Source organism: Carassius auratus, chromosome 13, assembly GCF_003368295.1.
Source record: "Carassius auratus strain Wakin chromosome 13, ASM336829v1, whole genome shotgun sequence".
NCBI lineage: Eukaryota > Metazoa > Chordata > Actinopteri > Cypriniformes > Cyprinidae > Carassius > Carassius auratus.
Genome location: NC_039255.1, coordinates 10,948,588 through 11,020,676, shown reverse-complemented (window position 1 = coordinate 11,020,676; position 72,089 = coordinate 10,948,588). Strand labels below are relative to the sequence as shown.

The window sequence follows — 72,089 nt, the reverse complement described above, 5'->3', positions numbered from 1 at the left end:
AACAATTTAAAAATACTGTTTTCATGCACATTTTAAAGATGTAAAGGGAAAATTGTAATGATTTTTTTTCTGTCCGTTTTCATCAATGTATGCTTGCTGAATGAAAGTAAAAAACATTTTTTTGTAAAGTTACTTATCCCAAACTTTGTAGTGTACCATAGAAAAATACAATAAATCAGTTAATCTCTGTAGTGTATACACCACTAAGAAATATATAAAACATATGCAATTCCTTCATTCTAATTAGAAATAAGACATCAAACATTTTTCATGGAGGCAATTTAAAGCATGAAATTTGGTTTATAATCAGTCCTCAGGATCAACCTGATAATACTTTTTAATCTATTAAAAAGGCCTTTCGGCTATTTCTGACCCCCAAGCAGCAAATGAGGCTTGAGTTTCACACTGATCTCTCTTTTCAGCAAATGAAAACAACCCAGTAGTAGATGGAAAACATTATTTCCCCCATATTTGTACTAAACAATCTACCAAATTATCACTTCTTTCCTCTCCTTAATTTAACGATCTGTCCCCATTGTGTGGCCGGGGACATGTCCCCAATGAATCTACAGTCTCATTGTAATACTCCCAGTTGTCTTTTTCAAAGTCAGGCTAATAACATGTCTTTATACCCAGCAGGAGCCTTTTCATGTTGTATTTATGAGCTAGCCGCACTTTACATATTCATTCTGCGGGTGTTAAACAATTGCCGGTGGGCTGCCGGGACTCTCTGTCCCTAAAGCTTTTCCAAAGCCACCTACCACTCACAGCTGTGGGACCGGGGCCCTGGCATCATTCAGAGCATGAGAACTGGCTGCAAATACTCTGTTGGATTTTACTTACTCCAGTGAATTAAGTGGAGTTCGGTTCGTACATACCAGTACATCAACGTGTCTCACCCCACTTCACAACAGCACTCCAGTGGAGAGGCTAAACTTAGTGCAGTGATCCGCTGCGTTGACAGTGCAGACATCAGACGTTATGCTTAGCCCTACCGGGTCAGAAAGCGACTCTGAAGTGACACGAGAGTGACATACACAAACACAGGAGAGCAAGGCAAGGACTCGCTCTATTACACTTTACCCTGCTGCAGAAAGAAGCATGGGAGCTAGGGAGAGGGTGGCGGGGTTACTGTATCAGCACAGCCCTCGACTCTACAGGCCTCGTTCAACACAAACAGGGCATCCCCAGGCTCCGGGAGACAGGCAGGCCAGATAGAAGGCCAGTGATTGATTAGCCTCCCCTGCTAGCATATTGACAGCTTGTGTCGAGGATTCAGTGAGTCCCGTATCAAAAGTATCAACGGCTCTTATTTCAGTCGGCCCCCTCCCTCCCTGTTCCCTCCTCCCTCTTGCCACTGCCAATACATCAACTTTAAAGAGTCTCATTCAGTGATGCTTCCAGGTATAATCCACATCTATTTCCTCTCAATTAAGTCTCCTTTTTATAATTTTAATGATTTGCTTACTGAAATACTGAAAGAAGGCCAAACACAACAATGTAGAACTACTGCTCTGTTGTTGTGAAATCAGTTTTAACAAGATGGTGAGGTGGCAACAGAGTCATTATTGATGTTTGAATACTCCCTTTTTTATTTTTGCAGTTGCCTCTGAGATTGTCACCATACATAAACAAACACACACACACACACACACACACACACAAAAAACATATATTTAATATATATGAACAAAATAATTGTATGGCGCAGTTTCTCAGAGGTGGCCACAAAGTAAGTGGCAGCAAAGGTTCTCATTGACCCCTGGTGTCTATTTCTGGGGGCTTTGATAAGAAGGTCTCAGAGTGTTTTGGTTGGGGGTGGAGGTGGCAAAGGGAGAAAGCTTTGAGATTCAGAGACTGGGCAGTGTGAGAGAGAAAAGGAGAGAAGGACATGGAGGTCCTGCACGGGGTTATCAAGACGTCAAAATATCTCGGTCCCTCTGTCAGCAGAGCAGGGTGATTAACACATCGACAGCCACGAACGGGAAAGCAGGCAGGCACAGAGGTGAGACCAGGGAGATAACAAGACTGATTGACATATGAAGGGTGAGAGAGAGACAGAGAGAGAGAGAGAGAGAAAGAGGGAATGTTTGTGGAATGCTGTGTCGTTCCCCGTCCCCGTCCGTTCTTACAGTGTCTTCTTGCATTTTCCCCCTTTCTAGGTGCATTTTCAATGGTAGGCAACGAAATATGGATGGGTTTGTGTAGCTTATAAAGTATTTATTTTTTATACAATTCAATGTTGTAATGTAACAAAGTAAAATACTTAGAGTACTTAAGGATTTTTTGGGAGCATCTGTACTTTACTTGAGTTTTTATATTTCAGGCAACTTTTACTTTTACTCCACTACATTTCCTAATTAAAAGGTATACTTTTACTCCCATACATTTCCCCTTAAGTTTATTCGATACTAAAACAGTCAGAAGAACACAGAATGCAGGAAAGGAGGTTTGACGAATCAGTGGTCTGGCGTTTGCAAGTTAGGCTCCTAAAAAACACCTTTGCTCATGTGCAATCAAGTGCACAATGGCAAATTAATCATTTCCCACTCAAGTCGAGGCTGGGATGTGCGATACAGCATTGTCTGCGATAATATAGTAAGTGTTGTTGTAATGATGTGCAATTTGATGTTATCAAGCAGGCTATCACCAAATCACACACAGAGTGCACACATTAATTTATTAGTCTATTAAAACTCAAAATCTCAGGCATTCTAAATTGTAGACAGCAAAAATGCATCTTAGAGAAGACCAAAAAAAAAAAAAAAACATTTCTGCAGATGCATGAACACATGAAATAAAGCAATAAATGACTTACATTTTAGACATAATTTTGCTTGTTTTTGCTAACGAAAATAGTTCCAAAGAGATCACAGCACTGTTTTGCGTCTCTGAGCACTGGACGGTGTTTACTTATTGCATGAATCAGCTTTTTGAACAAATCGGTTGAATAAATGGTTCAGTGATTCACTCATTAACACAGACAAAAACTTTGTTTCTGAATTAATCAGCCGTTTGAATGAATCGGTTGAATCTCAATGACTCACGTATTAACATTCACTTGCTGTCACCTACCGGTACTTGCGGTTTTTTTTTTTTTTCATGTTTTAATTCAATTTCAAATATCAGTTTTCAAGGTTTTATGTAAAAAAAAAAAAATGTAAATAAAAACAGCGGCCTATTTATACATCTGTATCTGGAGTTTAATTGAATCCATGTCCCCTCTGAGATACATAAACTGTGGAAATGCATGCTATTTCAGATGCAGATCTCAGAAATGTTTTCTTATGTTGGAATGGAAGACACTAAGTGCTTCTTATTCTAACCCAAACATACAAAATAGAAGAAATAGTTAAAACTGAAATCAATCTTGCTACTCAAGCTTGGTATGAACATTTATTTATATTTATTTATTTATTTGCTTCCTTTCCATTTTGCATTTACTTTTAATTTCAATACTTAGTACCTTTAAGATTTAAAAATACTTATTGTACTTAGGTACAATAAATATCACATACTTGAAGATTTTTACTCAAGTAATATTTTAAACAGTGACTTCAACTTCTACCAACAACATTTTCTGGTAAGATATCTGTACTTTTACTTGAGTATGACAATTCAGATTTCACACACTTATTATTTATCAATATTTAAAAGATATATTCTAATAAATATATACGGTTATTAGTGTAGCAATCATTTCATATTAAAAAATGTATCAAATATAAACAAATGCAAATGCAATAACTAATCCAGATTAGCGACTAGACTTAAAAATACTCCAATTAAACAGGACACAAAGGTACTGAAGCATAAAGTAGCAGTTGTCATTCATCATGGGTCACATTGACACATTTAACAAGTCCTTGTTGAATTTAACAAGCCCTCTGTTCAAGGCAATCCAGCAGCACTTGATCTCTGGCCTCCATGAATGAGCTAGTTAGTTATATCACTTAATTGGGCCTAATGGAACACGCATCATATCCAGCTTTATCACACACAGTATGGCTGCTTGGGAGATAAGAGCTCTTTGGTGCTCACTGACTATTTAGTGCCTGTAATCTGCTGTTAGAGACCCTTTACACGCTTTTATTAGTTTATTCAGATCTCATTGTGCCGTATGAACAAGAGTGTAACCATCTGACTGCTGTAGGGAGTCTACTTAAAGACCATTTGTCACAAAGCACCGCAAATAACAACAAGCAGCTATAATAATAAGTACAATAACAGTCACGGTAGACACTGTTTACCGAATTGTAGTTAAACATTCTACCCCTATGAAACAAAAATATATTGCAGTATATTGGAAAATATCATGTAATATATTAGGCATATATTCTTATATGTATTTATTTTTTCCAATATATTGCAATATATTGAAAGCGGCAATCATTTGTATATTTTGCAATATATTATATAATATATGTATCATCAATATATTATTAAATGTATTCAAATATATAAAATATTAGAAAATAAAAAGGGAAAATAATATATTACAATATATCACAATATATTTTAAGAAATATATTGGTAAATATATTTTCCTTTCGTAAGGGTAGTGCCACTGTTAGTTTGCATGGTGGTTTTTATGGTCTTATTTAGATATTCTTGCAGGTAGTAGCTGGTCTGTTTTGAGTTAACAAAATTCTCAGCTTGCACAAAGCATGATCACTTATTATTTTAGCGGCTAAGGCAGAGTCCAGTGGATTTATTCTGAGGCGTGCATGGCGTCTAATTGGTTCCCCAGGTTGTCTGTATAGGTAACATCTTGTTTCCATGCTAATGATGCTGTAGTGTGGTTTTACAGCTGCAGAGGGACAGCAGAGGTTACGGGGTCAAGGAAGGCGTGAGGGTGGCAGGGGATCCCCACGCTTGTGTGAGACTAACCCCAGTACAGCGTATACACACCGGAGGTTTTACAGCCGAAACATTTGTGTTATCTGGTGTTAGTTGCACGTGGTGTTGTGTTAACCTGACTTATGACTTGAAATGGCATGAGAGAATCTGGCCATTCTCTCATCTGAATGCACTTTTGGAGACCCCAGCGCGGTCGCTTTATGATTATTTCTAGAATTTAACTCCAGATGCAAAGGCAGATATATGCTCTGTTGGCTACTAGATGGACATATGTCAGTGTTGCCACAAATGTGTTCTTTTATCAGCTTCTGAAAATGATCACACTGTGAGTTACATACTGTATCCAGAGTGAGCATCAAACGCATCAAATCGCCACAAACAATTCAAACGTGCATATGGACCTGACATACTTTGTATGGAAAAACAATTAAGACATCCTTTGAAGAGGACTATATAAACACAAGCACTCTCTACATGCCATTTTCTCCTTTCAACTTTGCCTTTCCTTAAAATTCCAGCAAGATTTGCACCTTCTCTGCTTTTTCAATCTGTTCATTCTTGGAGTCTGCCCTCACTCTGCTTCCCTCTCTTTCTGTCCTTCTTGCTTCTGGCTGAGCTCTCCTGCTTGCTTTCCATGATCATGTTATTTAGTGGCCTAATCTGATGTCCTAATCCCCTTTTCTCTCTGTTCATTTTTGACAGAAACAAGTGACTATTTATCATCTATGAAGTTGTTTTGTGAATATGGGATGACAACACAGTTCTTTCAAATGTATCCACTGCAGCCGTGTCTACACTTGATTTGGCGATTTAATTATTATTATTCATTTTTACATGTTGATTTGAATGCCTGTAGACATCAGTTAGAATCAAGAGACTCACCATCAAGCCAAAAAAAAACATCTTAATTCTCTTGATTTGATTAAATGTTTTATATAAAAATGTATAGTATTTATTTTTATAAATATTAATATAAATTATAAACATAGCATATATTAATTTGAGTTAATAATAATTTTATTTTATTCTAAATTATTATTATTATAATAATTGTATATTGTAAATTATTTTATTTAATTATAGTTAAATATATTTGTATTTAAATAAATTCAATTAATTTATTCCATGTTTATTTAAATATATGTAAATGTTTATAACTGTTTCATTTTGGTGTTCTATAAGTTTGCCCCCAATCTTGGTGTTAGACAGTCCTAGCATCTTTTATTTATGCTAACAACTTGCAGAACAAATTTAGTTTACCTTTGATTAAAAAGCAGCAAACTTTAAAAAGCAGAAAAAAAATCTCAACATATCCACATAATCTCAAAATCCATTTTACGTTGGAAATTTCTCACGAAGTGAAACAATCTTTTCTCAGGCGGAAAAAGAACTTTAGTGAGCATGTGTAGTGTAAATGTCATCGTTTTTGCTTATTTGTGCTTTACGTTGTGTTGAAATTGCCCTCTGGTATCCCCTAAAGTAGATATTTTGGTCTCATAAAGCTTTCAAGATTTTTGAAAAGATCTGACACTGCAATGACCTGGATCTGTTATCGACCTTGGTGTTTTTAGTCTTAAGAAAACACAGCCATATCTCTTCTTGTATCTTAAGGTTTGTGTATTGTGGACGGTCTGTATTTATCTGTGTATGTTAGACTTTCCAGATATGAGCTGAAGAGTGTGTCAGACAAGACACTATGAGAAGAGGCCTCCATCGGAAACATGATCCAGCATAAGGGAATCTCTCTCTCTCTCTCTCTCTCTCTCTCTCTCTCTCTCTCACCCTGTCATCCTGACCAGAGAAGATTGAGAGACGAGTCAGATTCCCTGTGGGCCACTGAAGTCTCTTTCGTCTTTGCCCCTGCCTTTTCTCTCTCCTTCTCATTCTGCAGTAGTCACCCTCACCCCAACCCTGTCCTCACTTAAAAAGTCAAGTTTTTTAATAGCCCAGCAGAACGGCTGTTAAATGCATTGATGTACGACAGCGAGAGAAAGAGAGGGCGAGATAGACAAACAGAAGGACAGAAAAATAGAGAGCAGGTAATTAGGGCGACATAAGATGGGTGTTAAAAAAGAAAGTTTGATTTGATTGTGAAGAAAGACGAAAAACGAGAGGAAAGGTGTACATATAAAAAAAGTGATATATTAACGAGTGACTTCAGATTAGACAAAATATTTAATAAACAAACACAAAAGGCAAGCGTTCTGGTTCTGCAGAAATAAGTGGAGTTCGTGTGGGCCTGCTTATGTGTTTACAAGACTGTAAATCACATTTCGCTCAAGAGATAGCAACCATGTTACAGTTCAAAGACAAGAGAGCCAAGAGGACAATAAATACCATTCTACCATGATCTTGTGTTCAGATGTTCTCAAGGACATGTCATTTTTTTCAATGCATAGTCTTAACATTTGTTCAAGGTGTATAGAAATATATAGAAAATTATGTTTTGTCAGAGCCAGAGGAAAGTAGAATATGGCATAGCAGCTCATTTATCCATAATACCACAAAATAAACGTTGGCGTCCTATATTCCAATCTTTAACATAAGTGTATATTCTTGTATACAGCTCTCTGTGTATGAATGTGATAAAAACAAACATGGAAATATGTAATAAATATTTTTGTATTTAAGTTTAAATAGTTTTATATCCCAGTAAACTCTAGCTAAAATAAATGAGCCTACCTCGGTTTTCCACATCAATAAATCGCTAGGACTTCAAGGATCACGTGAACATACACGGTAAATGTATTTCCTCGAGGTGACCGTCAGAGGAAACCTTTCACTATCCGCGTGTAGAGACGTTCGTAAAGTGATTCGTTTGTGTTTAGAACGACCAAGTAGCAGAACGAATACGTTAGCGTTAACTTCTCAGAGTGCCTTTGAAGAGCGTGGAAATAACGTTTGGAATTTGCGCCCAGTCGCCATTAGCAACAGTCGGTAGAACTAATGCGGAGTTCACGCCATGCGGCTGCTACCGTGGGCTCGAGATGACAACACGTGACTTTCTATTTTGGAGCTGTTCAGGTATGAGACTGGGAATATAATTATGCGTTTCTATAGCATCACAATCAAAAGCCTAAATGAATCTGCAGTGGCCAGGTGGTACCTGTAAGAGCTCTCAGAATAGACGAATCTTGCAAGCTGTAATCACAAGAACATGAACGCTTTTTACATGTCGAAACCTCGAAATTAGAGCAATTTCTTTGTCAGATAGCCTATGTCATTCATAACTATTTGCATCGTTGAAAGCAACATACGATTCGCGAACAAATGACTCTTATGAACCGGTTCTTTTTAATGAATCAGTCCAAAAAGTTTCACGAAACTCTCGAACTCTCTCGTGAGTTACCGTTGTCTAAATTGGACTAACTCAGCGAATCTTTTATATGTTTTTTGGCGACCGATTCGAAATGAACTGGTAATCTTTTTCAAATTGTTAAAATATTTTACAAAATGTATTGGTTGTCATTGATTGGAGCTACAGTTTCATTAAATGAAATAGAGTAAAATTCATTTGATATGATATACAGATATGATTAGTATCATTTGTAATTTTTCAATGTGTCTGTAGTCTGCTTATTAAACATTTAAGAAGAATGTATGCTTAAAAATGTTACTGAGGTTTGTCCATCTCTCCCTTTCAGCATTCCTTGATGCCATTTTAATTGAGGGATTCCACCAAGAATCCTGTTTGTGGTCAACAACTGATTGCTGGTCCAAAACCACTCTGTAGCTGTCCTCTGGAATAAAACCCCGGAAAAAGCTAAGGAACTGAAATCCCAGACATCATGACCATGTTTCCTCCCGGATGTCCACGAGCACAGTTGTCAGCCCCTTCAACGGATCTTACGGACAAACTCGGCAAACCACACAGGCAGGCCACACAGTCATTCTGCATTCAAAACTTACAAAGTTCCTCTGTTTCATTGTGCTGAACTTTATTATGTGGTATATGGTGGCAGCTTTAACAATACAACAACAAAAACACTGATTTAGTATACACTCAATCTCGAACGTCTATGCTCAAAAAGTCTGCTCTACACTTTAATTGTTGGGTCCAAACATATTTCTAACCTGGTTTCTAACCAAACTTGTAGAAAAGTCAGAGAGCAACACATTTGTGATTTTAATCAATGAAATACCTCCAGCACTACCTCATATTTGACATATTTAAAATACATTTGGAAAAGTGAAAAACTTCCGTCACTCTGTGGCTTTAAATCCACGCAAGGCTCTGTGATGGCATTTGCCAGTCAGCCAGGAACAATTTCCCACACTATTATCCCTCTGAACCTGAACAGCCTTCCTGAATCCTCGCCCACCCATGGCAGCTTGTGTCTTTTTTTTTTTTTGTCTAGCTTAAGCCTGAGCAGTTATGCCACTGTAAATTTAGCCATTTCAGACATTCAGTCACTTCTCTCAGCTAATATAGAGACATGAGTGACCCGCCAGTGCTTTTACAGACTCTTTGTCCTGTGTGTGCGCTCTGATCATGTATTGTATTAGCAGAACGAATATGTAAAAAGCAGGGGGAATGGATGGTAGATGGAGAACATGAATGTGCTGGGAGCAGGGCAAAGCTTGGAATGAGTCCAACGTAACTTTCGCACAAGTGGAGGCCAGACACCATCACCAGGCGTGTGAAAAATAATGAAACAGTAACATAAAAAGCACAGCTTTGCTCTGCATGCCTGTGATCAAAGCAGCAAGATCACAGAATTAGGTTATGAAAGCAGTTAAATTCGATAACTGATGTGATTACCTTAAAAAATGAAAATTAGTCATTAATTACTCACCCTCATGTCGTACCAAACCCATAAAACCTTTGTTCATCTACAGAACACTAATTATTTTTTTATTAAATCTTTCTAACCCTGCATAAACAGTAACGTAACTACCACTTTCAAGGCCCAGAAAGGTAATGAGGACATTGTTAAATTAGAATTGTCATTTTTGTTAAATTAGAATTTTCATTTTTGGGTGAAATATCCCTTTAAACTGTCAAACAAAAGTGAAATGGTTGATGTGCGTTTTACAAACAGAACTGCAGTCAATGCCATTAACTGTTTCTGAACAAGTTTAAAATGGCATTTGTGATGTCACGAAAACAATTTTCGAATAAAGCAGTTTCCTAACATCATAGGTTTGAGAGAATCAAAATTACAACATTTATGTGATGATACTGGTCTGATTATTTTTTCCCTGAGTGAATTATTCACTCACATGACTCAAGGTGAAGGCATTTTTATGTATATGTAGGAATATATTTATTTATTTATTTATTTATTATTTCTTTTAAGAAAAGTAAATACTTAGCAAGAATGCAAAACCTTTTCTTTTGAACTTTCTATTCAAGAAAGAATCCTGAAAAAAAGTATCATGGATTCCACCAAAATACTAATCAGCAGAGATGTTTTCAATAAGAAATGTTTCTTGAGCATCAAATCAGCATAATTTAATGATTTCTGAGGGTTCATATGACACCCAAGACTGGGTTGCTGAAAACTCAGCTTTGCCATCACAGGAATAAAGAGAGATGCTTAGCACTTGTTGGCCCTTTTGCCTTCTGTCTGCGGTCCAGCTCACCCCTAAACCATCTCGATTGGGTTCAGGTCCGGTGACTGTGGAGGGCAGGTCATCTGGCGCAGCACCCCATCACTCTCCTTCTTGGTCAAATAGCCGTTGATGCCCTTCAGTGTGACCATTTTTATAGTCATGAAAATAAAGAAAACTCTTTGAATGAGAAGGTGTGTCCAAACTTTTGGTCTGTACTGTATATTAAAATAGAAAACATAAATTGTAATATTTCACAGTATTGCTGTTTACTGTATTTTTAATTCGAATAAATGCAGCCTTGGTGAGGATAAGATACTTTTTTTATATAAACATTATAAAATATTACTTACCCTGTAAAATATGCAGTATCTTTTCTACATTTATGATCTGGGAGTCCAGTCTGCATGTGTGTGGTGTGCCTAGTGACAACCTAAACCTGTTTTTTGGATGACTGTTGACCTTCACCTCTCTACCAACCCAGGCTCTTAAACATGGCGTGACGATGCTCTTTAAGCTACCACCCAGGAACCAACGCTGCCTGCAGCTCAACCTGGTTGATGGATCTGAGTGCAGCCGCCAACCTCCAATCACCCCAGACACGAGCCCCAGGACCCTGTACCACCCCAAGGTACAGCTCTGTCACGCTCACACAAGATATTTAAAGTGACATGCAAAGGAAAAGAAGTCATCTGTGAAATTCAAATGGTAAAATGTTACTGTGCTCAATATAGGCAGCAGATCAGACCTGATGAGCCTCGATACAAACAGTTGGCGCACAATCAGTAATGAGTGGGCAGAATGCTGGATACTGATACCATATTTTTCAGCATGTCCATATGGAATATATGTTACTAACATATTTTAATGAGAAAAGGTAAATCCCAGCAGGACTGTGAAAAAACCACAGACTGTAAGTATTGGAATAAACTGCTGTAGTATTTGCAGGTAGACTTTCATAAACAATTGCCAGAGAAATTCTTTCCTCCAAATGGATATTTATTCAAAGAAGGTATTTCAAAATATATTAAAGCAGAAAACAGTTATTTAAAATTGCAATATATATATATATATATATATATACACACACACATACACGCATAAATATATTTATAATATTACCAATAAATATGTAAATGAAATTGCGTGTGTACATGGAATATTATGGAGTTGAATACTACAGAACTGTTTCTGTTAAAGGGGTCATATAATGCGATTTAAGTTTTTCCTTTCTCTTTGGAGTTTAACTCTAAACTCTTGGTGCATTAAGAAGATCTGTAAAATTTCAAAGACTAAAGTCTCAAATCCAAAAATATATTCTTTATCAAAGAATACACTCCCCTAAAACGGCTTATTTAAACATACCCCACATGTCTACATCACTATGTGGAACATATATTATTTGCATAATGCCGCCCAAATGTTCACGCAAAGAAAGAAGGCACGGTTTCAGTAACCGCAGTTAGTGTTGAAGCAGCCATGTCAGGGAGATGCTGTGTGTATCTAGGCAAAAGGAAAAGCACTTTATTCGGCCTTCCAAAAGTAGATGCATTTACTTACAACAGAACAGCAATGCATTTTATGGACGACCGTTTCGGGAACCTAGGAGAGGAGGTAATTCTGACTTCGCTATGACAACCTGATGTTTCTTAATCAGCTACTGTAAGTATATTTTGTTATTAGTTTAATGTGTGTGTGTGTGTGTGTGTGTGTGTGTGTGGACGCGCTGTGAGAGAGAGAAAGAGACAGGGTCCCACAGTGGTGTCAGCTGTCTTAACGTCCACGGCTTGTGTACTGCAAAAACAAATGAGCTTCGTCACTGTGTCCGTCACATGACTCTGTTCTTCTTTCAGGCTTGAACTGATGGTAAAACTAAGGACATTATTAACTGTCTTTTCATTTATTTTTATTTATTTGAAAGATGAAGCTTGCAATTATGGAAAGGGGCATTACATTTCTGACAAATGCTTGCGGTGTTCGGCCAATCAGAATGCACTGGTTCAGTTGGCCAATCAGAGATGACTGCTCTTGTCAGAAGGAGGGACTTTGTAGAAAACGACAACTTTGAGAGAGGTGGGGCATAGAAGACCTACAATATTGTACAGTATTTGAAAAATAGTTTTTTTTGTTTGTTTTTTTTACATTAGAGCATGTCAAAATATTCTGTTACACCAAATACACAAAATAATGATCTTTAAAAAGCATCATATGACCCCTTTAAAAATAAAAACACACCCTACAGGGTATCTTTGACCCTTTTTGCATTCTAGTGGTTGGCAGCTTTGGTTGAGTTCTAATTCTATGTGATTTTTCAATCAATCATATCACGTATTATAGACTTCACCTCCCTTTTCAGCTGGACTGTTATAAGAAAATTCATGGAGGTACGATAAGATAATGAGCTATTAATATATGCCAGGGTGGGGGGTACATTTGCGTATTTGAGCTTTAACCCACCTTGTGTGGTTCGACCACGCTGACACAAATGCAAACATATGTGATGGTCTGTGTCACATGCGATCCCGATGACTTTAGTCTTTGGAGGTCATTAGCTGGTGTTGGACCAATTACATTCTTTGCATACTGAACTAATCTGGGGTTCTGCTGTCGAGGTTCCTCACCATTAGTGTGTTTGCTTATCCATTTCCTTCCCTCCCTCCAATTAACATGTCCCTCACTCTGGGTTTGTTCTGCCGGTGTGTGTTGCTGTGACGCCTGTCCATCACCCTGAGTCCCTCTGAAAGGACACTTTAAAAGTGAGAACAATGCTGCCACCTCTCAATCACCGCTGAGTGGTATTGGTACTCAAATGAGTGTTCTTCCCTGGGGTGTGTTTTGTCTTGCTGGGTCTCTCGGTCTGCTCTGTGATGAATCTTAACTGTAAACAGGGCTGTCATGCGTTACCATGGCGAGGGCTGAGGCGAGACAGGTGTCATCAGTGACGTGGTTGAAAGCAGGGCGGATTAACAAGCACAGGATTCCAGTAGAGGGGAGTCCACCACTCTGCCCCTCCTGCGCTCTTCTCTGAGCCCTCTGGAAGAGCCATCAGGCCCCAGAGGCACCCAGCAGGTAGCCTACTCCCTGCAGCCAGGCACAGGGCCTGCCTGCCCTCCTCTTAACCCCAGGAGCATCGACAGCCATCCCAACCACCACAGGGATCCTCTGGCCCAGCCCCCTTGCTCTCCTCTTTCTCTCTTCTCTGCTTTTTCTTTCCCTCCTTCTTTGACTTTTTATCGTTTGTTTCTTTTTGTCTTCACTAAAGCTCTGACACCTTTCAGACCCCCAGTGCTCTCATTTTCTCTCTCTCTCATTTAAAAAGTACTTTATCGGCATGACTGTATTTACAAGTTATGACAAGAAATTTCAATGTACAATATAACAACAAAAACATATTAAAATAAGGTTTACTTATTTTTCTGTTCTTAATATGCTTTTAATGAATGGAAATACACAAGTAACAATGACAGAAAAAAAGTACCATAACTGCCATTATGTCTGAAAAAATGTTGGATATTCCAGTAATTCCACTCTGGCACCTTGCCCACATCAGACATGGTTGTCAACACTTCAGGAGAGCTATGTGCTTTCCAGGAGTGCCATTCCACCCTCCACATATCTGCCTCTCTCTCTCTCTTTCTTTCTCTCTCTCTCTCTCTCTCTCTTTACAAATCCAATCCATCAAAAGCGTTAAAAATGCCATTCCATTGAATATTTAAAACTATCTACCAAATTGTCGGCAGAAGCATTGCATTAGGGATAATTAAATCCAATTTAGAATGAATTGGCTTCATCTTGTGCTGGTTTAATAATGATTCCTGCATTGAAAAGTCTCAAATGAAATCCATGCAAGACTTAAGAGAGAAATTAGATATTTATTGTAAATCCTTCTGCAAAAATGCATCTTTTTTTCCCTTAAGCTCTGTTCTTGTATATTCAGGTGTTTATGGTGTTGTGCAGGTTGACAGCAGCTCATCTGCAGACTAGTCATCCTGCAGTTGATTAGGCAATGAGCAACAGACAGTTAGACACAAAGTTAACCAGGAGCCCAGCTCTGCCTCAGGCCATGCTGAAGCACGCAGCCATGGAATGAGATGGTTGACTTTTCAGTGCTCCATTAATATCGGTCCACTTGAACACCTAGCCCAATGTGTACAAAAAAGAAAGAACTAAAACTTGTCATGTCAACAGCTCATCACAAAATGGACACACACGTATGACATAAGGCTATATTTTACTAATAAAACATTAGAGCTTATCAATAAAATGCATTTTTATGGAACAACATTTTGCAGTTTGTCTGTTTTTAGTAATTATATAATTATATTTATAATATTAATATAATTTATATAAATATGATTAGAATCCCTTATTGAATATCATCAGTCATGTAGAATTGGGGAGAGCGGTGTGTTGTAATATTTTGTTTCAACATCTGTAACTCAAACCTTCATAGGTCTACAATATTCCCATATTTATCTGCTACAGTTGTTTTAGAAATCCACTATTAATCTCTGAACTGTTGGAATTAAGTACAAATTATATATAAAGAGTGTCGTTGTGTGTGTATACGTGTGTGTGTTGTACCTTACACGTGCAACAGTTCTGAGTGGTGCCCTCCTGTGGAACAAACTATTGTTGCATGGGACATTCCACAGCTCGTGTTCCTCAAATGAGTGCTTATAGAGTTTATCGTTGTCCATTTAGTATTCCCATAAAGAGAATGTGTTTGTAGTGATAGCGCGCACAAACATAAATATGAACTCTGTATATCTAGGTCTAATATCATCCCATCTGTTGGTGATTATTTTAATTAATTGCTAATCAAATACGTTTCACCTGTAGTTTTAGACCTTTTCATCGTCAACATTTCATTTGACGGGCGTGGGCTATAAGGTATTTAACTATTTAAAAACCTGCGAAAAGGGGGGGGGCCTGTCTTGAGTGATGGTGGGCCATCAGAATTTACTCTGATGTCTGTTTTTGAAAAGTAACATAATGGAGGGTGGGGCTGATTTATTTTGACGTTTAATTAGTCCAGATTAGAAATAGATTTTATTATTTTTATTTTCTTGACTAAATGCTGCCTTGTAATATTTTCGCACATCTTTTTATTAATTATTATTTGAAGCCTATATTTAGGCTAGTTAACATTAAATTTATTTAAATAGCATTTCTGAAAAGTTGTAATTTAGTATCATGCGTGATTTGGTACTTTTATATGTAACATGAAATAACATATCAGAGCTATGTCATTTAATGACTGATTCTTACAGACTTTTATGAGAGTTTAAACAGCATTGCCAGTGCTTGACCAGAAATCCCATTTCACACAGGTGTTATCCTTCTGATGATATAGGGATTTTTGTTTTGAGAAGAAGAAAAAAAAGCTAATCGTCTGTAATCCTTTTAATATGTCTCTCACTTTCCTTCTGCAATACACAAGTCAGCGACAAACCAGTTCTGCGGTCTGCTGCGTTGCACAATAGCCTCGGTTTCAGTTTTGAAATCAGAATAAACTGATTTTACCCACTTGATCTTTGATTATTATAGGTTTGGATGAGCATATATCTTTTTATTTTCATTTTTATTATTATTATGTTTTATTTTATTTTTATTTCCTGTCCAATAAAGTCCTAAATGAATTATTCTAATTAATTTGACATTTTATTATTAACCGAGCATATGAATGCGCGCTCCTCTAAACTCCTCCGATTGTTTATGGACTCAGGTGAAGGCATATTTAAAAAAAAAAAAAAATGGCTCGAGGTGGGGGTTTGGGTGAGACCCCCCTGCTTTTGTTCTATTGAAAAGGGGGCTTGTTCCTCCAGGACCAACCCTACCATTTTAACCAGGGGTGTCAGTGCGAGCGGGGTTGACATTGGAGACTGACTGGCAATAAGAGAAGAGGAGGGGATAAGAGAGTTCAGCAGCACTGCTTCTTGAAGAAAGCTCATCAGATGCACTGTTCTGCCTCTTCTGTCTGACATTCACGCAGGAGTCAGACTGAATCAAACGCCAAAGGATCTATTTCTGCTGCGCTCATCATCTTCATGGAGCACGGGACTTGATCTGTATGATTAGGTGCATTAGAAGCTCTTTCGCTAAAACTTGAAAAGTAAATCGTTTACATGCTGTGAGTTATGCGTTAAGTGCACTTATTTGACGTTCTCGTGTTTATGAAGGAAATCCAGTTAGTGCTGATATTAGTCACTCGTGTCAGTCTGAAAATAACGTCCTGGACATATTTGTTCTGCTTCTGATCAGCAGATCTAGTAATTTGCCAGTTGATCTTTTCATCATATGTTGCGAGTCACAGTTTGGATAACAACGCAGGACTTTATACGTTTCAACTGGAAAACCTGATTTTTGTTTTTAAAACTTCTGCAAATTACACTCTTTTTTCTGTGAGGCCCTTCCAATCCAGCAACATGAGACTCATTCCATCACGACTGAGTTATCTGTAAGTATATTTCCTTCATTATTTCTTTTCACACGTTCACAGCTTCGCTTTCCAAAGTCTAATGTGAGATTTTCTCTTTTGCAGATTTCTTCACCTCTTTGCGTTTTCCTACTATGCTCAGGTATGTGCAACATCTTTTAATATGCTTATTTCCTGTTATTTTAATTTACCTATACATATTGTTAGATAAACTACATATATTGTTAAAGAAAAACACAATTACTCTAATATATTAATCCCATACTTAGATACTTTATTAGAGCTAGAGGATGCGTAAACACGCGCTCCTAAATTAAGATTAGTATACAGTTGTTTTGAATAGAAATGCACGTATAGCCGTTAAATTAAAAGGCAGTAAAAGAGCGATGGGAAAGGATGTTCTTATCAGATGGGTATCACAGTGGGCGCTGTAACCTGGCAGGTAACACTAACATTCTGGCACAGGCGCGTGGGCATGAGCGCGTGAAGTATGCCAGCTTTGAGTCAATGATAAAACATGTCGTGGGACCATAACAACATAAAGTGCTCAACTTCGGCGTATAGGACAGTTTGGCTTGAAATGTAATTAATTTTAAGCCACAAACGACACTTTTCTTAACAGCGCATTTTGTTTTCTAAAATCCAAAATGTAAAAATTAAGTGAATACGTTACGGATACCTTTTTCTAATTTCGATTGCATTAGGACTATTTTAAATCATCACATTGGAGCGCGGTGTAATTTATAGGCTACTATGAACGAATGATGAAGCAATTTGTGCAGGTATTGATTATATGGGATTTAATTTCTGACAGGTAACCATTCAGTCCTCGCCTAATTTTACACAGCATGTGAGTGAGCAAAGTAAGGTGACGGACCGGGTCAGCCGTAGACTAATCCGGACCTACCAGCTTTACAGTCGAACCAGTGGCAAACACGTGCAAGTTCTGGCCAACAAGAAAATCAACGCCATGGCCGAGGATGGTGACTCTCATGGTAAGACCATCCTCCTTATTTGTCTCGCATCAAATCATAAAGTCTCTTTATTCAAGCCATGAAACCTTTTGTGATGCTTTGGCGTTGTGAGGAATTATTTTAAATTCATTTTGCATGCAAATATTTTGTGAAATACATTGAAGAACACAAGTTGTTCTTTTTAGCCGCATTGGGGTCTCGGCTATATGGTTCTTCAGAGATCAAAAAGCTTTTTCATTGTTGGTTCTTACAAATCACAGTGTATCCAAAGTCCCACTACACCTGTTTTCTGAAAAACTAGATAACAAAACGGATTACTCTTATTTTGTGGATCTCTGTGGTACACTGCAGTTTAATTGTTGGGCACCTTGTGAGTTGGTGAAGTTAAAAAAGCAGTAGAGTGCAAAAAATGTGAAATGTATTCTAGATTGTTGAAGGTGAGTCTCTAGAGAGACGTGCGGGTCTGGAAGAGCCATTAGAACTCATCTTACTTCAACCTTCTGAACATTTCCTGAAGAACGTTCCCCTCCTCTCCTGACCAGCTCAGGATGAAAATATGTCTAGCCGAATTCTAACCCCAATGTTTGCTTTATGGTCATTCTGTCCTGATGAGAGATCTCATAGAACCTAAATACCCTATCTAACTGCTTTAAGTATTTCAAGGATCAGTTTTATGATTAATGTGTATCTTTGGTTTTCTGAAATAATACATCAGTGATAAAGTGTTCTGTTTGTATAATATGATAATTTATACAATCATAAGTTTGGATAAAATATTGTATAAGCTCCTCACAAAAAATGTCAAATACATAAACATGAACAAAATAAAAACATTTCACTTGCATATTTGTTACTTTATCTAAATCAGATCTGTATTATTTGTATGTCTTACTTGCATGTTTTTGCCACATTCAAACCCAGTAATTACCAGCTCTGTTGTGGTATTTTTGGAAGCCTGGCTCTAGCTCTGCATGGTTTTGGTGACATCCATGTCACCTGAGCATGTTGTAGAGACAGCAGGGCTGTTAGTTCGGGCCAGTGCCTGGCTCTGGGCTTGTGGTTGGGCTCTTCACCAGCAGGTTATCTGACCCCCTCCATTTGAACCGTAGCTCTTTACAATCACTCAGAGTACAGGGGCTGAATCAGAGAATAGCTGCAAGTGCTAAATCTTGGCATGGAGGATATATATCATGGAAAGTCAGCTTCACTGCAGTCACTGCCCTGATTTTCTTGTAATATGTTTTCTTATAATAAATTTCATAATTAGTTTTAAATTGATTATTATTTGTATTTATTATTATAAAAAAAATAAAATAAATGGTGCATATTACTGAAATATTTCAGAGGTTTTTTGTTTGTTTGTTTGCTTTTTGTAACATGGATGATATAATCATTCAGATATTGTTTATGTACTTACATAAAAGGTAAAACGTCGAGAGTCCTGCCAGGGAGCATTTGGTTCCTTCCAGAAGAATTGAAGTGCACATGTTTTTATCATTCTGCTGGAATTTAAGCTTACAAAAATCCTAAAAGTAGTCCCTTTAGATTTCACCTGTTTATGCCGGTATATCTCTGTGTGCATATGTGCATGTGTGTTTACTCGTGAAATGTTCCTATTGATTGACTGATGGTAATTTAGATTTTCCAAATCACAACATCTAATAATAATAATAATAAAAAACGTCTTTTTTTTTTTCTTCCAGCCAAGCTCATAGTGGAGACGGATACATTTGGGAGTCGAGTTCGAATTAAAGGAGCTGAAACGGGATTCTACATCTGCATGAACAGGAGAGGGAAACTGATTGGCAAGGTATGAAAAAAAAGTCATTATATAATCATTCTATAACTGATAATAGTGCTCAGTTTACATAATCTGTAACACAAACACAGCATATGTATCTGTCATTTTTCTGTCCAGATTGAAAGGTTTTTGATGAATGAGAATAAGAAGAGAAAGTGAGCGATATACCAGATAAATCAGAAATTCAGAAACATCACTCATATAGTCATGTAGTAGTTTCAACATTCAATTGCTTGTGGACGTCCCTGATTTTATGATTATTAAGGAGATTGTTCAAAAAATCAAACAAAGAGTTTTGTCTTTTCTGTTAGTGGGCACCAGAGAATTTCTGGTTGCAGTACCGGTAGGTAAAATGGAGTGTGAAGAATGGGATCTATCTTCCTTTTTTTAGCTGGCTACTCTTGTTCCAATGTGGATTTGTGCCTTCTCCTTGCTGTGAATGGTAATAAAGTGGGATGGAGGTTCGGCCCCCACCTCCCAGCACCCTGCCAGGTGGACCATCTGCTTGGCACCCCTGATCTTATGCTATCTGACATATTGGCCGCCCAACGACAGCCTGCATGAGAGAGGGTTTTTTCTGTTGTAGCTTTTTATTGGTTAATATGCAAGCATTTTGGATTTGAGAATTTAAACAGGCCATTTTGTTAAGAGGCTGGGGAAAGGTTTGGCTCCTTACCCCATTTGCATTTACTGGCCGGATAATGTTTTAAGGCCCCGTTGTTATGAACGTAAAATGATGCAGTGCATCTATAAGAGGAAAAAAACTAAACTATATAGCGTTTCTGTTGTTCAATGCCTTGAAGAAACGTAAATATTACAGTAATAGATTCTGAACTCAACACTTTAAGGTTTCTGTCTTCATAATGAACACATTTTATTAAATTTTTTGAGGAAAAAATCCACACTGGTGTTTACTGAAAGGGGAAAGTCATTGGCTTCTGCTGTCCTTTCTTTCTCTTGATCTTGGATCGTAATGACTTAAGCATATGCTGTGTGCGTGTGGGGAAGCCCTATGTAAACTGGAGCGGACCTTTTCCGAAATACTTTTAGATAAGCTTCATATTTCTAACTTAAGCTAAAATGTTGTCTTTATCTTGTCCTCACAGAGAAACGGTCAGGGGAAAGACTGCATTTTCTCAGAGATAGTCTTGGAGAACAATTACACTGCTCTACAGAATGTGAAGTATGAAGGCTGGTACATGGCCTTCACACGCAAAGGCAGACCCCGCAAGGGCTCCAAAACCAGGCAACATCAGCGGGAAGTCCACTTCATGAAGAGGCTGCCCAAAGGACACCAAATCGCAGAGCACAGACCCTTTGATTTCATCAACTACCCTTTCAACAGACGGACTAAACGCACCCGCTCCTCAGGAGAGCGTTGAAGAGTGAAGCCGGAGAAAAGGAGAGGACAGAGAGCGAGAGACTTTCTCAAACCGTGAACAGACTCCTCTCATTGACTCCTGCAAACATTTTTTTGTACTGAGCAACAATATACCTAACCTTTTAGATTTCTATGAATTTCCAGAAATAACAAAAAAAAAAAGAGAGAGAAAAAAAGAGAGAAAAAAAAAGAGATCTATTTTTGTACCCCTGACTTTTAGTACTGACTTGTGTAAGAGTATAGAAAAGCGAAGCACGGGACGTGTAAGTGCTGACATTTTAGTTCATCCGTCTGTCCTCTCTTGTTCTGCTATGGTTTCATTTGATTTTAATGGTTCTAGAGTCATTTATAACTCGTATTGCTGCTCAAGGGGACTTGAAGGGCCTGAGAGAATGCACTGACAACACAAGGCTGTATTCGGTTACACAGGCAGCCGGGGCACCTCTCGACCACCCAGCGATAAGATACCCAGCTCATCTCTCAGTAACCTCTCTGGTTCTTGATTCTGGAACTCTCTGGAGATAAACACGGTTAAAGCAAACCGAGCTTTAAATACATATTTAAATGTGGCAGCTACATTTTGATTATCGCAGGTTTCCTACTGTGGTTTGAACCGTAAATTCCGAGGTGTATAAATGTATTGTATGGACTGTAGGAAAAGGTTCTGTTCTTTGTTGCATTTTGTTTGTCTGTTTTTTTATACAAATATAAATATATTTTTATTTGAGGATGTGTAAAATTATTTTAATGATGGAAATATTTATTTAAAAACCTGTAATAAATTTACCTTAGGATACTAACGTCTTTTGTCTAATATGTTCTGTTTTAATATGCAATTTTCCAAAAAATGAAATAATAATAATTTGTTCTGTGGAACATTATATATATATTTTTAAATATCTTTTTTGTTTTCCACAGAAGAAATACAGTAATTTCAGGATTGAAATTACATGTTGGTGAGTAAATAATAGCGTCATTTCATTTTTGGGTGAACTATCCCTTTAAAAAACATGAAATGTGTATAAAAGGCATCTATACATAGTTTAAAATTGCAAACAGGTCTTTTCCAGAAGCATTTTAGATGTTTCAATGGACTCGTCCATAGAAAATTAGGCCAGTTTGGTCTTTGTATGAAACAACTTGTCATTATGCAATAGCATCATAATAAATACCACCATTGTTTGCATAACCCTTCTGGTTAGAGACCAGTACAGAGTGAGATGGAGATACTGGGTCTCTCCCCCCAGAATGTTTGGAATGGCACAGCTCAGGTCAACAGCTCAGTAGGACTGTCTCTCCAGGGGGGCTACACTGTTTGGTCTCTCCTCTGGTTGAACCGGACACACTACAGCTCCCTGGCCCGGTCTCCTCACCCTTGCTCAGGTGTTTTTGTTTAATCTCAGACCTTTAACTCCCTGTAGCTTAATCTGATTGGAGGGGTATCTGTTTTGTCCGAGCAGGGGTGCTGTGTGTTTGCAGACAGGGTTCCAAGGAGCCGAAAGCCAAGATCAGAGGGCACTGTGTAGTGAGAAACCGAGAACCGGGGGTCTGTGGAGTGAGATCACTATCATGTTCTTGTCTGTGATGAGGAGGATTATTAATGACTCCTCTCTGCCTGAGATACACATTACTGCAGTTATAATCCTTTGTAAATTATGATCAGAGGGGAGAAAAAAATACATTTTCCAATCCCTTTTAATCAAATTAATTGCATCTTAAAATTCTAACCCATTCAGCCAAAAATGATCCTCTAATTAGCGTTGGCTTGACACATCTCACGCATCATTGAAAAATGTGTAAAGCAGGTACATTAGCAAAGGCTGGCATTGTTTTTGGTGCAATAACGCCATGTGTTCGGCCTCATGTTATGCTAGTTGCTCAGCCAGGGTGCAGAGGTCAAACTCCTAGAAAGGCCAGAGCTTCAGAAGGTTTCTTTGACTTTAAAGTATGCTGGTTTAGGGCCATTCAACTGTGATGGACCAACAGTGTAATCCAGTTCAGTGGATGGAAATCAATTAAGGAAAAAAAAGCTTCCTGACATTTCGAAATAAACCACTTAGGAGACCACTTGTATACATTTAGAATCTAAAGCTAAGAAACAATAAAGAGCGGACTGAAGATTACAGATTAAATCTTCATTTATAGAAATGGATGTTATGCTTGCCATTCATTTTTGAAAAGGGATTTAAAAACATCAACAAATCACGCAATCATTCACCCATATGCATACACTATTTCATTATTGGTTGATATACATATCATTTTTTGTACTTCAAAATGAATGTTTAATTCAATGTGTTACTTGCCATTTCTTTGTAATTGTTTGTGAAATGTAGCAGTTTCTAAGCAAAAATGATTTCTACACCATTTTTTTCTCGATGTATGCAAATGTTTCAAGCAGCTGTGACATGCTATAATTAGTCTATAACAATTTTAAGCTATTTTTGTAATATTTAAATAATTTAAAATTAATTTATTACGACCTTTTAAAGCAAAGTAGTAGGGAAAAATGTGATTAAAAATGATGAAAACTAAATGTTGACCAGTACCTTGATCTAAAATACACATTTGATTAGATTTAAACCCAAAATCTTAATGTTAAATAAACAAAAAGATACACGTTTAATGTCCGACAGACCTACACACCTTTGATATCCCAAATAAAGCTTTTTTTTTTTTAAGATTTTAGTAAAAGAACATCCGGAACCACCAATTGACTCCCTGTGTTTTCACATTGATGATGTCTGCTATTGATTAACAGTCCTTGGTAATTTGCCATGGTTATTCTGCATTATCAGTCCTCAGTTTCCCCTGAAATTTGTCTCCATGACCATAAAGTTGTAAGAAACCCAGGGGATCCAGCAGGTTGTGGGAAAAATCGCACCTTCTGTGCAGCTTGTGATGCCATGCAAATGAAGAGCAATTCCACTGAGAAAGAGGGGACGCAAAACTGCTTTCATCCATTTTATTGAGCTGCAACCGTCATCCTTAACCCCTGATAAACAAACAGGGCTACCTTCTTAATTTGCTTAGGGAGCAATTTAGACTTGTACAAGCCCCCCTGCTGAACTGGCAGAATGGCAGGGGTGAGAGAATGGGATGACCCAGACCTCTAAGCTGCCTTTACTTCACATTCTGCCTAACCCTGGTCATAAAACCCTTCCTGCAAATTGGAGCTCAATGGAGGAAACATGGGTTGAAATGATGCAAGTCCACCTTGAGTGCTCTTTCTAGCACCCACATGACATATGTAATGTTTGCAATGAGTAAGCCATTAAAAGCCTATAGTAAAAGTCTGAACTTTTTATAATAAATCTGACGAATCATTTACACACTGATGCACAGAAAAGATGGGAGCATGTCTGTATGGTTTCATAAATGCATGAGATAGAAATGTATGTTCATGTCACAAAAATAGCAATACTATCCTGGCAGTATTCCTAGAGTGCACAAGCCAGCAGCCAATTACTAAGTTATAATTAACATGCAAACATTGTTCAAAGAGAAGATGGGACATGCCAGTTTGACTGTTTGTATATGGGACATATGGAGGAACTGTTGACTTTTCCAATTGGAGCTGTAATCTTTTGTTTGCCCATGCATTTCTAAGGCTGATTGTCTGAATGATCTGAACAATTACAGGCTAAATGTGTTTGCCAGCCACACAGAGCACCCTGCACCCCTCTAAAAAGATCAAAAGCGAAGATTCCCCCTCCTTCTTCATCTCCTTTCAGTCATGACAATTCAGCTGGAAAGCCAGCCATAAATGATTTTTTAGAACTTCCAGTATCTGGGACACAGTTATTTATAGTATATGTATGTATAGGTTAATAAATTGAGGAATAACATGTTTCATCTACAGGAACTGTTCACACAAATATGAAAATGTAATTAGGGCCCGAGCACCGAGGTGCGAGGACCCTCTTGTATCTGCTTTGTTTTTTATTATTAGGGCTCAAGCCTGGAGGGCGAGAGCCCTATTGTTTTCCTTAGGATTATTTGTTATTATTATTATTTTTCTTCAAGGTTTCGGGGGCTTTTGGGGCCCTTAACATGCTTAAAAAGTCTTGAAAATTGGCACACACATTGGAACCTGCGGCCATTAGGGCCGGGCAGAGACTGATACACGGGCGTGGCACAGGGGCTCTACAGCGCCCCCTGGAATACTGAGGGCCATATATCATACATACTTGCACGTAGACACACGAAACTCGGTACACATGTAGATCTCATCAAACCAAACAACTTTTGTACTGCATGTCATAGGCTCCGCCCAACAGGAAGTTGGATATTTAGGGTTTAGTATTCATATTTTTCGTCAAAGTTGTGGGGGCTTTTGGGGTCCTTAACATACTCAAAAACTCTTGAAAATTTGCGCACACTTTGGAATCTGTGGCCTTTAGGAGCCTGCAGAGGCTGGGACCCGGGCGTGGCACAGGGGCTCTATGGCGCCCCCTGGAACACAGTCATAAATGTTGATGTATAGCTCACACATACTTGCTCGTATTAATATGAAACTCAGTACACATATAGATCTCATCGTGCTGAACAACTTTCGTACTGCATGTCATTCGGCTCCGCCCAACAGGAAGTCAGCTATTTAGAGTTATGTAAAAAGCGCATGCTCTGGAATTTGAAATACTTGTCATAGGTTTTTTTGCCGATTGCCACCAAATTCGGTCAACATGATCTCAAGACATTGGGGATGAAAAATTGCCAGGGGATTTTTGATATCTCGAACGGTTTGCTCGTGGCGAGGTGTTGAAATTATGGCGAGAAATGAGAAACAGGAAGTGTCTAATACCATCCACATACATTTCCTGATTTTAATCAAACTGCATCAGATTATTCGTTGTATGATGTCGATCGCATATATGTGACTATTAGGAGTCAAAGTTATAGCGCCACCAACTGGCAGCAGGAAGTGTGTCATTTTCAAAATGATTTGAATTCAGCATCTTATTTTTACTCGATTTGCTTCAAACTTCATCAGAATAATGTTAAAACACAGCCGATATAAATCTGCTGGGGGGATATTGATATCTAAAAATATTGTTGCCGTGGCAACATGTTAAACTGGAATACTTCTCAGGTGATTTTGAGGCATATAACATGCTTAGAATTTCATCAAACTCAGAACACATATCAGTATTTATGATAACTAGACACTGGCAAAAGTTCATAAGAGGGCGTGGAAGAGGCACTCTATAGCGCCACCTTTTGTCAAAAGTGGCGGGGTTAGTTTTAGCTACAGACACCAAACTCGGTACAAAAATTTTTCTTATCAAGACGGACAACTTTCTAATTCACAGTCATCAGCTACGATCAACAGGAAGTCAGCTATTTTGATTTGAATGTGGATTTTTTTTTACATTTAGCTGTGAATTAATGCATACTGCTCAGAGGAGAGTAACACTATACACACCAAACTTTGTCTACATGATGCCAAAACATTTTAAACAACTTAAATTGCCAATGGATTTTGGATAGCTTAAACGGTTTTGTCGTGGTGATTTTTTTAAATGACAGTAAAAATGGAATTATTAATTTTCCTGCATTTTTAAATTCCAAACACTTCAAAACCTTTTTTCGTACAGAAAAAAAGTCATTCTGAGTAAATATGGATAGTTTCACGACTTTACAACACTGTATGGATAACAGAAAATTAAAAAACTGTCAGACATCTCATCTCACTCTGTCCCTCTGTTTGAGTATATGTGCTTCAGACTTCCATTGTCTGAGAGAAATAGCGCCCCTACAGGTTCAATTCCCGGACTTTTACTTTCACTTTTAAATCGGTTAAAAATACAAATAAATACTTAGATTTAATTCACACTGACAAGCTAAACCAACATATCTGATTATTACCGGTTCAGGGCTCATGGATAAATTATTTCTGGCCAGAGATACGTGAGAAATAGGAGAGATGAATCACCGCTGTGATCACGAGCGTCTGGAGTAAAGAGCTCAGAAAAAACGAATTTATTCCTGTTTTAAAGCTTTTAAAAATAAATTATTAAAGCGATATCACACAATCAACCAATTAGAACACACCAAGAGCTAAATTCAGATGTTTTTGAACTGTTTGTGTGAAAATGAATTATTTGCGGCTGCCTATCTGAAACCACCGCCTCCGATCAGCGCGTACAGTGTCGAGCTCAAAACAAACGAATTTATTCTTGTTTAAGAGCTTTTTTAAATAAAATATTACCACAAATGCACACAATAAACCCATTGTAACACTACAAGAGCTAAATGCAGGTGTTTGTGACCCGTTTAAGTGTGCAAGACTATTTGAAAGCGCGACTGGCAGAATAACATATATCTCTCGAGCTGCAGGATTCTGCCTTTCGTCGTACGAACGAACACATCACGGACAAGATTATTTCAAAATACATAATAGCTTGGCGACTATAAACGAAAACAGCCACGTGAACATAAACTGTTGAGAAATAAATCTGAAATGGATCTACTGGATTTTAATATTAAGTGACCGCATATACCAGCTGCTTCTGTCTTCAATTTTGATCCATATAAAAAATGAAACTCATTCATCTTGGCTGCTTTTTTTAATGTGTGTACGTATTTATTTATTTATTTATTTATTTATTATTTTGCTCTAACAAGAATTAATCTATATTTAATTAAATCAATTACATTTTATTTTACATTTGATTTGTCCATTTCTGCATCTAAACGCCTAAAAACCTAAAACATGCTCTATTATACTATTGTTAGCAATTTCTTTATCGTCCAATTTATCTGGTGTACACTTTTATTTTCATAATAAACTTGTTTGTTAGATTATACACAGTTACAGTGGTCTATAATAAATATTGACAGGTTTTATTCAAGCTGTTTAGAATGATTGCAGTAGGCAAATGTTTTGAAATGTAAATAAAATAAAAAAAAAATTAAATAAATAAATAAATAAAAAACATTGGAAAAGAATAACTGTTGTACATTTTTATAAATTTTGTATAATTTCATAGTTTATGCATTATAGTTATAAAAACAAATAAATTTAGCCACTCACATAAAATCTTATAGGCCTTATCCTTTTCTGACAGTTTTAGGGATTTTTAAAAATCCTAAAAAACCTTATTTGTGCTGCAAATAATAATTTCAAACTCAAACAGTAAATATTCAGTTCATGCTTTATAAAGCCTTGTCCCAATATTAATAGTCAGTAGTAAGCAGTTTATAAATACAGCTATAAAAAGCTTGTTCTTGGGTTATAAGCACATTTATTAAAAAGGAGAGTAAAGGGTCAGTTATCTTCCTATGAAAAAAAAAACAAAAAAAAACAAAAACAAACAACAACACAGATTGATACAGAACTCAGAAATTTTATTGTGGATTTATGATAAAATCAGCATGTAAATGAATTCATACTCCTCCAAGAAGACACAAGTTCACAGCAAACTTTTTTAACATGAAGCTAATATACTGAAGATGTTAAATTGCGAATGGGTTTAGGATAGCTTAAATGGTGTGGCCATATCGATTTATTAAAGTAACATAAAAAAATACAATCGTTATTTTACTATATCTTTAAAATTTTTCATTCCAACTCTTCATAATTTTTTATATACGTAGAAGTCATCATTTGAACGAAGCACAGTAAGTTTCATAGCTTTATCATTTTCAAGAGCCAGCATAAAATTAAAACTATCATAACTTATAAATCAAGCTTGCAATTCTTAGTTCCAATAATGACCACCAGATGGAGCTATAGGATTACTTTTAAATAATTATTGTAAAACAAGTATGATTTAAATCATTTATAGAAATCTTTCAAAGAAAAATAATATGTATTTTATGTATTTTACTGATAAAATGACCCTCACTTAATTAGAATAACAAGCTGAAGTATTGTGAACTGTATATTAAGAATAATTCTTTATAAGCTTTATGGACAGATACGTTTTGAGTGACTCTTGAAGGTTCAGCACCACATCCTCTTTTACCACTGTTTAAAGAATTTATCTTACAGAACAGGTGTGAATGAATTTTGGATAGCTTGAATGATTTTGCGTGGTGATTTTTTGAAATAACAGTAAAAAAGTAACCAGTAAATGTCTTTTATTTTTTTAAAGTGCAGCTTCTAAACACTTCAAAAAAATGTACACATAGCAGACAAGTCATTCTGAGGAAATATGCATAGTTCCATGACTATACAACATTATATGGATGATAGAAAATTAAAAAACTATCATACATCTGATGTCACTCTGTCCCTCTGTCACTGTGGTTAATGTGTGTGTGTGTGTGTGTGTGTGTGTTTGTGTGTGTGTTAAGTGAATTAGGTGTGAAACTATCAGGGAGCATTTAGTCTCCAGCGCCAACATTTTACAGAACTGCCACTTTCCTGGAGTCTCAGAATTACAATGTGCCAGGTTCTGAGAGATCTAAGATTCCAAAAAATTATTTAATTAGAATACTATGAAGTATTGTGAAATACTATATATTAAGACTTTATATATAGGCTTAATTAACAGATTAGAGTGACTCGTGAAGGACCAGCACCACCTCCTCTTGTCCGATGGTTTGAGGAATATATCTTCCAGAATCCGGGATTAAGATTTAGGAGCTCATTTTTATTCCACCTCCTTTCCTGAAAGTCTGTCTTGCAGAATTGACTAAAAATTAATCTTCACATTAATTCCTAATTATTTTGCAATTCTTTTTGTCAGTTCTTCTTGACCTGTTTTTCTCTTCCAGCTTTCCTGGACTATTGTATAGCACTCATAAATGATTAAATAAAAAATAATGGTAGTTATTAAGATTGATATGGTTTGGAATTGGTAAAATGTGCTTGGAAAAAAATCACAATAAAACAATGTTTTAATGTTTAATTTGGAATATTAACTGACATGAATGAATGCTATATAAATATTGTTCATGTTAACATAATGTTTATAAATGAAATCTTATTGTAAAGTGTTACTAAAGTTATATATATATATATATATATATATATATATATATATATATTGTTCTGTGAATGTGATTTTAAAGTCTAGATGATTCGGATTAACCCTTTAACTGCCATATCATTTAAAACCTCACTGCCAGAGGGATATTGTGAATGCATGTGCCCGCTGGGCACAGTTTACCTGATGCCACCGGGGTGGCGATGGCATTGGTGGCTTGAGCCCGCCATCGCTGCTTGCAGCTATATTTATTATTCTTCTTCTTCTTCTTCTCCCGAATGAATCGCATTTTTGAGGGCTTTAACATGCTCAAAAAGTCATGAAACTTTGCACACTCGTCAAACCTGGTGAAAATTTTCGTCTGATATAGGATTCAGAAGAGGGTGTGGCAAAATGGCTCGACAGCGCCACCTATACCAAGAAAATCAACAGCCTTCCAGCTATGTTTCACGTACATGCACGAAAATTGGCACACATATGTAACACACCAACACCTACAAAAAAGACTCTTGGAGCGAAATTCTAAACCCAACAGGAAGTCGGTTATTTTTAATATTATGAGCATATTTTGTGTAATTTTTGTCATTTCCATGTGTTGTATTTTAACGAACTCCTCCTAGAGAGTTCTTCAAATCAACACCAAATTTGGTATGCCTAATCTAAAGGCCTTTGCGATGTTAAATTGCGAAGATCCTGACTTTTCGTTGAAGGGCGTGTCCGTGGCGGCCTGGCCAATTTCGATGATTCGCCATGAAAAATGAAGTTCCTATAACTCACACATACAATGACCAATCTGCCCCAAACTTCACATGTTTGATGAGACTCCGAACCTGAACAGATTGACATGCCCATATTCAGTTATAGTCATAGCGCCACCTATTGGCAACAGGAAGTGACATATTTTACGCTGCGACGAACTACTCCTAGAAATTTTATGACATCAATGTCTTTTTTGTGGTCAGTCTAATCTAAAGGCCTGTACGATGTTCAGTTGTGAAGATCTTGAGTTTTCGTTAAAAGGCTTGTTCATGGCGCCGCGACGAAGTTCGATGTCTCGCCATGGGAATAAAAGATGTTATAACTCAGATATAAAATGTCCGATCTTCCCCAAACTTCACATGTGTGATAAGAGTCCTGGCCTGAACAGATCTGCAGGCCAATATTCCACCGGGTGTGGCAGAACAGCTCTATAGCGCCACCTATACACTTTAAACGGAATGCGCCTCGAGCTATGTTTCACGTACATGTACAAAAATTGGTACACACATGTAACACTCCAATACCTACAAAAAAGTCTCTTGGTACGAAATCCGAATCCCAACAGGAAGTCGGTTATTTTGAATTTTCCCTTCAAAATTGGTGTTGTTTTTGCCATTTTCAGGGGTTGTACTTTAACGAACTCCTCCTAGAGATTTATTCAGATCAACACCAAACTTGGTCAGTGTAATCTAAAGCCCTTTGCGATAATAAATTGCGAAGGACTTGAGGTTTCGTTAAAGGGCGGGTCCATGGCGGCCTGACAAATTTCGATGTTTCGCCATGAAAAAGGAAGTTGCTGTAACTCAGACATACAATGTCCAATCTGCCCCAAACTTCACATGTTGGATAAGACTCTTGACCTGAACAGATCTACATGCCAATATTCAGTTATAGTCATAGCGCCACCTATTGGCAACAGGAAGTTACATATTTTACACTGCGACAAACTACTCCTAGACATTTTATGACATCAATGTCTTTTTTGTGGTCAGTCTAATCTAAATACCTGTGTGATGTTTAGTTGTGAAGATCTTGAGTTTTTGTTAAAAGGTGTGTTCATGGCGCCGTGATGAAGTTCGATGTCTCGCCATGGGAATAAAAGATGTTATAACTCAGGCATAAAATGTCCGATCTTGCCCAAACTTCACTTGTGTGATAAGGGTCCTGGCCTGAACAGATCTGAAGGCCAATATTCCATCGAGTGTGGCAAAATGGCTCGATAGCGCCACCTATACACTTTCAACGGAGTGCGTATACACTTTAAACGGAGTATGCCTCAAGCTATGTTTCAAGTACATGTACAAAAATCGGTACACACATGTAACACACCAATATCTACGAAAAAGTCTCTTGGTACGAAATCCGAATCCCAACAGGAAGTCAGTTATTTCGAATTTTCTCTGCAAAATTAGTGTTGTTTTGGCCATTTTCAGGGGTTGTACTTTAACGAACTCCTCCTAGATATTTATTCAGATCAACACCAAACTTGGTCAGTGTAATCTAAAGCCTTTTGCGATCTTAAATTGCGAAGATCTTGAGGTTTCGTTAAAGGGCGTGTCCATGGCGGCCTGACAAATTTCGATGTTTCGCCATGAAGTAGGATGTTGTTGTAACTCAGGCATAAAATGTCCAATCCTCCCCAAACCTCACATGTTCGATAAAAGTCCTGCCCTGAACACATCTGAAGGCCAATATTCCATTATAATGATAGCGCCACCTGCTGCAAACAGGAAGATTGGCACATATATGGAATAAACATTGATATATTCTACTTATATTTATGAGTTTAAACGCATATTTCTCACCGTTCACCTATTAACTAAAGCCACTCGCTGTCGGTGAGCCCGGGTGCGAGGGCCCGTTCATCGCTGCTTGCAGCTTTAATTAATTTTATTATTTTAGGCAAACCAGTTTAAAGTGACCACATTTGTCAAGCATCTAAAGGGAGAAGAAAATGTCATTATACGAGTCTGTATGACTAGTGCACCATATTCCAAGTCATAGGATAGCTTCATATGAGAAACAGACAGAAATTTAAGTCATTATTAACTGATAATCTTCCCCTCCAGTGAGCTGTTAACTTGAGAATTGCTGTGACTTGATCATTGAGTCAAAGAGTTTAACTCGAGAACTGGACCAGTCTGAGTTGTGAATGAATCACTAGGATTGTTTTTAACAGGATCAGCGATTCACTGAAAAGATCCAACTCAAAAGAGGGACTCAAATCGAATCAAACATCTCTCTTATGAATATACCAAACAGAGCTTTTCTATGAATATGACTTAAATTTTGATTTTGTTGTTCTGTTTGCATTATAGCACCTGATACTTACAAACTTTCATTTGAAACAATGAAAATATTTAGAATGGAAAAAATAATGACAGAATTTTCATTTTGGGGGGAAAATATACCATTGAAAAGGTTTTGGAAGAAATGAATACTTTTATTCTGCAAGGATGCATTTAATCAGTCAAAAGTTACAAAACGAAAATTACATTTTAAAATACGACATAAAAAAAGAGTTAAATGGTAATAACATTTTTACAATATTATTGTTTTTACTGTATTTTTTATTAAATAAATGCAGCCATGGTGAGAATTTTTCAAAAACACTTAAAAAATCCTACCAGCCTCAAACTTTAGAATCTTAACTTAGACCGCAATACACAAAGCAATAACTTCAGAATGTACACTGACAAACTGTCATTGCCAAGCAAAAAAAAAAAAAAGAAATCTGATATCTCCTTGATTTCCATTTCCTGCTTGATGTTTTAAACATCTTAAAAATACACTCATTTATAATTGTCAAAAGTGTCATTATCTGACACATTTGAAGAGTTTATACCAAACTTGCAAAAGAGAATATCTGTTAGTAAAACAGGGAAAACATTAGGAATGTAGTCTGTGAACCATGATTTCTATAGCAACAGAGGGAGAGGATGAGGCTGTTACAGAGGTAATATCTGTGACAGTGTATTGAAAACTAAACTCGTCTCAGTAAAGGAGATAGGGAAAAGTAAAAGTATACAGAGGCCTGTGTAACTTGGTCACCGCACTGAATGGGCTGAGGTCAGGCCACCACTTTGGTTCAAACAAAAGCAGCCACCAAGTAGTCGCATTACTGACAATCACATACCATAACCTAGGATCAAATGGTCCCATTGTGGCGCTAATATAAAAAACATGTTGTAGAATGACAAGCAGTGAATGCTTACATGAGATGGGGTCCTCTGTCAATTACAAGACACTTGCCATTCAAAAAGAAGAGGAAGAAGAAGAAAAAACATCAAGGCAATTGAATGTGCCTTAGAGTGAGGGGTGGACAAGCTGAGTGATTGGAGGACAGGCCAAGGGAAGAAAGGAACAAAATTGCATTCCACAAGCAACTGAGCATGTCTTCAGAGAAATAACGTCTATAGAGGCACAAGAGATGAGAGGAGAAGACGAATAATAATAAACCTCAATTCTGTGTCTGGACTGTGAAATGCTTTTATTGCATGCCTTTTAGTTGTCATGATAAATAGTTTCACAAATCTATGAGATAAAGCAATTACTTCCAAATAAGTCATAGTAATGTATGCATTAAACACATTTTAAAAAGCCATTCATTATTTTATGTTGTTTCCTCAATGTAAGTTCATAAAGGCATAAAATGGATTTGACCACTAAATAAATAAAACAACATTTCTCTAGCACTCTTTTTTTTATAATACAAATTAATTTTCAATGTTTTTTTTTTCTGTGCATGCAACTTATTAAGGAGAGGCTTGAGCAGATTTTTTAATGACTAGTCCGACTATATTTGGTCATTTTGATATCTCTTTCATTTTTATTGCAGTAATCTCATGAGATAGATAACACTGTGTTTATACTGAAACCAAACATTTTTTGTTTTGTTTTTTACTAAAAAAAGAAACAATTAGCAATGAAACTAACATTTCCATGATGTGATCATCCTTATCATGCTCATCACTGACAAGCCCACTTTAAGAAAGATTTTATATGCTCTTTGTTAACTTATTGTGAACGTGCATGGTAAATACAATATTCACAAAAATGTGAAAAGTGCATACAAAATTATTATTTTTTTGTAATTAGAAATGGGGTCACTGAAAAGGTCCTCAATGCCTTTAAATTAACCCTAAAAACTGCCAAATTATACTTTTATATAAATTCTTTACAATGTAATGTCCATATGCATCCCAAATATTAAGCATATTGAATTTGCATTCGGAAAAAAGGAAGATTTTTCTTCTTTCCTTCCTTTTCAGCATGTTTGTATTTTTTTAAAGTATTTATCAAGTAAGCTTTTCTTAATTGTTATCAAGCATATGTCAATTTTAATAAATAAAAAAAAAATTGTGTATGTGTGTGTGTGTATATATATATATATATATATATATATATATATATATATACATACACACACACACACAAAATCATCAACAGTAACGGGAAAAAACGTAGAAGCTCCAGCAACTGTTAATACAGACTGAATGAAAGGCACCAGAGAAAACCGGATGAAGTCCCTGGCTCTGGTCATTCACTACACTGCGCGCACGGTGGATCACGTGACTCACAGGTTGTGATGGCTTCCTTCGCTTACTGTGACAACACGCTTTGAGAAAAACATGGGCTTCTGCGAATTCTTCAGTCAAACCCACGAGTGTCCTCTCAGAATTACCCTTCATATTAGTGGAGGCAGACAGAGCGTGACAAAGAAAAGAGGCGCTGATTTGGAGAAGAGGCCGCGATGTTTCTGTTTCAGTTACCCGAAGATGTGCTATTTCTCGTCCTCTCCTACCTGGATCCCAGATCGCTGTGCCGCCTCTCTCACGCGTGCAAGAGAAGCTACATGTTCATCTCCAGAGACGTTGTTTGGAGGAAAATAGCTAAAGACATTATCAACACTGGCTTGACACGACAAGGAATAGACTTGTAAGGATTTTGTGATACACTAGCTGTGTTGCTAGCTAATCGTTCTCGGCCTACGCACAGAACAACAAAACTAACCTAGATTGCATAAGGCGGCGCGTATTCACAGCAGTCGTGACGTAATGAAAACTGCGTACGTTGAAATTAAGTTCCGTTCTTACGCTGATAGTAACGTGGATTTTGTTTACAGGTGCAACCAGCGCGTGAGCGGGACCTCAGGACAATAAATTGGAAAAGTAGGACTAATATCTATAAGCAGATGAATAGGATGTTGGATTGTAGTCAGTTTTTTTTTTTTCATCGTATAATTGTTTAGATTGGACCAAACTCAACTAGCACTTTAGTCACTTTCCACGAATACAAACTTTGTGATATCGATTTCTCTTCTTTTATAATTACAAAATATTCTGATAAAATGTTAAAATGTTCCACTTCCACTGACCCAAAAATATAAATATATAAATACAAATAAAATAATAATACATTGTCACAGAAATTTTAATGTTGGATTTATTTATTAAGCTCAAAGCTCAAGCATTCAGCAAACCGGTCTTTTTATTAGTTATTGAAAAAAATAGGTTCCCAAACGTTAATGGCAGGGTTGAAAAGATTTCAAACCCCACAGCAAATACATAAAAAATGATTTTTTTATTTAGTTGGACTGCCTGAGGTTGTGGGTCAACATTTTCTAAATGTTAAGCAGAAAGTTTACCACCTTTTACTGAATTTGTTGAGAAAAAAAAGTAAAAGTTGTGTGGTGCTGTGGCATTTTTTTGGGAAATGCCAAGTCATGAACATTTGAATCATAAGATTAAACCAGCCAAGTTTTAAGATTATTATAATTGAATTGATTATTATAATTCTATTATAATTGAATATTATAATAGAATTGATATGCTTAAAGTAACTGTGTATATCTGTTATATATACTTCACTGTCTTTACTGAAAGACCTATAAAGAGCATGTAATTTCGGAGTCTGCTTTGAAAGGGGGCATGAGTACAGCATTTACTTTATTTTGCCATTTATCTAAAGTAAACTCAAATAATCTCAATCATCAGTCCCCTGATCATTTTCTATTTTTTTCAGGTGTCCTTCTATTCCTCTTAAGAACAGAGTGAGGGTGTCCCACAACTGGATTCATGGAGTCTGTCGTAAAGAAGTCCTTTTAAAATGGAAAATTAAGTGAGTTATTATTTTATATTTTTTATATATAAGTCCTTTATATACACTTAATTTAGTTTGGCTGTATCAAAATCAGAAGCATAAATTACTTGAATTGTCCTTAAAACAACTATTGTAGCTATATGCAGATGCAAAACTACAATTGCTTGAACAAGTCAAATAATATGGTTATAATGTGATCCTGTACCTCGAAAGGAAAAAAAGGAATTTAAAAGTAAGTTGGAAGATGTCGTACTTTCATTGTCCTACCCCAAAATACATATTTTTCATACATTTATCCTCTGATTGGGGTGTGTAGTTGACCTTGCCAATATGGACAAGACATTATTGTGTTTTTTTTTATTAGCCTCCTCGTCACCTTAAGCCCCAAGATACAGATTGAACTACAGAATAAACGTGTAGGAGTAATTTCCATTCCTCGAATGTTCGCCCACAGCTTGTTGCCATGGATACAGCTGGACTGTGATGTGCTGTATCTCTCTCAGGCAGCAAACATCAGTGGCCCTGTTCTCCGGACACCAAGAAGATGTGTGCAGATTCACTCTGACAGACACACACCTTATCAGTGCAGGAGGGTAAATCCGATTTTTATAGTCATTCAGTCTTTGAAATTATAATTATCAACTCAGCAGACATGAACAGATTTGATCAGGAATCACATCTTCAAATCTTATAATATGGTTGCCGTGTTGATTATTATAATAAGATAAAATACGTATATTTTTATTTATTTTTTACGTGAGAAATTGATGTAATTTCCATTAGCGCACAAAGTCTATCAGCCACTAGAATTCACACATTCACTGAATGGTGAAACAGGAATGTGCTAGTTTTCCTTCTTTTTAGTTATTGGGCCATTAGGTATTTCCTAAATTTAAACATAGTAAAATATTAACTTCAGTAGTTCAGCCATGCAGTGATTCCACACTTTGGGGTTTGATTGTTTGGGATAGTTTGCATTAAAACACATAACACTAATAATAATAATAATAATAGTAACAACAAGGCATTTTATTTATAGGCGCCTTTCAGAAAGCTCACAGACAACTTACAAACAGTCATAGAAAAGAAGAAAATAAAATATTTTTTATTATACATCATTGATGTTTATTTGCTATAATGCCCTTCTTTAATAATAATAATAAAAAAAGTATGTTGTATTGCTAGCAATCATTACTCTGTTTGTATGTTTTTCCAGTGATGGTAAAATAATTGTTCATGACAGAGGAAGTGATTACTCTGTGGAGTATTATGGTCATAATCAGGAGGTGAACTGCATTGACTGTAAAGGGGGTGTGATAGTCAGTGGCTCCAGAGACAAGACCGCCAAGGTGAGACTGTGCACTGTATGTTCTTCTCTTGCTTTTATTGAAGTAAGTGTCTTGCATTAAATTCCACACAGTGAGTGAAAAGAAACCAGTGGATTTTGAAAGTGGCATTTACTTCCTGAAGAAGCAATACATTTTTCTGGTTCACTCTAAACATTTACTTCTCTTGTTATTTAAAATACACTACTGTTCAAAAGGTTTGGGGTCGTTTTTTTTTTTTTTCAGTTTTATTTTGTTGTTTTTTATGTGAAAAGTCTCTCATTCTCACCAAGGCTGCATTTATGTGATAAACAAACAAACAAAACAGTAATATTATAACATGTTGTTACAATTTAATATAATAATTTATTTCCATTGCTATATATTTTCAAATGTAATTTATTACTGTGATGCCAAAGCTGAATTTTATTATTCTTTTTATTTTTTTGGATTTAATTAGATTTTCTGATGAACAGAATGTTCAAAATAACTGCAGTAAGTTAATGTCTAAATAACTTGTGATTTTTGTACTGTTTGTAATATAATTTTAGATTTGGGCTCTGGGTCCTGATAGATTTGGACAATGCTTACATACAATCCCCACATATGACAGAGTGTGGTCGGTGGCCATCAGTCCATCTCAGTGGTAAGTCTGTACTAATAATTCAGTCTTTATTGTTAAGAGTCTTAGTAATGCTTAGAATGTAGTCTACAAAAGACCTTTCTTCCAGTGTTTGATTTATTTAGTGCTGTCAGTCCCTGATTTTCAATATTAAATAAAGTCATGTTGTTCCAAATCTGAATGACTTTCTTGCTTCTGTTGAGCACAAATGTTGGAAACCAAACAGACATTTTCTTAAAATGTCTTATTTTATGTTTCACAAAAGGAAGTCATACGGGTTTGGAAGGACATGTAAATTATGACAGAATTTTCGTAATTGTATTTTCATTATAGAAACTTTCTGTTACTGTATGACAGTAGGGGTGTAACGGTACGCACAAATCACAGTTCGGTACGTACCTCGGTTTTTAAAGTCACGGTTCGGTTCATTTTCGGTACAGTAAGGGAAAGAAATGCAAACATTAAACGGCAGGTTGTTTATTAATAAACTGTTTTTAACAATTTGTTTACACTTTTTTTTTTAAATACTTTTTAATAATATATATATATATATATATATATATATATATATATATATATATATATATATATATATATATATATATATATATATATATTTAAAATAAAAAAAAGAATAAGAAATAAAATACTGCTGCAAAGTTCTCTTTTTAATAAAATACTCTGTCTCAAACCAATATCATATAATAAAATATAATGAAAAATATAAATAAATAACTATGATTACAGTGCAGCATTACCAATCAACCACTTGTAGGACTGCTCATATTTAAATTTAAAATTCGTTATTGCGTTGGACCGATCGGAATTAAGAGCAAAGGTCTTTTTAAATGCCGACAGGAGCTGCGTTTGTATTACAATGTTTTTTTTTTCCTAATTGTAGTGATGTTCACACTCGCGTGATGCCTTTTGAAAACCTTAGGCCGGTGACACACTGGCATATTGCACCTGTCAAACATAGTCTATTTTGCCGTCAATTCTGTTGATGGTGTCCTTTATAAGTAGGCTTTATATTTATGCTCAACGTGAAGTATATATATTATTGTCATGAAGACAAGATCCTGGTCTGTCGGCGGTCTCCCTCTATGTCACCTATAGTAGCATCAGCGCGCCAGCGCGGCGTCAGTCATGATTCTGGTGTGTAAAAGACACAGAAAATGTGAAACAGCTGTCACGCAACTGACACGCAGCAGAAACGCACGCTCACGCCATGCAGCCAGTGTGTCACCGGCCATTTGCAATGAACCATAGACAGTAAAAGAAATGGACACAGCGACCCCATTGGAACTCAACTGAGACAAGTGAAGCCCATTTTTAGCTATTTTTAGCACTTTGGCGTGAGAGAGCAGGAGTAAGTATTCTGATTAATTATTTTGTATAGTATTTTGAAATGTAACTCCAGTACGCCAGTTCTCCTCCTGTCTGTATGTTAATTTCTCTACTGTGCGTCAGAGAGTCGAGTGGTTATGATCCAATCTTTAGCCTATTTTTACAAAAACTGTTTCTACGGAGCCATAATGTAATATAGAAGGTAATGGAGCCTTTTATACATTGTCATGTATCTTTAGGAATAAATAATGGACAAATGGAGTCTTTAAACGCCTCAGATGTAAAGTTATTCACTGTCAAAGTGACGCCAAAATGAATGGGAGTCAATGGGATGCTAACGCAAGTGAAGTTCTGCTACAAGATGATACACTTCGACCCGTCAACTTCCTTGCCGCCTGCGATGAACGTGGAGACTTCCGGCACTTAATATGTTCGTTTGGAAACACGAAAATTTACTTATGTTCCGCATACAAATTATTGCATTCGGTACAAATACACGTACCGTTACACCCCAAATATACAGCGGCCTGAGACCAATTTAAAATCTGGGTTATAAAATCTAATTTAAACCTGGAAATAAACAGAGTTTTTTTAATTTTTTTTTTTATAATTTCAAACAAGAAACATTATGAAACAGAAATAGGAGATATATATTATTCTGCACGATTCCTAGGTCAAATACAAAAACACTCATCTTGCTCTAGATTCTCAAAATGCAAAATATTGATAATTCAATTCAGCTTTTCTGTCAAATTGTTAGTTTCCCTCGCAGTGTCAGATCTTTGAACAGTGGATTTCCTTCTACTGTATCCATGATGCTCTTCCAGTTTCAGGCCATCTCACTGGTTAGACAGTGTGTGTTTGATTCTGCCACATACTTCATACTTACTGATTTCCTCTGTTCCTCTCACTATATGAATCACTAACAGACCTGAACACCAACCTTAGCTTTCATCAAAGAGAATTTGAGAGCTTTCAAATAATGAATGTATCAGTGGGTTTAAAAGAGCGAGGTGGGGGTGGCGGCATCGTTACGGCTCGTGAGGTGAAGTGGTCATAGACAGGGCAACCCAAAGCAGGTGGCCAGGCCCTTTTTAATACATACTCTTCAATTTACTGCCATGCCATTGCTTTGAAGTCAATTAGTTCACACCTCTGAGATGCAGATGGAGAAGAATGTGATCCCAGCCCGGTTCCCTTACTGTACCGAAAATGAACCGAACCGTGACTTTAAAAACCGAGGTACGTACCGAACTGTGATTTGTGCGTACCGTTACACCCCTAAAGGCTTAGAAAGCAGAGTTTTGTCCTCTCATGGGCTGAAAAATAACCTTTTTTGTAGTTCAAAAATTTTCAAATGTACAATTTAATGAGTTTCCTGCTTCTTAACTCTCACCAGGACAGTTGGCGATTCATCATTGAATGTTTCTTTGTGTTTCTTGCCTTTTTAAAGAAATGTGTTGAACCGTCCAGTTGATAAATCGTTACAGGGTTTTGAACTTTAGAAAGCTGTTTCCGTCTACAACTGGTTAACCGTTTCTCCCTTAATACATCTGGGAAGTTTCCCGATGTGATGAGCTGTTTAAACAAGTGTGGGATGGAGTGAGACAGGCGAAGAGGGAGAGAGGAAAAAAACGTGCAGGATATTATGGTGAAGCGGGGTTGCCTTTGCTCCTGCTGCCTTTGATTGCTCGGCCATGTATACTCCCACACGTTTAATGACACGCAGGCACATGAAGCTGTAACACTAGCGCAGAGTCTCCACCTGCCCCTGATCCGTCAAACGCACCTTCACAGCACTGCCAAAAGAATGGAAACACTAAAGGACACGTTCTCATCTTTTGTCACGACAAGGCCAGCGTGTAGAGGAAGAAAGCCACTGCTACTTGAGCAGATGCAATGGTTCAACGCAGTTTTAGTCACTCAGCCGAGTCATTAATCCCCGCTGCCCCGTCTCCACAGCAAAGAATTTAGATTTCAAAATAAGAGACGATTATCCACATCATTAATTCTCCAATTTGATGGCTGAAATAGCAGGCCTCTGAAACAGACTGCTGGACCCAGATAATGGACCAAACTTCTTTACACACATTGACAGTTGGAGAAGTTGATGAAATTGATTTGAAATAAAGGCGTCAACTAAACCTGGGGTTTACTGTTTGATGCCTTTGCACCGAACTCGTTCCTAAAATATATATGCAACTACATTTTCATGTGTAAAGATCTATTTATACTGTAAAAATGGAAATATTTGTGAATGTCTAGCAAATACAAATACCATTAATGTTAGTATTTAGCAAGGATGCATTAATTGACCAACAGTGATAGTAAAGAGATTTATAATGTTACCAAAGATTCCTATTTCAGATAAATGCTGCTCCCTGGAACTTTCTATTTATCAAAGAATCCTGAACAAAAAAAAAATATGTTTTTGAAAAATATTGTTCAACAATGATAATAATAACCAAATCAACACCAAGTCAGCATATTTAGAATGATTTCTTAAAGTTCAAGTGACACTAAAGGCTTTAGTAATGATGGAGTAATGAAAAGTCTGCTTTGCCATCACAGGAATAAATTACATTTTATAATGTATATAACTGTATATTACAGTTTTTGCTTTATTTTTTGTGAAACAGATACAGTCTTGGTGGGCATAAGAGACAAAAACATGAAAAATGAAAACATAAAAGTTTTCAAAAAAGTCATCTTTATAAAAATTTGTTAAATGTCCTGATTGAACTTTGGCCTAATCCTGGCTGAGGCTAAACCCTGTCTATGAAACCGGGCCTCAGATTTATTATAATATAAATATTTATCATTTCTGCAGTATGAAAACCTCTGAACTAACAATTAAGCAGACATGTAAAACATATTTCTATGTGCTTCTCTGGACATGTGGAAGCACAACCCCATTGTAAGAAAGAATTTCCACTTCCGTTACTGAAAGTGAAAGTGACGTTACATACGGCTAAGTACGGTGACCCATACTCAGAATTCGTGCTCTGCATTTAACCCATCCAAAGTGCACACACACACCATGAACACACACCCAGAGCAGTGGGCAGCCATTTATGCTGCGGCGCCTGGGGAGCAGTTTGGGGCTCAGTGCCTTGCTCAAGGGCACCTAAGTCGTGGTATTGCTGGCCAGAGACTCGAACCCACAACCTTAGGGTTAGGAGTCAAACTCTCTAACCACTAAGCCATGACTTCCCCAATTGGATTTTGAATAACATAGTAAAGCTTATATTTTTGGACCTGCTTACTAATGTTAAAAATGTAATTTCCTCTCTGTATCATAGGAGATTATCTGTCTCCTATGTTCGAGCTCCACCAATTAGAAAAAGCAGCACATGTCCTTTAATTGAGAGTGTGTTCTGATTTCACTCCTACAACAGTCAGGAGCTGAAACCATAGACCGAGAGGGTTTCAAAATAGTGATTGCACAAGTGTGTTTTAATTTGGAAACCTGAAGGAATAGATGGGAAGCCCTTGTGTTGCAAATGTAATTGTTCCAGCTTCACGCTTGAGGTATCTAAAGGACAAGGAGCAAGAGAGGAGACGCTGCAGTGAGCAACGGGTCTGAGACATGGGGTGAGGGACAAAGAAAAGAGAAAGATGTCGAAAGAGTGTGCATATGGTCGCCTCTGACACTCAGGTGTTAGGGGCTGCATTGTTCCAGCCCAATGCAGAATCACACTTGTGTATAAAACAAAAGAACCTTGTAAGAAAATATAACCCTTCTCTCTTTTTCCCGCCACCATTTGCTCAGGCTCTGATTTGTATTTCTTTCTTTTTAACCTCCCTTCTCGTCTGTTCCATAACCCTCCCTCCCTTTTGCCGTCATTTTTTCCAAGTAACGTTATCTGAAGGTCTGTTAGTGGGATATTCTGGCCAGAGCGAAATGCCAAGGCTGACTTTCGTCTATCTTTTTGCAGGCCTGATCCTAACCGTATCCAGTGGCCCTTGTCCTATTTCTGAGATTGCTTTTTACAGTTTTAGGCACCTGGGTTTTTTACACTGTTTTTTCTGTGCAGCTTTGAAGAACTACACGGTGACTGCATGACTTTCACAGCTGATGTTGCAATGTGAACGCTAGCTCTGAAATTCCCTAAATGGTGTCATATGGCTAGCGGTCCCATCCTTAACTGTGAGACGGCTCAAAAAAAGGCCCCTCTCCCATTGCGAAGGTAATGGGCACTCTGGCTCCCTGCATTGTTCTCATTTCACTCCAGTGGGTTGCTCTTCTGTTCTGAATTCCATTTACAATCTCATATCAAAGAGACAGAAGCGGCCATATTGAAGGGGGAAAAAACAGTATTCACAGCAGCCATAAATGATTCCTGATTCTTGATCTGTAACCCGTGAGCTTGACCCCCGCCCCCTACACACACACACACACTCCACTGCCCCATCCAGTCTTTGTCTGACTTCAGACTCTCACCTCAAATGTTGATTCGTCTGCTCCTGTGCAAGGCCCTGATACTTGCTACCTTGCTACTAATGGACTCTGATTAGCATTCATTTTATCTTGAGGACACTGTTTTGGGACCTGGAATGACTTGTTCAGAAGAGAAAGCTACTATTGCTATTATTATTATTATTTTTTTTTTACTTAACTTTTTCAGTTGCTCTAATTGAAGCTAAAATTGGTTGTCAGTTTACATAGCAATTAACCTGCATGTTCTCTTTCATAAACACCATGTGTAGACTTCTTAGCTCATGCTAATTCCTTAATGACACAATTTGCTATTTTATGGATTATTAGAAAAAAACAATTACATTTTAAAATAAAGTCTTGTATTGCCTTATTCCACCAGAGATACTCCCATGTTCATGTTTACAGATGAAATCTGGGTGAAATGGATGAAGGCAATACAATGACAAACAAATTACTTTTCCTAACAAATTTAATTATTTTGCAAACTATTTCTATTTCAAGTAAACACTTTTACATTTTCTTTTCAGCCAAGAATCCTTAAAAATGCATCATGGTTTCCACAAAATATTAAGCAGTTATTAAGCAATATTAAGTATTATATTTTAAACTATATTAAAATTAGAAAACCATTATTTAAAATTGTAATAATATTTCACAGTATTTCCATATTTTTGACCAAATTAATTTAGCCTTGGTGAATACAATAGAGTTTCAAAAACATAAAATAAATTCTACCGACCCCAAATTTTTATTGTAATATTTGACTCTTTATTGTATTATTTTATTACAGTTTTAGTGTATTTATATTTAACTGTTTCACCTAAATATTGCAGGCACTGGACATTGAATATCTAATACCCTTCAGACATGCCGTCCTTCACTCCTTGTGTCTGTCTGACCCATCACATTTAAAGGTCTTTGTCATTCCCTTTTTACCACTAGATGTAGAATTAGTAGGGAGCGCCTCTTGTGATAAATAGTTTCCTGAAGTGTCAGACATGACAGATTTTAACCGACAAGATGGGACTTGTTGAGTCTGGAAGAATCCATCAAGGCCTGGGTAACTCTAGCCAGAGTATATGTAAGGTATGTCAGCTACTCTTGCTCTTGCATTTATCACACACACATGCAGCACAAAGTCTGTCAGTTACTTCATTAAGCTTGTTTGATATAAAGTGGAATTTGGGTTATCAGCTGTTCACTTGCAGAAAACGTAGAAAAGATGTGTAATTGTTAGCCTGAAATGTGTAATTTGGTCTTGTTAATATCACATTGCAGATTTTAAGGGAATATAATGTTCGTTTAGCTTTTCAGACATTGTTTAGTTATAGTTTAGATTATGTGGCCTCACTTGGATGATCAAAGGAGCAAATTGTGCATGAGTTTGTGTCTGTTCATCACCCAGGGAGTTGGCTAATCAATGTCTTATGCAGGGAATCTAAACACAGATATTGATAATTTTGTGCTTCTTGTATGTTATGATGGGATAGGCCATGTCACGATGGACAGAAGAGTTCCTTCTCTCTAACTGCCTCAAAGAGCACAGTACACACTACTTCAGTAGTCGCAATGAGCCCACAGCAGCCAGGCAGGGAGGATGAAAAGGGACAGGGTGCAAGTGTCAAAAAGCGAGGCAACCCCGAGGAGAAGTGAGAAAGGCTTCTTTTTGAGGAGCCCTGTTTTGTTTAGAGTTGGTCAAGCACAACTACAAAGATGTTGCAGGGGTACTACTGCCTTTGAAATTTTCCAAAGAAAATGATTGTTGGATAAACCGCCCCCCAAAAGCCACTCTCTGGCAAATGGAGGGAGAGTAACCTATGACCCTCAGTATGAAAGTACATCGAGATGTACTCCTCTATTCCACCCTAAGCTCACCCGCCCCAATTTCACCCCCTTTGCTCCACCCCATTCAAGCAAAGAGAGAGAAAGAGGAGGAAAAAGAGAATGAAATTCATGTAATTCATTTGCTTCTCATCTCTCTCTCTCTCTCTTTCTCTCTCTTATGCTGGGAGAGCGAGCCGTGTCTTAGGAGTCAAGAATTCAATTAGTTGAAAAAACAAGAAAGAAAGCAAGAAAAGAAAGAATCTGTAACAATAAAGCGATAACGGACAGAATGTGCGTTCCCACACGTTAAATACAGGGCGCATACTACTGAAAGCACAGCATGGGAGCTTTAGCCTCTGACTGCAGGTGGTGTCCTGAATAATTGCAGTCAATATGCCCCTTTTATGCAGGCTTTGCACAAGCAGATCATTACACACATGCCACATACAGGTGTTCCCCAGGCGCATTTAAGATGGAAACTTTTGTTATTCCCTAAAAAGCATTTCTGCTCAAAAGTTAGCTGGGGAGTTCAACTATGTGGCTGTGGTGTAATGCACGATTGTCCATGCCTTTTTTAGCCAGATAGAGTTAAAGGTGCTGTAGGGAACTTTTGTAAAAAAATATTTTTTACATATTTGTTAAACCTGTCATTATGTCCTGACAGTAGAATATGAGACAGATAATCTGTGAAAAAATCAAGCTCCTCTGGCTCCTCCCAGTGGTCCCATTGCCATTTGCAGAAAGTCATGCGCTCCCGGTAAAAAACAACCAATCAGAGCTGCGGTCCGTAACTTTGTTTGTGTTCAAAATGTTGAAAAATTAACATAATAAGTGAGTACACCATGAATCCATTTTCCAAACCGTGTTTTTAGCTTGTCCTGAATCACTAGGGTACACCTATAATAAGTGTTTATATTCGGACTATTTTAGATTGCTTCGGGGGTACCGCGGCGGAGTAACCCAGTACCTTTGTGATTCTTCATAGACATAAACAGAGAGAAGTAGCTCCGGCTACAATGTTCTTCCGCAAGACGCAAGCAGTTCTGTTTATTAACCGCTAGAATGTCAAAAGTTCCCTACTCCAGCTTTAAGTCTGTTGAGATAAAAGTTCTGATACATTTTCATAATACTAAATGAGACATTAGCTTAAAATAGTTCTAATTAAAATAGCATGTCAACTGTGAAAATTTTATATATGTGTCAAAATGTGCCAGAATTTTTTTAAGCAGCCTGTAGTTCCAAATGGGAAGAAACTTTAAACTTAAAAAAGATTTAAATTTCCAGATGGAAATAACAGTACTAGCACAAGTGGTGCACACCCAGGGCATCATAAACAGAGCTCCAGACTGTGACCAAAATGGTAAGAAATGTGGCAAAAAATGTGACAATTATTTAAAATGGAAAGTAGGGTAAATAAAGCGGTATCAGTATAAAGTAAAAAGGTTCTCGTACCGTCAAGTATCTCCTCGTATATCTTTCTGCTGTATGGAAAACAGTGGGAGCCAAGATGTGCAATTCATGAACAAATTATCAGTCAAAAAGATTCCCAGTTTCAAACTTGAGTTCACAATTTGAATAAGATCGTTTAGAGCTGCTACTAGGTTCACAACTCATTCCCAGTGAGTCATTTTATGGTTGTTATGTCTGTTTAATATTCTAATGAAACAAGAACCATTATTTGTGATTAGAGATACATTGTCATATCAAAATATTGGTCATTCTATTGTATAGTGAGGTAATCTTTGTTTTAGAGCAGACGCATGTTAACATCAAGGACAATAATTATAAAGATAATTACAGTATATTAGCTAACATTCTGTTACTATACAATATAGTGTGTGCTGTATTTTTGTCATCTGCTACATTAAATGCTAAAGTAGCTCTTTAAAATCAAGTGGATTCTGATTGGTATGGAATTACATTTGTTTCAATAAAAATGAACGAAACTTTATAAAAATGAATGTAACTTTTACAGAAACTATAAAAAAATTTCCTATTAAAAAAGAAGAAAAACACAAATGAAAATGAAAAAAATGAACTCAGTCGCACAAATTTAACAGGCTCTTCAAATATGCTTCATTCTATGTTAATGTTTTTCAAAGATACGTTTTCGCTAATCGTGGATTCTGAATGCATTGCCACAGATTTCGCTTACGCTTCGTAGTTTTTCGTTTGATGTTTTGACGCAAACTTCTCGTGGGGGTGGGCTTAACAGTGATCTACTCTGATTGGATGGTGAGCTTTTGATGGACAGGTGCTCTCTGACCGGGAAGTACAGACGTCACTCAGTGGTGCATATTGGAAAGCTCTCATGTTTATGTTTATTAAATATTTTGTAATTTGTAAATAAAATTTGGCTCCTAATTTTTTAATTTTAGGAGTCTTTTATGGCTCCCTAGTCATTTTTTTTTATCTGATACATGTGTAATGTAATTAGTGGCAGGTTATGAGGTCTTCGTAAACTAGCTGCTGACTTTCTCATTTTTGTTTTTTTCTGTATCATTTTTGGTCTAAATTGATATGGTGCTGTTGCTCTCTGCTGAACAAAATGTGGTGTATGGAATGTTCCTCTGACCTCAGATGCAGGGTACATGAACAGAAAGCCAAAAGGTCTGTGAACTCAGGTGTGAGCTGAACAAGGGGGCAGGAGGGGGTTTTGGGGTAGCTTGGCTGGAGGACGGGGCAGTAGGGTCGACACAGAGAGGGAAAGAGAAATACCCTGTCTATTGTGTTCCTCCAGCCAATATAAGTACATCATAACCCTTTTCAATTCAAACATATTTAGGGACTAAGATGAAAACACTCTAACATCCCCTTGAACAAAGCCAGTGGTCAGCTATAACAAATGAACAACATCCACTGCAAGGCCAATGCATGGGGGGTTAAACTCCCTTTGAATTCCGTACCTTGGTTCAGGGGGTCACGGTTCGATACAATTTCTGTACAACAGGAAAAAAAATAATCTACTATGCTAGTTTACTTTATTTTTTTTATTTTATTTTTTTACTCTATTTTTTAACCTAGATGTAAAAATACTAAATATTATTACATTCTGTTAAATATATATAATCGGCAGTACATGTTTACATACAAGGAATAAATTATTGAAATTTATTTTATTTAGTTTTTTACAGATAAACAAGAGAAAAAACTGTGCGACACGTTACGTAGCCTATATATGCTGAGTTTAAGTCAATTTTTGTGACTGGCTTAATTTGTTCACAATGGAAATTTAAAAAAGCGACATCCTATTTGTTTTCTTTATTTTACTAATTATTTATAAGACAATAAGTGTTTAAAGTTGATTCTGCTGGTATAAGGAAACAGTTGAAGTGATCACGCCAGTGTGCGCACACCAACACACACACACACACACGTTTGTTTTTGTGAAAAGTGGGTTCATCCCATAGGCGTAATGGTTTTTATACTTTACAAACTGTATATTCTATGGTCCTTCACCAACCCTACACCTAACCCTAACCCTCACAGGAAACTTTGTGCATTTTTACTTTCTCAAAAAATCTCATTCTGTATGATTTATAAGCGTTTTGAAAAATGGGGACATGGGTTATGTCCTCATAAGTCACCCTCATACCTGTGTCATACCCATGCCATTATACAGAGTTTTGTCCTGATATGTCACAAAAACACGCCCACATACACACACACACACACACATCAGTTCCAGCTATGTTAATTTGACAGGACAGTTGGTTCTTTATCAAAATAAAATACAGTGCACCAAACAACAGCGCACCCGTCTCTGTTGCCGTTGCAATTGAAGTATTAAGCCTATTATTTACATGATAAATAATAGTTTAGCATTTAGATACGTTTCAATGCAGAATGAGAGAGATACAGGAGCACAAAGATTCATTTCACAAACAGTTGAGTGCACAAGCAGGGCTGCACAATTAATCGAACGCCATTAATCGCGATTGTCATACATTTTATTCAGTAAAATCGGTTCTGTGATTAGCAGTAAATATCCATTACCTGCTTTCAGGTAGTGAAGCATTTACTACACAGAGCCCTAGTTCTCTGACAAGCTATCCAAAATCGCGTTCATAATCGCAGACAGTATAATCGTAAGATTATGAAATCGACGAACTTGTTTGTGATAATTGCGTATCTTCTCAGTGAACTACGGCTCTGTGTTGTAAATGCTGCTCCATCTGAGAGAATGTGAAATAACACATTTGATAACATTTTAACTCCAAATTCACTTCATAACGTCAGTTGAGTGTTTAAAATAAAGCCTTCAGTGAGATGATATGGCTTCCTAAACAGAATAATTAAGGCAGATAATATTTCATTGTATTCTAAGTTGCGATAAAGGCTATGTCGATCAGAATTTCATTATAGATATACTTTACTATCGTAAATTATAATAATAAGAACTCAGATAAACCATATATGGCCATAGTCGTGTGTTTATTAGTCACGTTGAATCAATGAAACCAGTTAAATCTACTGTTTATTCAGCTGCAGCGATAGGCATTTCCTGAATTTCTTCTTTGGGGCATATTTGGATTTTCAGTGCAAGAGCGCCCTCTGGCCTTCAGATGGAGATTTACTGCTGATCACAGAACTGTGCTACACTGAAAGATACGCATGACAATCGCAGCGTCTGCCTAATCGTGATTTATTGCCTTTGCAATTTAATTTCAGTTAAATTGAGCAGCCCTATACACAAGCCTTTAAAGTATTCTCCTTTGCCAGTCTGTGAGAGACACATTCAGAATCAGCACATGGTCACTGTTAGGGGTGTCGAAATTAATCATTGCATCGATCCATTGTGATGGACGATCCTGCGTCGATGCAGTAATAGACCATAATCGATTATACTCCGAGCACTCCCAAATACTGAAAGTGCTTTTTGTTTATCACTTGTAATTGTCTATCTGGCCCCCCACTTTATTTTTGCTTGTATATTTTGACACTATATTTACTTTAAATTCTTAATAATAATTGATTCATTATATACTAATTAATTAACATAATTATTTTAAAAAGTAGCCTGCTTTATATAATTTAATAAAAATGCACAAAATAAATTTGTTGTAATCATGATGCATTGTGAGGCATCGTGATATTGAATTGAATCGAATCGTTGACATGATAATCATAATCGAATTTCATCGTGAAACCAGTGAATCCAGGCTTTGTTTTCAAGTGCGGAACTCATGACATTCGCTGTTCTTTTGCTGGCGAGCGGTTATCAAACAGCGTTGCATTACTGTGTGCGCCACCTTCTGGATTGCAGGTGAATGGCCTGTATTCGTTGTAAGGCCTCATGCACCGAACCAATATGTTCGTATCGTGACAGTTTTGTACGAATAAATGTATTGTTCCACCCCAAATATATAAATAAAATAGTACTATCTCTTTTTTATTAATTTGTAAAGAAAATTGTCAATATTTTACTGTTATTGTTATGTTTGTTATATGAACTTTTCTTTGATATACTTTTTATTAAACTACTTTTAAAAAAGTTTATGGTCAGTAAGATTTTTTTGTTTTTGATAGATGTTTCTTATGCTCCCCAAGACTGCATTTATTTGATCCAAAACAGTAATATTTTGAAATATTATTTCAATTTAAAATAAGTGATTTCTATTTGAATATAATTCCACATGTAATTTATTTCTGTGATGACAAATTTATCAAAAGCCAATTACACCAGTCTTCAGTGTCACATTTTCAGAAATTATTCATTTTGCAGATTTTGTGCTCAAGAAACATTTCTTGTTATTATCAATGTAGGTTGCTTGTGTTGGTTTGGCCCTAAAAATGTTGTTAGTGTGGAGTTCCTCTCCCAGCAAGGGCTAAATTAAAGTTTGTGTGACCCCGGCACTAATTTCATGCTGCACAGTTCCTCGAATAATGATGTCAGCTGATTAGGTTACCAAAATGGTTGTGTTGGCAGTGAACCCCTGACATGTTCTAATGATCCTGAGGCGTGCTGGTTTTTTGGGGCCTAGGAGATGGGGTTCGGGGTGGGCAGCGTGGGCAAGGGGCTTTGGAGGGAGATTGTCCATGTTCTTCAGTTTAGAGGGGGCATGAGGTCGAGGGAAGGTGGAGGCACATTAGGCGAGAGAGAGGCTTTGACCTTTTACAGCTATAATATCACTAGAAGTCCCTTTTAGATCAATCAGAACTTGTCTGGGAGACAAAAATGTATTTAATTGTGGTGTTCTATTTTTCTCCTTTTCTCTCCCTCCCTTGTGTTTCTTCACAATCGGACTCACTGAGGGATACGTAATTGAAGTAATAGAGAGTAATAAGGGCTGGGAAGAGAGAGCTTTGGCCTTGCCCCTATTGTATCTTGTGTCACACAGGTTCAAAGGTCAGGCAGGCTGCATATTCTATTAGGGCACACAGCCTTCATTGGGGCAAACGAGTTTACCCAACAGTAATTAAAATGCCAGCACTGGCCAGGCGAGCTGAATATGGTTGATGGGCCACCGCTAACTGGGTTGACAGCTGCCATGGCTGTCTTTGCCAATATGCTTGGGCCCTCAATGAACAAACCAACTGAAGCCATCACAGATGAGAACGCATGTTCCCTCAACTTTACTAGCGCTCTCTTTCTTTCTTTCTTTCTACCTTTTTTTACACCAAAAATGGGTTTGCATTTTGTTTGCATATCTCAGTTTCTAATTTTCAGCGACTTGTTGGGTTTTTGTTTGGCACTAATTTTACTGTCAATTGTTATGTTTTTACCTCACCAAATATTCAATTTCCTACCTGAAAGCAAGCAAAAAATTTCAACCAAATATGAACATTTTAATGATAACTATATTAGTTAATTAGATAACTATATTAAAAATCGTTCTGAAAGTGATTCTTACGACATTGTCCCTCTGTGCTGTTAACATTATAGTTGCGGTGTGGACTCTGCTATTCATTTAAATTTAGAACAGTTTTTAGAACTATATTATCTTTATTGTTGTTGGTGTGAACAGGCCTTAATGCCCAGTTTATACTTCCGCGTCGAACCTACGCCATAGCCTTTACGCCATAGGCTATGTGTCAGTTTTAATTTATACTTATTATTTTAGATGCGTTGTTGTCCGCATCGACATGCAGTACACTTGCAAACCGCTAGTCTGCAGTGTCCACATGCATTTTGCTTGTGTAACCAAAAGACCATGGCAAAAGCCAAAGAAGAAACAGCTTGTTGGAGAAGCATTATAGCATGATGGTGGCAAATAAATTTCAAATCATTATTTAAAACTACAAAAATGAGACAACAATGAAACAGGAGAAGATTGCATTCTTTCTATCTCCTCAAGGACTTGTATCATGGCAGATCAGCATTGTTTGTCGCAGACAACTACACTGTAAAACCCGACAAGTACACTTAACTCAAAAAAATTGTTGAAACCGATTACATTGAAAATTTTAAGTCAAATTAACTTAATATTTTTTTAGTTCAATAAAATATATATTTTTAAGTGTCTGTTACCATACACTGTAAACCCTAATAAGTTCACAGAACTCTTAAGTTTAAAAATTACATTACACTAAAAATTACATTTCCAGTTGCCTTAAATTATCTCAGTTATCTTATAAATATTGATATTTCTCAACTTATAATTAGAGAGTACTTCACTCAAAATTTTCTGTATTTTTCAACTCATATAATGTGGGAAATACCCTCAAACATAGTCTATTGTTGTCCATCCTAAACCTAACCACAGGCTCTACTCTTCACCACAACGGTAACACTACAAAAACAACATAATAGAAACCTTTGTGAGTTCTGACATAACACAACGTTTAAGTACCAACTTAAGTCCCTCTATGTTAATCTTGTGTAAAAACACACAAAATAACACTTAATTTCTACATTTATTTTCGTTGTTTTCTGATGCAAAGCATGCTGGGAACTTGAAAACGCAATAATTTTTTAAGTTCACCTTACTACAACAATTTTGAGTTTACAGAACTTATTTAAATTAAGTCCAATTAACTTTCATTAATATTTGAGTGCAATTAACTAATTTCATTTGATTAATTTCACTGTTCGGTTTTACAGTGTACTGATGTATAATGCTGTAGTATAATAAATGAAAAGACACTTGTTCTATGCTTCGTTTTATTTTATATAAGAAGGTGTAATAGTAAAATATATTAAAGTGCACTTAAACACACAAAACTCAAGTACCTATGGAGGGAGGAGTTCAAGCAGACCCAACACAGCGATTGCGGTCCGCGTAGATTTGACGCGGTGTTCGATTTTTGGAGAGGTGCACGTCAGGCTTTATCGTAGGCTACAGCGTAGGTTTGATACAGATGTATAAATCAGCCTTAACCAACTGACCCCGCATATGTTGTATGAGTGAGATGAAGGGTCACTGTCCATCTCTGGTTTGGTGCTGGGGGTTTGGAGTTGGACACCAGGCGCTACAGAGCTTATTCACACGGGTTGGTTGTTAATTTGAGGCCACACTGGTATTCCATTGTGAAGCCTGTTTCTTTGGTTGATGTTAGTGGGAGGGCGAAGAGCCCCCCTGCACTTACTCTAGGTTTCTCTAGGGGTATGAAAGTATGTGAGAGAGGGAGCTGCTTTGTGATTTGTGTAGTTTTACTCACTTCTCGCATCGTGCGTCAGTAAGCATTCGCTGCGAGGCATGTTGACGCTGCATAACACTGTATGTAGTTGGCACAGAGACTGAGAAAGCATTCTGTCATTGAAAGAGACCATCCCAGCAGGGCATTGTAGAAATACCTGAGTGCTAAAACAGGCACATTCCTGTGTGTTCACTAGTGTGAGGGCCCTATTGTTCAGCTCACCTCCGAACACAATGCAGGGAGCAGGAGAGCCTTGAGCCTCGCCCGCCAATCCCAGCTCTCCAGGAGGGCTCTAATCACGTATCGCGGATTTCAAAACCCCCTGCACTCACACACCCGCCCACCTGTACCTGCTCAATTCATTTCAACCTGTCACCTGACTAAAAAAGGGGCATCTGAGTGTTTTTGTTTCTTTTTCTTTTTCTTTCTTTTTTTCCCCCTGGATGTCTTGTGAATGAAAACACATCTGTGAACAAATCCGTTGTCTCAACATACCCTTCAGCCAGTCTTTACACCTCGCTACGCTCCATTCACTTTTCAAAATTAGTTTTTAATGCTCTGTGTGTATTCTATCCAGGAGCCAAAATATTACTCCACTGTCACGTCACCTGCTCAGTATTTAAATGCTAAAAGCATTAAATACTGGAGCAAAGATTATTTCAGCAAATGTTCTGAAAGGCACTGAAGGCTCTTAATCCCAGATTTTGTAAAGTTTTCTTAATAATAAATACAAACTAATAATATTATTCGTACTAGTCTTAGTATTTTGTAATTATTAGTATGAATAAACCTTTGCCAAATCTGGTATAAGATGTTGGCTCCTTATCATCATTATTATTATTATTATTATTATTATGCCTAAAATGCCATCATTACTAAAGGTCTTTATATCTTTGCAGCAACTTTGTGACAGGAACAGCCTGCTGTGAGAATTTTGCTCCTCTTCGAATCTGGGACACAGAAAGGTATGTTTTTGTATTTCTACATATATATATATATATATATATATATATATATATATATATATATATATATATATATATATATATATATATATATATATATATATATATATATATATTAGGGCTGTCAAAAATAGTGCGTTAATGACGTTAATTAGTTGTTTGTTGTTAATTACATCAAATGTTTTAATGCATTTCACGCATGCGCAGTGTGACAAATTATTCAGGTCAGGAAAGTCTCGTCGATCTCTGAATTCTCAAGATAGTAAAAAACAGCGGCGAGCACCGCGACGAAAACACAGAAGAAGCTTAAGGTTTTACCCCAGTTACTCTCAAATACATTCATGCCAAGCTCGATAAACAGAGACGACTTTGATATGCTCGAGCTTCTTCCTGTTATTGCGTCCTGTGTTTCACACTGCGCATGCGCAGAACGCCTACATGCAATGCAGCGAAAATTACAGCTGTTTGGAAAAGCATATGCATTTTACTTGGTTTTACTGGCACTTGAAGCCTTCAGAACGTGAAAATATCGATCCTAAAGTATTGTGGCAGAGCAAATGAACACCTCCCAAAAACAAGAGTGCCCAGAGTGCTGCTTATGTGATGGTGGTGCATGTTTGTGTTTCTGAGTTCATTCTTTCGAGTTTCTCTATGCACAATTTCAAAGATATGTGGCTATATATAACCACTGGTTCACCTAAAACTCTTACACTATCTGTAGTTAAATGGCATGGATTGATATAGTGCTCAGGTAAATTTGATCTAAGTACTGTAAATGTTAAACTTTTGAAATTCAGAAAAAAAGAACCATATATTGATGAATCAATACATGAAAATGATGTATCTGTGTCCTGTTATTTATCTTTTGGTATGCATTTCAGAAAAAAAAAATGTTTAGGATTCAGGTGTAATTGCAAATAGGGATTAATCCTGATTAATCCACTGAAAATTCTGATTAATTTGATTAAAAATTGTAATCATTTGACAGCCCTAATTTTATTATAATATCTATTTGTCCTATTGAAGGTTATGGTTTTGCATTTTTGTTTTGTCAGCAAATATTTACATCATCATTATTGTTATTATTTTACACAATTAATTGAAATTATATGTTGTGTAAATAGCCCCGCAAAAATTAGTTTTCTGCTTCTTATCGAAATTACCATTACAATTTAAGATTTAATGCAAGGTTTCATAGCAACATTTAGTTAAATGTGAATCCTACATGTATAAAACTCAAAAAGGAATTCTGATGTGTTTCTATTAGAAACTGTTCATTTCACACGAAGTGAAAGTATCATGATGTTGAAAGTCTGCACCATTATCTCTTTCTCTTTGGGAAGTTCAAAGCTGACTTAAAAATTCCTGTCATGAAAGGCCAGGCTTAAAACCTGATACAACCTGACGGGTTTCCGTAATTCCTCAGCTTTACCTGTTGAATTCAGCCTACTTGCATGTTGTCAGTTTTAGGAAAGTAAAGAGGAGATGGTTGGTGGGGGAGGGGGGTGAGTTCCGGTACCAAATGACAAAGAAATCTGAGATGGGAAAAATTGCAGAGAAGGAGTAGAGGCGATTCCAGACAGATTTCCTTGGGAATCACACGTTCAATAGAACACCGGAACACAAAAGTTGAGGCAAGATTAAAGTGACCCACCGATGTGCTTGTGTTTGATCTGTGAGGCGCGGGTCGCCAGTGTCAGCTTGATGGACACGTGGGCTGACCGGCTATCAGAATGCAGATGCATGCACAGGTACACAGGCCATTGAATCAAGTTAGACTTACTACAGCCCTGTTAAACTAGGAACCAATTAAGGTTACACAGAGGTGTGACAGTCAGTGAACAGGCAAGAGTCTTTGTTGCTTTGATTTAAAACAGACATTTTTTCAGAAATGTTATATATCATCAAAAAGTTTGGGCTTGGTGAGATTTTTTTTTTCTCATGATTTTTTCAGAGAAATCCTTTATGCTTTATCGAAGCTGTATTTCTTTAAACTGTAATAACTGTATATTATTACAATTTGAAATATATTTTCTATTTCAGTATATTTTAAAATGTCATGATCCTTCAGAAATCATTCTGATATGCTGATTTGGTGCCCAATATATAATTCTTATTATAATGAATGCTGAAAATGATTATGCTGCTTTATGTTTTTGTGGAAAGTCAGTGTTTAATTTTTTAATCTTTGCTGAATAAAAATCTAAATTGTAACATTCCAAATGCCTTTCACTGTTGAAAAATCTAATGCATCCTTAATAAATAAAAAATATATAATATTTTTGGACCCACTTTATATTAAGTGGCCTTAACTACTATGTACTTACATTTTAATTAATAATTTAGTACAATGTACTTATTGTGTACATGTTTTTAGATTGTACTTATATTTTTTTTTAAAACTACATGTATTACATCTGTATTTAATTTCTGTAATTACATTTATAATTACACTGTTGACCCATACTTTACACCTTAACCCACCCTTAAACTTACCCCATCCCACCTCAATAGCAGCAAAAGTGTTTTACAATACAATATGAACACAATAAGTACATTGTACTTATTTTTTATGTAAGTACATAGTAGTTAAGGCCACCTAATATAAAGTGGGACCATATTTTTATTTTTAAATCAGGCTGACCCCAAACTGTAATATTTCACAATATAACTGTTTTTAAAGTAGTTTTTTTCTTTGATCAAAAGACTGTAAAGACTGTTATACTGTGAAATATTATTAACCTTGAGCATAAGAGACTTCTTAAACAAACACATTAAATACCCAAACGTTATATCTACTATACATTAATTATTATTATTGAAAAATTCTTGATTGTTATTAATATTAACTTCAGGTAATATTTTATTACATTTAGTTGTACTTTCTTTTAGAAAAGAGGTTTCAGTAGATTTTTGTGTCACAAATTACTGGATTAGTTTTATGTGAAAAATATGTGCATTTTAACACTGAGAGCATTACCTGAGTGTTAAGTGTCTCAGGAGTGTTTAGTGACCTGTCCTGGAGTGAGTAGTGTTGTCTTTGTGTAACTGCACTAGGGTCAGTTGTATCCTGCCATAATGTGTTCCCGTCTAGTAATCAGGTGCACCTTGTGTGAGGAGCACAAAGCCGCCAGTCACAGGGGGCTGAGAAACCGACTGATGAGTGGAGGGGCTGGGGGGTGACAGGGAATGGGGGCTGTGTATGTGTGTTCCTATGTCTCCCTTTTTAACATTTCCCAGACAGGCAACCAGCATAACCCTGCATAAACATAAAACACATTCAAGCAGTTACATTTACCTCAGTCAGAACAAACATCCAACCTGTTTGCCACAGGAGTGTTGACTGTACAGTAGCTCTGTAATGTCAAGATTGGTTTTATGTTCAGCAAAAGAATAGCTAAGTTGTAGAAAATTTAAGTTTTTCAAGTAATTCACTGGATAGTAAAGGATCTTCAGAAACACAGTAGCATGTTGTTTTCTATAGTGTCTTTTAAGTCCAGTGCTTGAAAATGCTTGATATAACCATCAGGCTGAAGACAGACGATCAATCCCCAGACACCAAAGCAAAGTTTTACTGCTTTGCCAAAATGGATGTGAATGTTGTTTTAATGTAAATGTATTAAGTAATATTTACATGAAAATGGTAATATTGTTTTTTTTTTTTTTTTTGCCATACGGATAGCATGGGAAAATTATTCTAACATTTGTTGCAAAATTAATCTAAGCACCAAATGTTAGTAAATAACTCAGTTTTTTTCATAAAAATTATGTAAAATGATAGGTGGGACAAAAGAATGGCTCAATTTGATGTGGCAAAAGTTTGTTTTAGACCCTGAATATGGATTACGTTGTCTGTGCCAACTTTTAATTCAACTTTCATAATAAAGAAATTGGTAACACTTTAGAATAAGGTTCCACTAGTTAATGTTAGTTAATGTATTAATTAACATGAACAAACAATGAATAATACATTTATTACTGTATTTATTCATCTTCGTTAATGTTAGTTAATGAAAATACAGTTATTCATTGTTAGTTCATGGTAATTCACAGTGCATTAACTAATGTTAACAAGCACAACTTTTGATTTAAATAATGCATTAGTAAATGTTGAAATTAACATTAACTAAGACTTATAAATGCTGTAGAAGGATTGTTCTTGCTTAGTTCATGTTAACGAAAGTAGTTAACTAACATTAACTAATGGAACCTTATTCTAAAGTGTTACCAAGAAATTTCTTAATGTTTAATGTAAAAAGTCTGTGATCAGCCATAGTCAGGGAAACCCAAGTGGTGCTTTAAAAGGACCCCTAAGTTTTCATGGAATCAAGGAATCTCACAATTGCCCAGAAATTCTTGAAATTTTTTCTCTCAAAGAAAAGGGTTAAACGGCTGGATCCTACCAAGAGCTGTTATACAAATTGCAATCTCATTGTTTTTATGAGAACACGTGTGACATTTAAAAGTCTCCATTGTCCTGTTCCATGGCTAAATTGGCTGACATGCAGATGGCACAATGTGATTTCTGTTTGTTTTAGGCCCTGAAAACCTCAGCAGGGCTCTTTATGTACCTGTCTCACATCCTTTCAGGGCACTGAATGTTTCCCCTAGCTTCCCTGTGCCAGTTTACCCTCTACACTTAACCTTACAAGAGCTTTAGCTCAAAATGACCCTTTCCTGTGGATCTAACACCCAAAGAAATGTCCTCATCATTTCCCTTTTTCAAAATCCATCAATTCATTAAAGTTCCCTTTCATAAAGTGTGTGTGTGTGTGTGTGTGGCCCAAATGGTCAAACAAAGACAAAGGACTGTTAGTGAGGCAAGACTCACCATTTTTCTTGATGGCCCTGAGACCATAACTCTTGACTACTTATGAACACATGCCATTCTTTATATTGTAGAATAGGGATTTATACAATCCCAAGCAAATTGCTGAAGATTCTTTTTTAAATTCTATATGTATACATATTATTATTAGATTTTTTTAATTATAAACTATATATTTAAATTATAAACTATATATATATATATATATTCCACTTTTATTTTAGTTTTTTAATTGATTTAATTACAGATATTGTATATTGATATGTAGTTTTTTTTTATAATTATGGTATTCTTCCAAACAACTTCATATTAGAGTGTGTGTGTGTATGAATATATATATATATATATATATATATATATATATATATATATATATATATATATATATATATATATATATATATATATATATATGTGTGTGTGTGTGTGTGTGTGTGTGTGTGTGTGTGTGTGTGTGTGTGTAATTTATAATCTATTCATATCTATCTATTCTTAAATATAATTTAATTATACTTTTAAGTGCCATTAAGACTGTGTTACTCTTAACTATGTTTTTTAAATATTCTGAAGAAACTGCAAATTCTGTATGGGTGAGTGGCTAAGTATTGCAAGTGCTGTTTTTGCTTGAGCTCAAACATGTCCAGGGGTCAAAGAGGATTAGGTTGAGGTCAGTTGCTCTTTGAGGAACGCTTTAAAAGGATATAGAAAATAAAGCTTTTTTCCCTCTAGTTTGTCTGTCTGTATTTGGTGGCTACATTGTTCATGTGATCACTTTAGCAGATTGCAAATATCACAGTTGCCCCTGACATGTCTGTTAGTGACCTCTCAGCTTCCACATGTCTGAACATTAGATGTCTCCTTCTGCAAGAGCTGTGAAAAAAGCCACGATAGGGCCCCACTTATTGTTACTTAATTTCTAGTTTTGCTTGCTTAAAGGAGGAGAAGGCAAACCACCTTTGTTTGGCCGTCTTTGAACCACGTTCGAGAGGGAATGTTGGTTGACACACTGTATATGTATTACTCCACTGGGACAGGCGCTCTCATGTCTTAATTAATCTGTCCATTTCACCTTCTGACCTTAATAAAGCACATGCCATCACTCTGCTAAAGGACTCCTGTACTCTTGAGTTTAAATCGAAGATCAATTTTTCCTTAGCAGCCCTCTAACCTTTTCTCACTCAATCAGAAGCTCTCGTCAAACCGACCGTGATCAGACAATGTTTGGAGCAGGGACAGTCTCACCGCACGTTCCCTAACAGATCAGACGCTGGGAGAACAAGCTCGCCTGCCATGCAGATGCAGTAATTTAAAAGATTATATGGTTATCCTCCATCCTGTAATCTTCGCAGGTTCTCTCTAAAATGGGAGAAAAAACATGGGACACATAAAAAAAAACCTGTGACCTAACAATTTAAGAATCCTGGGTGTTTGCTGTTGTACTTGGAACAGTGCTATTACTGGCTTTAAAATCAGAGCACAGATGTGAGGACTTCATTTACGATGCTTGTTTTTCTCAGCACTTCGCGCTTTGACATTTGTATAGAGTCAAAGGCAGACTTCTCTCTCTCTCTCTCTCTCTCTCTCTCGACCTGAGTTTCCTAAAGCACTTAAAAAAGAAATATCTGATGCAAATTGCGTGTTTTGCAAACAAACGTTTTGTGTCATTTAATTGATTATCCCCATTGTTCAGCACTGTCATCAGTTCAAGTTGTTGCCAGCGTGTTATTTTAGCAGTAAGGGGTAAATGATGGGTATGCAGATGCCCGAGGGGCTACAAGAGAGTTTGTCTTTCGGCCCACCGGGGTCTTGGCCTTTGGTTCTGTGGGACTATCTCTTAAAGAGCTTGTGTCTGAGAAAGACCCCCCTTGTCTCCCCCAGAGCGAAGGTTGGGGATTACCAGTCTGCCCATGGTGAACAAGCTCACAGGAGATCTCGGACGTGGGGGGTGGTCGCTATGGCCATTGGGCTCCCCTAAATGGTTGCTAGGGTCCAGGTATCAAAGGTCCACTAGTCGCGCACAGTCACGGTCATGGAGGGAATTAAATAGCAACAAAGAAATTGTGCTTCTACAATAATCTGGCCTCTGCGGCGCGGGTGGGGGCGGAGGGCGCTGTGGAACCATTGGGTCTGTGATCATAGATGCGTGGTGCTATTCCCAACACCCCCCACTTCTACCCTCGAATCTCCTTTCTTCCACTCCTTTCGGTTCTTCGCGTATCTGGGAACGTACCTTATGGCCAAACTAAGCTGCTTTATCAGCCCATTCAAAGTCAGAAAGGTGTTTACTTTTTATCTCCTCATCCTAAGACTTAATTTAGCTTTTGTGTGGTCTACAGACATTGCAAACGCACCAGTATAGTGGGATTTAATGGTAATAAGAGATTAAGTGAGCAAATGAAGGCGTTTGGTTTGAAATTAGAGCTTTATTGACTCTGAGATGTGAAGACTGGGAGATGTTCCAATCTCAACAAGTAAACACGACCCGTTTTATGAGCCTGCCAGTCACTGAATCGCTTTGATAAAACTGATACTCAGATGACGAGACGCAGATGACCTCACTTGTCCAGTTGTCTTTCAACTCGCTCTCTGGAATGACTGGCCTCCAGCAAGTCTGCGTAGTTCCAACTCGTCTGTCTGTGTTTATTAATGTGTTAATCTTTCTCAGTGAGGTTTGACAAGGTATAATCTGAAAGCTTCTTCTCTTATCTCTTTCTCCCAGGTGTCACCTGTTGTCGTGTCTCGGTACAGAGTTCCGCCGTGGCGCAGGTGTGTTGGACATTGCCTATGAGTCTCCCTTCCAGCTCCTCACCTGTGGATACGACACTTTCATCCGCTATTGGGATTTGCGCGTCTGCTCCAGGTACTGCCCAGTTCTTCTGCTTCTGGGAACCTCCAGCACCTCACCGTTTATGATTTGAGTTAAATTAGGCTCAGTTCTTACATTGACCTGTGCTGTCAGCAGATTTGGCCTTGTCTACTGAGACTAATAAAGTTAGCCAGTACGTCTCGGAGAGCCTGTGAGGAAGATTAGTGTTCTCTGTTAATCTAATTAGCCCTCCTGTGTATAGAGTACCGTTTAGATAAAAAAGAAGCCAGACTTGAGCCTCCTCTTGGGTCTGTGGACACAATTGTTCCTCTGAGAGATTGAAAAGGACCCCCTCGTTGAGAGAGGCTCTTGCGCCGGGACTCTCACCCACCCAAGTCCACACCAGTTGGCGGCCATATTGATGTGGTGCAGTGTGTCTCCAGGACAACGGGGTGGGTGCTGGGGATTAGCGAGCCGCTGGTGGGGTGGACTGAGGCTCTATGTAGGGCTTTGGGGAGGGGGGATCCTCACAATCGCATATGGGCAGTCAAGTAACACAAATCAGAGGTGATTGAAAGAGGGCCCTGGAGAGTTTGGGGAGGGGCAAATGTCCCCTCTTAAGATATCAATAATTCACAGTAGGACCAGTCAGGACTCAATATGTGGTACGTCTTGATTTAAAGCCGTTAGTCATCTGAAAGTCGTCATCTTCTATGAAAAGAGGGCACTTGCATTCACTTGTAGAGAAAACTGTACATGATGGGTAAGTGTGTGAAATACATTTTTAGATGAATTGTGAATAATTGAAGAGGATGTGTGCACGTCTCTTCAGTTGAATTGGATTGCTCAGCACCTTGCAGGTAGTATTGTTCCATATACAAGGGGTTAAAAATGGGAGACGAGAGATGACAGATTAGTTTAATGACAAACCTTTTGAATTAAGTTTTTTTTTAAATATATATTTAAACTCCAAACAAAATACCTAATATTTAATATATTAGGCTACTTATTATTATTACTTTAATATATTATTATATATTATATACATATAACTTAAATTCTAATTTGATCATTTTTATGCCAAGAAAATGAACAGGATTTCTAATGTTGTGGAACTAAAAAGATGGGACAATTATATACAAAATATATAGAACTGCACTCTAAAGTATTGAGAAATAGCTTAAATGACGGAGTTTGTTACATCTTGTTGTCAACAAATTTCTGTACTTTTATCAAACACGATGCAATGTTTTTGAATGAAAAAAACGGCATAAAATATCACATTTATAAACTGCATTGCTAATACTTGATGCTAGAGCTGTTGTTTTCATTTTTAAGTAATAAGTCATTTTAATTTCAGGAGTACTTTTACAAAAAATGTGCAACAGTTGTACTTTTAGAGATGCAACTGCTTGTCACTGAGGCAATTCCCTGAAAATGAAATTGTTTACCCCATAAGGTACATACTTCTTAAAGTACTAATATACACCTTTTAGCAGTAGATAAGGTAAAAAGATGTCCCTTTAATGATTTTTTCCAAGCGACAGGATGTTGAATGTTTAAAGTATTTTTTTTCTGACAGTGTATTAAACTGTATTGCGAATTGTTATATGATGAAATTTTAATGTGTATGAGGAATGACCAAGCTCCTGTTTAAGGATCCTCTGTGTGAGTGCATGTGTGTACACATGTGCATCACAGCAAGATGCGATCCAGACATTTCCCGCACGCTCCTGCTGCCCTGCTGTCTGCCACACGGCCCAGCCACACTCCCTCTCCATGATTTATTCAGCACACCATTAATGGAGAATTGATCTCTATTGGCTCAGCACACGCGCAGACACTTGTCCTGTCCTTCCCTTTTTTTTTTCTCGACCTGCTCTAAAACAAGAAAGCCCCTTTCCGTAAACAAGGGATGAGGTTTCACCCTTGTGGCCTGCCAGCGCAAATAAGACACTCGCCCTTAAGCCGCACAGGGAGAGCTAGCCATGGTGGCTTTGGCCCTGTGCTTTAAGGCCGGTCTAATATAGTGTGACAATGGCTGGAGTTGTGGTGTGGACTTCACTACTTCAGAATCTGTCCAAATATACGTTCATTTTAGTTGGAAATTTGATTCAGTGATTTTTATTTTTGTGTGATGTCCATTATGCTAATCCTAGCTATACTTATTAGGGAACATGAATAACCCATTATTCTTTAAAAGAACAGGACATCCAAAAATGAACATTTTGTCAAGATTTACTCACCCTTGTCATTCCAAACCAGTATAACATTTGTTCTTCCAGGGTTGTTATACTTAACTAAAACTAAAACCATAAAAAATATTTTGTTATTTGTAATAAATATTAACTGAAAATGTGTGTGTGTATATATATAAATATATATATATTTATTTGTATGTATTTTATTTCAGCTAGTTTCTAAGGCAACATTTCTATTTTCATTAAGGCAAGGCAAGGCACTTGATGTTAACTTGATGTTCTAGAATAACTAAGACTGAAATAAAAATGGATAAAAACTTTACAGACATTTAAATAAATAAAAAAACTAAAACATAAAATTGACAAACTGATTACTAAAACTTTAAAAGTCAAATGAAAACAGAAAAAAAAGAAGAAGTTGATTCAAAATATTATTAAAAACTGTAAAAGTATCTCACTGATACTTTAGTAACACTACGTTGTGTGGACCACAAAAGAAGATATTTTGAAGAATGTCACGCTGTTGCTTTCTATACAGACACATGGTGACCAGGGACTGTCGAGCTACAAAAAAAGGATTGTAAAAATAGTCCACACACCAGCTTAATGTGAAGATTATACCACAGTTTAAGTATAACTGCTGTAGCTCTTAAATCATGTGCACTTCTGCATATTTAATCATTTGGCCAACTTAAAGAGGCAGTGTTGGTTGAATTACCCTATAAAGCAAAATATTTGTAGCAGCTGATCAATATGTGCACTGGATTTACCTTTCTAACAGGAAATGTGTGATGGAGTGGGAGGAGCCTCATGACAGTGCCCTTTACTGTATAAAGACAGACAAGAATCACATGATTGCCAGTGGTTCATCATACTATGGAGTAGTCCGCCTTTGGGACAAACGGAAAACCCGCTGTTTACAGGTAACTGTGAGCATGTTTCAGCATCTTTTCATTTGATATTTTATTTTATTGAAGTAATATTCATCTTTGCAATAATCGGTTGACAGATGTTCCAGTTGGCGCCCACCACCAGCAGCCCAGTGTACAGCCTGTGCTTCAACACCACACATCTGTACGCTGCCCTGGCCTCTGTCCTCTACTCCCTTGACTTCAGAACTGGAGCGTCCCAGTCCTGGAAATAACCATAACTTAATGTTGCTTGAGACTTGTAGGCTCGTTCTTCATCTCCTCCAAGCCCTTAGTAATGGTCTAAGACCCTTAAATGGGGAAGTAGCCATCTTGGCTTTGGCTAATTGGTGCAGCTAATGATACAGTTGTGACCTGTTGGATATTTCCACAGGCTTATGAGAGCGAGCAGGGTTCACGACCTTTTGTGGCCCGAGTCTTAACAGACTTAACACATTGCCAGCGACCTCTGAGATCTCTAAAACAAACACTGCTCAAAGCTGCCAGCATCCACTGCGGGGATTTAAGCTTCACCACAGCACATATGATAGCTGAAAGTATATTTTTCCAACAATGAGCCAATTAAATGTGTTTTGTTTTCTTTGTATGTTGTCTCTTTTTGTTCTCAGTTAGCCAAGGCTTGCTCTGAATTCCTTGGCCAGTTGTTGTTTACATTGAATCCATAAGACCTCGCTCACACGTACACCATTTTATGACTTGTAGTTTGTCGCTAGTATCCGTTCCTATTGCTAGATGCCCTATTATTATCGAAACTATATTATTATCGGCCATAGCTTTAGAAAATCACATCACAAACAGGATGTCATTCTATTTTGAAGAGAAATCAGTATTCTTACTGTTAAAAATTAACATCCTGGAGGGGAAAGTGTTTGTATATAAATTGCATTTATGCATAATGCATCATCATTATCAATTCATGAATCAGACTCTCACCATTTTTGACAGTTTTTCATGCACAATTTTTTACCATGATTAAATGCTTACTTTAGCACTTCATCTTTCTGACACTTCACTACGGTATCTCACAAGAGACAGATCACGCGTCCGCCAATGTCTTGACTCCTATTGGTAGTCATTGCATTACTCATTTACATAAGGTGCATAAACTTGTGGAATCAATGGACTCTATCACATCCCATTGCCAGTGGTCATTGTTGTTGAACTGTCATTGCAAATTAGTGACTTCTAGTTGTAAATCTCAGAATTTGTGAATGCATTATTATGGATAGAGGACTCAAATTTTAGTCAGGAGCAACAGTTTGAGGTTAAAACATTTTGATGGATTTGTTTTGTTACAAACACGCTGCTTTTCACTTCAGAACTTGATGGACTTGAGTCATGTCGATTATTTATGTTTTAATCAGCTGTTAGAACTCATTCTGACGGCACCCACTCAGCGCACAGGATCCATTGGTGAACAAGTGATGTAATGCAAATCTATTCTGATGAAGAAACAAACTCATCTACATCTTAGATGGCCTGAGGGTGAGTACATTTACAGCAATTTTTGGGTAAACCATTCCTTTAAGGATGAAAAATCATAACTGTTTCATTTACATGTGTTTTAATCTTTTTTTGAGTGTGTTTTCCTAAAGAGACAAGGAAGACATTTGGTGACCCTGAAAGTGTTTTCAATTAGTGTTATACACCATAAAGTGAGAAATCTTGAGATCAAATGCTAGGCCTTAAAAGCTATGGGTGGCTATTGTGTGTAGGAGCCAACATCTCCAAAGAGGCAAACAGAACAACTAAAGAAGACAGTCACATGCTGCTAATTTGCCTATTCCTCGAAAAGAAGTGATTCACAGCATAGAAATAGCTGAGCGCATTAGCATTCAGAGCTAGCAGAGGCCTGCACTGACATGGTTAATCCATGCCATCCCAAAACAAATACCTCATGCTTCTGATGTTAAAGCCCACTTGGATTTGGTGCAGTCACTGGATGTCAATGCAAAGGTTTTGTCCCAACACACTCCAGGCAGGTCTCTTTTCCTTTGAGATTCCTCAGTGATAACTCATAGGAAAATGTTATCCTTGAAATATCTCAGGGATGTCAAAGAAAAACAAACAAAATGTGTCATACACATGCTTGATACATTAGATATGTAAAAATATTTTTCAATATACAAACATATATTTTAAATTATATTACATATTAACATTATTATTTTCACATATTTTCTGTAAGTTTTATTAACTATATATATTTATAATGTTCAACATATATTTAGAAAAGTACATTTTGCACTTGCAAATAAATTTTCTTGCTCTTTGAATTACATTTTATAATATATTAGGCCTTGCTGTTTACAATATATATTTAGCATTTATCTTACATATATTTTGGGCAGAAAAAAAAATATCTGTATTATAGGATTTAGTGGAATAGTCCACCTAATAATTTTGCCATAATTTTTTCACCCTCATTTTATTTAAGAATATTTTGGCTACTTTTTCATCAAAATGAATGAGGACTGGGGCGGTCAAGTTTTCAGAAATGTATTAAAAGCACCATAAGAGAATCTGGTGCTATATTCAAATTCTTCTAAAGCCATGAAGAACATGAATAAATTATGGCTATTAAAAATTCTGGGCCAACTATGCCTTTAAAGGAACACTAACTTCTAACATCATCATAGGAACATTTAATCTAACATATGCTTACCATATTTTTTTTAAAATAAACTACTAGGAAGAAACATTTGACAACCCCAGGTAATGCACAGCATAGTTGCTCCTCTGTGTGATTCTTAAAAGCTGGGGCTCATATTGGGCTTGATGCGATTTATGGTCAATCATGGAATAAATTATATCATATGCAATATGGGACAATCCATTAGCTGATTTTGTCATTGAGGATAAAAGGAATGCCTACACCTCCGTGCAGATATTGTACAATCATGCAGGAAATATGGCCTCCTGGGACTGAAAGACGTGGTCAGTTTAATAAATAATAATCCATAGGTTTGGAGCTCAGCAGGAAATGGGCACTCACTCATATTGAGGATGACATTGTGAATATTCCTAAAATGAAAGCAGTGAAATTTACACGGTGTGCCTTCTATAAAAGCATGTAAAACAAGAGAATTGCTGTAATACAATATTTACTATATGACTGATTTATAGTTTTATTTCTTGCATTGCTCTTCTTCACTTCCATTTATTAATCTATCTGTCTGTGTGTTGTTCAGTCATTCTCTGTCCGTCCCTCCTGTCCTGTCCCAAAAGCCTATGAACTGTGTGTGAGCCACAAGCCCAGACTTTCTGACAAAGGTAATGAAGACCTTCAGAGGACATGAGGAGGGGTTGGAGGCACCTTATGGGAAGGGGATTTGAGGATTTACATTTTCGGAACCAACAGCACACAAAGGAACCCACACAAGACCAACCAATATCATGTCTGGCGTAGTGTGACTATTTACACTTTATCGTTATACTTTTGGAAATGCTGGTATATAAAAAGCAATGATTACAAAGACGTGGGATTAAAACCACTTCACATGCTTTGCACCTGCACAAAATCGCTGTAAAAGCATACTGGCAATTTAAGGACAAAAGGTCTACTTTCCTTACATTATCTACCAGTTTTACACAACAAATACATTTACAAAAACAAAGGACATTCCTGCTTTGATCTCAGAGGAAACATCTGGAATGCAAGAAGCACTCACAAGAAACCGCTGATGACATTTTTGACTGCATTATGATCTCATTTGTTTTAATTCATAGCTCCAGTTGTTTTGTTTGTTTGTACAGCATCTATTCCCATGCTGGACACATGCTCAAGCCTCTCAACAGCATTCAGAGTAAAGAGTGCAAACCACTGAAAGAGACGAGCAAAGACCGCTTCATAAATTTAGCTTTCAAAAGAGAGGCCGAAGACTGTAATGATGCATCTGCAGGATTTTCTGGCATGCCATTTTTAAGCCTCAATTACACCGTGATTCTCCCGGCAGATGTTGGAAGAATAGCGGGAAGCCAAGATATTTGGCTGTGAGAGCAAAGTGTTTAGCAGGTGAAACAGTATCTGTCATGTTACCTTAGACTTTAGGCGGCTGAAAGCATGTCTTTAGTGATTCAGCTCTGATCATGTTTTATATTTTGGAGCTACAAGAACTATTTTCACACTCTCCATTCACATTTTTCAGGGTTGTCTTGACTATTTCACCTATAAACCACATAGTAGTTTCAGGTGAATTTCTCACATTATTCATTTGCCCAATAATCCCCAACCATTCTCTTTATTTACAGACTGGAGTGAAAAAGTAATGTGAGATGAAATTATGAGTCCCACTGTTTCGCTTGGCCAAGTTCACTGGATTTAAATGGAATCAAGGACTTCCTTTTCAGTGCAGGTGACCCTTGTTTCCTACAGGACAATGCCTTTCCCAAGCTTGTGGTTAAGTATCAAGTGTCACAGTGGCTAATCACACATCCAGGAATCTGCTTCGACCTACATACACATCTCAGAGGCTTCTGGAGTAATTTTACACCAATAGTGCCATCTAAAGGTCACAAGGAAGACACCACTATTTAATTGAATTCTGACACACTTAAGGCATTATTTCACTTCTGAAAAGGATATGCATCTGAACAATTAAAAAAAATCATATTTGAGTAATATATTTTAATATTTAAATATATAGAAAATAAGTGTATATATATATATATATATATATATATATATATATATATATATATATATATATATATATATATATATAAACAGTAAATGTATAAGAAAAAAGTAGTAGCAAAAAAGTAAACGTATGTATTTAATAGAAAATATAAAATAAAAATTATCAGAAATTTATATATTGCTTTTCTTATTTTATAAAAATTATTTGATAAATTTTGTATTTGAAAGGATGGAAATCTGAACTATATATATATATATAGTTATATATATATAGTTCTATATAGTATATATATATAGTTCTATATATATATATATAGAAATATATATATATACTATATATATATTTCTGATTGTATTAAATACAATTTCTTTGATACCTTTTTACAAAGGTTTATAAATTGTTATATATTATTATAATATTTAGTTTTTAACTAAAATGTATATGTCAATATGTATTTCTGTGGAGATAGTGATATATATCTCTGTAAAATGCTGATTTTCACGTTCTATATATCAACCGTAAAAATATATCAAAAATGTATTTAAATGTCACAAAAAAAAAACTTTGCATGGCTGCATACAAGTGAAAAGAACAGGTGTCATATCTCACATTATCCCTGTCATTTAGCCCTGTTGATCTGCTACATGTATCTTCAGTAAGCAGAGGAATCTGTCCATCTGTCAAACACTTTTAAAAAAGCTTTAGAGTTTGAATTATAAAGGGTTTGACAGAGGGTAAAGGGGTGGAGTGGTTGCTGCCTCCCCACCTCTCAGCCT

General features: G+C 36.8%; 1 protein-coding gene, 2 long non-coding RNA genes and 1 pseudogene across 4 annotated transcripts; 3 read left to right on the top strand and 1 right to left on the bottom strand.

Annotated features, from left to right (window-relative positions):
- Positions 1 to 7,586: 7,586 nt before the first annotated feature.
- On the top strand, positions 7,587 to 13,798 carry LOC113112638 (uncharacterized). The gene is made up of 3 exons (XR_003293461.1): positions 7,587 to 7,884; positions 8,505 to 8,746; positions 10,898 to 13,798. It is a non-coding gene; the product is annotated as an uncharacterized LOC113112638 (long non-coding RNA).
- Positions 13,799 to 14,265: 467 nt separating this feature from the next.
- LOC113112637 (uncharacterized) lies at positions 14,266 to 16,085 on the bottom strand. The gene is made up of 2 exons (XR_003293460.1): positions 14,998 to 16,085; positions 14,266 to 14,550 (listed from the first exon to the last, which is right to left on the bottom strand). It is a non-coding gene; the product is annotated as an uncharacterized LOC113112637 (long non-coding RNA).
- A 184-nt stretch (positions 16,086 to 16,269) lies between these two features.
- Positions 16,270 to 21,804, top strand: LOC113112635 (fibroblast growth factor 8-like). Of its 2 annotated transcripts, none has more exons than XM_026278372.1 (5): positions 16,270 to 16,873; positions 16,958 to 16,994; positions 17,700 to 17,847; positions 19,530 to 19,636; positions 20,734 to 21,804. In XM_026278372.1, the coding sequence occupies exons 1-5, from the start codon at positions 16,842 to 16,844 to the stop codon at positions 21,007 to 21,009; spliced, it is 600 nt and encodes a 199-aa protein (XP_026134157.1). In that variant the 5' UTR covers positions 16,270 to 16,841; the 3' UTR covers positions 21,010 to 21,804. The 2 variants fall into 2 exon arrangements, with proteins under 2 accessions (XP_026134157.1, XP_026134156.1); XM_026278371.1 differs by having other exon boundaries at positions 16,276 to 16,873; positions 17,667 to 17,847.
- A 13,414-nt stretch (positions 21,805 to 35,218) lies between these two features.
- LOC113112634 (F-box/WD repeat-containing protein 4-like) lies at positions 35,219 to 67,257 on the top strand (annotated as a pseudogene).
- The last annotated feature ends 4,832 nt before the right edge of the window (positions 67,258 to 72,089 follow it).

Excerpts from the sequence above, each read along its gene's own strand:
- LOC113112635 (XM_026278371.1), top strand. The coding sequence starts at position 16,842 with ATGAGACTCATTCCATCACGACTGAGTTATCT. Across the intron at positions 16,874-16,957 it reads CCATCACGACTGAGTTATCT|ATTTCTTCACCTCTTTGCGT; the intron begins GTAAGTATATTT and ends TCTCTTTTGCAG. Across the intron at positions 16,995-17,666 it reads CGTTTTCCTACTATGCTCAG|GTAACCATTCAGTCCTCGCC; the intron begins GTATGTGCAACA and ends AATTTCTGACAG.